Consider the following 72,089-nt stretch of genomic DNA (forward strand, 5'->3'; position numbering starts at 1 on the left):
CTGCACGCATGTTACTCCTTTTTGTAGGGCTATGTTAAAGGTGTACAGCAATAACCCCAAAACCATTGCTGAGCTGAAAACAGCCAGTTAGGCAGCCATCGACAGCATCGATGTTCCGACATTTCAGCAGGTCATGCAGAACTTCACTATTCGTCTGTGCCATATCACCGCCAATGGCTGCAGACATATCGAACACGTCGTAACCTAAATCCGAATATCTGTAGTGGTGTTTACACGATGAATGAAGTGTGTGCATGCCGTAGTTTGTAACTAATTTACGTTTCTTTTCCGTATAGTTCAATAACTGTCATCCTGTGTATATTCCCGAATTCGCACTTGAAAATAATGGGGTTCAAAGATATTTGTCTACAGTAGGTGATCCGTCCATATATCTATTTGAATGGAGAATAGGTTGTGATATGATCGAACACAGGTGTGCACCACGCATTTACACTCAAGGGAGTTTTACCTTGTACTATATGAAATAAATGAGTGTTGTGCTACTATAATGTTGTGGAAAATGTGTGTAGGCTACAGATGCAATACGCAATAAAATATTGGCACTACAACTCTTCGCAAAATGAATTTGTCATTGATATCATATCTACAGCCGACTGCGTATTTCAGACATGCATTTTTCTGTCATGGGAAGAAACATGTGAGGTTATTAAAAAGTCCCTTCATAGGTGAAATCACTGTACAGGCCACCTCATGTGTCCCTAAATGTGCTTCTAGTCTAGATATTATTCTGGCTGAAACATTTTGTTTCAATAGCTGGGTAGTGAAAGATGTAGTGCAGAGAGCTGGTTTGAAAAAGGTGATTGTGCCAAGACGTCTCACAAATTCCTTGTTTCTTTTCTCTTATTTGACATTACTTTGGGAAATTTAACTATGCTGGTTATTATAACATGACGACAACGTTGGGTATGAACAGCCTGCAGGTAGATGTACATTCTGCGGTCGATGAGTGTAGTGTTGTCACTGGTTAAGCACAACATGGCTGCAGGAATAAGAGACGTTTGGATCTCGGGACTCGCCGCTTCCTGTGACCCCTCACAAGTCATCTATGCACATAGCAAGACTCATCGCAGAACACTACGCAGTGCCCCAGATGACTCAGGTGCTACAGCATGCAAATTTCTGTCGTTCGTGGTAAGACGTCGGCGGCAAAAGACGCTTGGTAACTACTAGTAATCTGTTCATAACGAGGTTGTGCTGACACTCAACATTTAACTTCCAGCTGGATTTAAGCTGTTATCATCCGTGTATTCCCCAGTGCCACTCGAAAGAAACTCTGTTGGTGTAGTCCTTCTGAAAAGACAAATGCGTTCTCTGCTTGCCACACTGTTGAGTCCGTCTCGTCACAACTCGTTCTGCCATCATTGCACTATAGCGAGCTGTCCGTGCAGTCTTTCTGTATAATGCTCCAACGTTCCTTGAACCTCTCCCAGTCGTAACGAAGGCAATAGGTTGATTGTCCACGCTCTTCGGACATAATGTTATCGATCTCCACCTGAAAAGTTACAATAAGGTTAGACAAAGAACCAGTTCTGTTTGTAGTAATTAATATTCTGACTGGTTCGATGCCCAGCAGCCATCATTTACAGACAGCATTATTCACATCTAAGAACGGCTTTTTTCTGTACTGAAAACAGCGAAAATAAGCATGCGTAGCGAGGGCATTTCAATAAACATTTCGGACTGTTAAGGAAATATGGGATTGTCAGTTTGACAGCATCTGGTTGAACAGGTCATGGTGCAACACTGGCCATTTCTGTCAGTGTGTTTACACTAGACCCTGCATACAAAAATAGAATAAGAATGAGCGACAGTTATAAAAATATTGAGGAGGCCATTAGCAATTAAGTACGACCAGAATGTTGCCCGAGGACATAAAGCAGTAAATGTACAAACTTTGTAGAAATAAAAACATTTCTTCTATCTATAGTATGAACTAAACAGTTATTTGTCTTCAGATATTACTCCTTCAGTGATTTATAACTAGCTTTAGTGTGCAATGCAGACTTCGAGTGCTATACTGTAAACTAGAGTAACATTTCTGTTGCAAAAAGTCGCTGCGTTACTGTATGTCCGTCTTTTATAGATATAACATTTCTTAGGTAGGTGATCTGTTTCGTAATACAAAGAACCACTTTTCTGAGCACATACTGAAATCTACTCTGGTCCACCTGTAAGTTATTTTCGTACGACTTCGAGCCCTCGACTTGCATCTCACGTAACGGATTTTGTTGGACACATTCAGCATACCGCCGGGAAACCCAAGGCTTCATACATCTACGTTTTCTTTTTTTTTCGCACTCTTTTTTTAAATGTAAAAACAACGCCGTTGTGTTACACGCAAGCCATTCTGAAGTAACTATTATATTGAAGATCGTTGTTAAAGACAGTATGAAGACAGTGCAGCACCCCTATTTGAACCACCTCAGAAATCTTTGTCAAGGAAGATATGATGAATATTTGATGACAATTCCCTGTCAAAGAAAATTTTATAGTATAAAATGGCCTTGGGATCTATTCTTGCAGGCATCTAGTTTGCTTCATAATATTGCCTAAATTCAAGAGTTTCTATTCTAGTAAGTGTCTGAAGCACTGCTCAAGATCATGTATTGGTAAAACCCTGTGTGCTGTATTTGTATGTTTACTGGAATATATTTCTAGTATCCCTGCTTTCTGTGAGAATTGTGTGAACGCTAGTATGGTACTTTTAATTCACCGTGCTAACTTTCTTCGCACTTTGAGGTAGATGGCTTCGAATCTTGAACCGTTTATTGTGAGAAATCAAGCAAGCAAACGCAAATCTGCTGAAAGAGGGGCCACGTGAAGGTCACTTGCCGCATGTGTAGTCCCGAGATAACCCCGCGAGAGCCAGCAGTTTCTGTGTGTTGTCGCTCTTGACGCTGATTCTGGAGCCGCTATCTGTGACCCGAATGACACAGCGGGCGTCAGCTGCAGACGATGCCAATGGAACTAACGGCCTCAATCATCAGCAACTGATAAAGTACACGAGCCTCGTAAATGCTCCGCACTCTTTTATTTACTTACGGGATTTTGAGTTTAGGCAATTATATAGCTGATCAAGATATCAGCTACAAAGACTCGCAACTCGCAACAAGAGAAGCACAGAGAGACGGTTGATTTATCACCTCAATTATATCATTAAAGAAAAAAAATTCTGCAGATATATATGCAGTTGACATAACTCCAAGTACAAATTAGTCGCTGTTCCATATGGTGGACTGAATATATGTGTCTCATAAGGAATATAAGGTTAATGAGTATATAGCGTAAAATGTAAATTTTCATAACCGGAAATGCCACAGTTAATAAAATGTTTCGGACTATTAACCCCGTATTCGACTCAGTTTCAAATTTAAACCCAACGTTTCGTCTCCATTTGCGGAGGACATTTTCAAGGGAATCGTAGCTTCTTCGAGTGTCCGATTCACACCACGCCCCGCTACTGACAGTGGGCTAGGTGTGAATCGGCCACTCAATGAAACTACTATCTTGTCAGTTGAAGACATAAAGTCTTTATTTTGCAGGCAGTCTTTGTAAGTGAACACGCTGAAGACAAATCTTCGATAAATCTAGGTGCCCATGGAACATTATGGAAGAATGTCTCCTGTTAGTATCAAAAATTTCGAGCTCCAAACGTATACCAAAGAATAACCCCTTTTGTCAACTTTGTAGTATTTTTAAATTTAGGTGGTACTCACCTAAGTATATTAGAACAAAAACACAGCTATTATCTGTTAATGGTTAGTATTTTCATTGCTTGTACATTTTTTGTAGCATTTGAAAATCGCAAAAGGCCGTAATAACATAAAAACTGAATCAACACCGTGGTCAAGGCGTATAAAAGTGTACGAGTGCAGTCAATGGCTGCACTATCTCGTGCTGCATTTATGCAGTTGATAATTTTCGCCGGCCGCGGTGGCCGTGCGGTTCTGGCGCTGCAGTCCGGAACCGCGAGGCTGCTACGGTCGCAGGTTCGAATCCTGCCTCGGGCATGGGTGTGTGTGATGTCCTTAGGTTAGTTAGGTTTAAGTAGTGCTAAGTTCTAGGGGACTTATGAGCTAAGATGTTGAGTCCCATAGTGCTCAGAGCCATTTGAACCATTCTTTTTGGATAATTTTCTCATCTCAGAAAGTAATAAAACAGAGCATGTAACTGATTTTAATAACAGTTCGTCAGGCTGTGTATTTATAGTACACTGTCTAGCAACATAGTGAATTTTGCATTAACTTTTTGGTTAAATCAGTGATCTGAAGTGGACCGTTGTGGAGTGACTGCAAATAATGAGAGCCAATCAGGGACGAGTGGGAGGAAGTGGGTTAGGCAAACGAGCGTACCATATTTCAACAACCTTATTGCATTGCTATATCTACGGTGCAGCTTTTTATCTTAACAATGTAGTGGCATTACAATACTTCGAGCGCAGCTAGTTTATTCCCCATTAACCAACACAGAAAATTCGCTTCTAACCAAACCAGCCAAGAATAGGGATTTCAAATTTACCTAACTTTGTCTGGTCAGTTGAAACCATTATCCTCAGCTAATTCAATTAACAAGTGCGTTCTTTATCGTGGCAAGTATTAGTGGCGCCAAACTGATTTAAACCCATGGACTTTATCGAAGCCGTTCCTGGTTGGCTGTCGTTTTATGGCCATAGCTCCAAAACTGTAAGTTTTCTGCTTCTGGTTATTTGGAAACTTTTGCTGGATTCAACATGACCTAGCTTGCTCTGACATTACTAGTGTTTTTGTCCACTATTTATGCTCATTGAGTAATTATGAAATGACTGCGAAACGATTTACAAGCAATGCAATGACTGCAACCACAATTAATCACGCAGCTGGCTGTATGACGCCAATCTACGTGGCCTATGGAAATGTTTAAAAAACGTGACCATATTACAGATTTGTCTCACTAATTAACTTTGACAAGCCTTGTAATTGTTTTTGCAGTCTGTAGTATTCCAATGCTTTTATTACATTTCATTCCCACATTTTCACTGTTCTCTGGAAATGAATTTAACAAGAATTTTTATAAGATGCAACCAGCAATTTTTTCTTCGATTTTTAGAAAGTTAGAGCAATTACTTCGAGATATGAAAAGTTTGCTGCAGGAATATATTGCCTTTTCCGTTATGGAATAACACCATCATTCAGTTAGGCTGATTTACGGAAACGGCTGTAAACTTGAAGCAGGCCGGCTGGACCGTGAAATGAACTCGCGTCCTCGTAACTTCGCAGTCGTTTTCTTATTGCGCTTCTGCAAGCCCTGGCGCGGTACCACCAGTGGTTGCTTGCCAATACCAAGTGGCTCACTGAAATGTCGGCTGAGTCGTTTCTCTTATTTTCTCAGCACTTCACAGCGTAGACTTTCGTATTACTCTCGATAAGGAAAAAGCAAATAATTCATTCATCTTCTTGGAAATATTCCGAACGCGTTTTATAGCTTCTTGTTTCACCTCAACATAAGATACCTGGTGACTAATTAGTACCACATAGTCTTAAGATGTAGTGCACCCGTCGAAGATTTCTAACAATGTGTGGCAACTGATAACCAAATAGTAAAATTATTTGATCTCAAAATTTTAATATATGTGTTACCGGTTAAGAAGCAGCACCTTCGAGGACAGGGTCATACTTTTGACAAGTGATGTGACGAGCAGTCCATCATTTAAGAGAATATGGTAATATTCTCAGGCCAAATGAAACATAAATATCACACTGAAGGGCACAAATAGTCTCATTGAGACACAGTGTTCAACTCTATGGCTGCAAAGCAGGCGTGTGTTTTCGCGTGCCAACGATCATAGAGGCACCAAATGGCACTCTGGGCTAGAATGTCCCAAGCATCTACCTTCTCCTTAAATTCAGCAATGGTTCTTGCGTGCTATGGAGAACTAGTAAGTTCCTGCTTTTTCCATTGCAAGCCAGGAAATTTTTTGTACACCAGCAAGAGCACTTTCATCCCAAAGGCCGTATGTGGAAGTCCACTATCCTACTGAATTAGCACATCATCTTCCTACTGAAGAAATGGTAGTAGCAGCTGTACTTGTAATGGACACTGGTACCTTTACCCTGCACAAACACCAGATGTGACATCAATATGTAACTGATGGCCTTCATACGACGGAAACTGGGATGGGACCTGTGTGTCACTGGCGAATGATCTAAATACGCCCCTTACCAGGTCTAGCCTGTCTAGCTCTGTAATAAATGTTTCAAAAACTGTTCACATCTAAAATAAGCACTATTAGTGCTTGCAGAGGCAGAACAGACGACGCAAAGTTTTGCTATTTGGGGAGCAAAATAACTGATGATGGTCGAAGTAGAGAGGATATAAAATGTAGACTGGCAATGGCAAGGAAAGCGTTTCTGAAGATGATAAATTTGTTAACATCGAGTATAGATTTAAGTCTCAGGAAGTCATTTCTGAAAGTATTTGTATGGAGTGTAGCCATGTATGGAAGTGAAACATGGACGGTAAATAGTTTGGACAAGAAGAGAATTGAAGCTTTCGAAATGTGGTGCTACAGAAGAATGCTGAAGATTAGATGGGTAGATCACATAACTAATGAGGAGGTACTGAATAGGATTGGGGAGAAGAGGAGTTTGTGGCACAACTTGACCAGAAGAAGGGATCGGTTGGTAGGACATGTTCTGAGGCATCAAGGGATCACCAATTTAGTATTGGAGGGCAGCGTGGAGGGTAAAAATCGTAGGGGGAGACCAAGAGATGAATACACTAAGCAGATTCAGAAGGATGTAGGTTGCAGTAGGTACTGGGAGATGAAGAAGCTTGCACAGGATAGAGTAGCATGGAGAGCTGCATCAAACCAGTCTCAGGACTGAAGACCACAACAACAACCAGGTCTAAGAGGTACACGTGAACGTATCTCACGAGCATACAGTCAAAACCTGCTCTCCACAATGAAGACATCAGAGCGCCATTCCACTCTCCGGTTGACTCTTTCACGGCACCGGGGTAGCGATGCTTGGGGTTGTGGTGGTATCAGTGGTAACATCGTCGGAGTCACATGTGGTCTTAATCCTGTTGCAAGGAGAAAGTTACTAATGTTGCTTCATGACACATCAGGTGGACCGTATGCTCAGACTTCTTCCTCGGATTATCTTCGTTCGGCCACAATTGCTCGCCAAATGCTTCATTCATGATGACTGAAGACCACAACAACAACCAGGTCTAAGAGGTACACGTGAACGTATCTCACGAGCATACAGTCAAAACCTGCTCTCAACAATGAAGACATCAGAGCGCCATTCCACTCTCCAGTTGACTCTTTCACGGCACCGGGGTAGCGATGCTTGGGGTTGTGGTGGTATCAGTGGTAACATCGTCGGAGTCACATGTGGTCTTAATCCTGTTGCAAGGAGAAAGTTACTAATGTTGCTTCATGACACATCAGGTGGACCGTATGCTCAGACTTCTTCCTCGGATTATCTTCGTTCGGCCACAATTGCTCGCCAAATGCTTCATTCATGATGTAGGTCTGTACCATGCTGACGTGCAGAATTTTGTCTACGTGTGTGACAATGTTCCACTGACCAATGATCAAAGCAGCTACACACCAGCAGTTCATTGTACCCAACATGTGCAGCAGTCCAGCCAGCTACCCGTACGCCAAAAAGGCAACTCACTTGGAAAGGCTTAAACTGTTTAACAGGCGTACGTATTCGTCTGTGGGGCATAGCTATCCTCTGTAATAAATGTTTCAAAAACTGTTCACATCTAAAATAAACACTATTAGTGCTTGCAGAGGCAGAACAGACGACGCAAAGACAGGCCTCGTGAGGGCCATGTCGTTATCGATAATTGTGCCACATTGGTCACTAACTCTACAGTCTAACACAACAACTACTCAGTATGCACAACTTATGCCCTACTGCTGGTCAACATAGTCCTTCAAAGTGTTTCATTTTCTTCCGGCAGTATATTTAGTTCAGTAGGGAAATATCAGTTCTATTTGATGAGCCTTTGTTCGTTTGTGTAGTACTAACAATAGGCACTAAATACTATTAATTCAGTTACGCATAAGAATACATTACTTTTCCTGGGCCTTGACATATACAACAAATACTCAATGTACAGAAAGTGTATATACTCCACTGTTGTAACATAATGTGGGGTTTGGATTCTCAGAGTAGATGTGCATTTCCGAACGTTGCTCTGTTTTAATAGAAAATATTTCAGTCTTGCAGGTAGTACATCATTTACTGTCAAAGGGAGGAACTTGCATATATCTGTAATATATTGCGTTCCGGTACGACGTGTTCATTTTGACTTAGCATTAATTAACGTACTTCTTAGGCCGCGCAAAAATGGCAGCTACAGCGTGGTTGCGTTGTAGTCTATCGTTTGTTGTTTGGTATACTATATTTCGTATATGCATTTCTTAGTGTAATCTTTTCGTGTTTGGAAACTGTTTTTTACGCCTGCGGACACAAATCGTGCACTTGTCTAACCTAATGAAGGATTTGGGTTCTGTAATCTCTCATATTCCGAGCAGAGATAAGGTTAATGAATTACCTTTGAGGGTAATGAGTGTGCAAATAAAGTTGAGTGCCTCAGAAAGAATCGCAGATCCATGGTTGGCGAGGGAAGCAGTGCGGAAGAAGAGTGTAAAGGGGAAAATCCAATCCTGTAGCACATATTGCGCCTAGGGAGCTAACCTCTTAGCCAAACAGCCGAATCCATTCCCTAACGTCTTAAAGGGGATAAATTATCTTACCATAAATATTGTTAATCAGGTAGTGAAGCCTTGTTACTCTCTGTAAATCTAGAGAAACAAGTCACGGTTTTCAAGGTTGCTTGGGATTTGCTTTTTCCTATTATGTACCACTTGTGTAAAGGTTACCTAACTGAAGTGGTCAGCAGTGTTCTGGCCCATAAGGGTGATTTACTGAACTATTCTCGATGATCCTCAGGCAAAGACTTTCGGCCCGGTATGGAACGAGCAGATTAACCAACTTTTTTTTTGTGTGCAGCAGTTTGCCGAACCTCTTACCGATAACGTGCGGAAAGCGCTTGCCGCAACCGTTGCTTTCGATGTGCGGCTTTCAGAAGAGGAGATGGCGGATGCTATTATGCAGGACATTAGTGAAGAGGATCACTTGCGCGTTTTTTCTCAGAAAAGCCTACCACATTTCGTGACTTACAGGGTCTGGTCTTTGACGTCGTTGGTATTGCTCTAGCAGACGCCAGGCGTGACACTCTTGAGAGTCGGGCGTCTTACTGGGGTTCAGGAAATTCATAAATAGCGCATGTCTTAGAATGATCAGTGATGACCCAGACTGCTAGCACAATATGACCCAGAGCTGGTATTTTGCATTGAGTGAGTATCACCTTAGTTGGTCTGACTATCAAGCGCACCTTTCCCAGGTATCTTATCACCTGGCTCATATGTTCCAGATGTTTCTCGAAATCTACACTGTAAACGACCATATCGTCAAGACATCTACATCTACATTTATACTCCGCAAGCCACCCAACGGTGTGTGGTGCAGGGCACTTTACGTGCAACGTTGCAAGCACTAGAATTTCAAGTCTCTCAGCACTGAGTCCAAGGGCGAGATAGGACCACTACTCCAGTGGACAATCCAAATGCACCCTTATGAACTTAGATTGTAGTCCATGTGGAAAGTGGTGAATGGCTTGGAAACTTCTGTAACTTGTTCTTGTAATATGCCTGATTCAGGTCCAATACAATGAAAACATGCGTTCGTGTAAACCAGACAAGACATTTTTGAAAACCTGGAAGGGGAACCGACTCTAACACCATCTTTTGGTTTAGCAACTAGCCGAATGTATTAAAAAGAAACGTCAACAGGTCAGACATACAATCAAAAAGCTCTTAGCTATATTAATATGGTACAATAATTTAAACAGAACCTCAAGTACCATTCGGTTCTTGTAAACAAATAACAAAATTTTCAATAAACCTACAAGTAAGTAGAAAATTAAAGCAATTAGAAATGGCACAGGGCCAAGCCTTACTTTCTACTACTGGAGCAAGATTTGAAAGTTAAGGATTAAGTGTTGACCGTAGTACTAAACAATATAAATTGCAAAAACCGGTATGTGGGATAATAACAATATTTATAAATACAATATTTTGCCGACCAGACATCATCACAGAACTTTACACAAGCTTTACAAATAACTGTTTGCGGGCACATGTTCAGTAAACTCACATCTGCTCTGTCACATCTGCACGAAAGAGAATCTTCAATGGCCACTTGTGTCGACTGCCGGTGACTCACACGCCGTGCTAAATTAATTAAATGCTACACAAATACTTGAAGGTTTCTACAAGAGGCAGAGAGCATGATTAATTCATATATAGGAAAGAAAGTCAGTCACACAACAAGAACTGACACTCCTGCCGCTCCCAGGAGGGCAAATAGCTGCAACTGAGAGTTAAAAAAATGTGCAATCAAACAAATCATTATAGTAGCTCAACAGCACTACAAACCAAATACCATAAAGCTGACACAGTGCATGATAGAGCCCAAGTCTTCACCAAGTGCGATGCGCAAGACTCAGCTGTAATCTTCATCTCTCATACCCGATAGAATAACCACCAACTGAATTTGAGTGTTGAGTAGTACTGAAAAAAAAAAAACCCTTCTGTTGATCAGACGTTGACGACGAGACGGAAGCTTTCAGCTTTCAGAGCAGTGCGGCCTGCACATCCCGTACCACGGCCGGTTGACCGAGAAACAACCTGCTACTCTCTTTTTCTCTCTCCCTCTCTCTCTGGTGTATCTTCCAGACTTCCGCAGATCGGAAACTGCCGGTCCGGCTGCCTGTTGGTCTCTAGTCTCAACACCAGCACGTAACCCCAACCACCAACTTTCTGCTCCTGTCCAGCAAACGCTCCGATCGCTCTCCTCAAACAAGAATCAATATCGCACTTGTGCGCTGCTTAAACGACCTACACAAACTGCGGCGCGCATCCTCTCACCACGAATAGGACCAGTGATAGGAGAAATCGACACATACGTATGAGCCTCCTGGACTACTACCGCTGCTCGTACACCTACGTATAAATTAACTTATCCAATAGTAAAGAATCCTAAATATTGATCTCCATTAATCCCCGTTGTCTATTGTTAGAATATGAATTGCAGTCCACCTACTAAAAATAATAGTAGTTCATTCTTCACTTCATCATTCCTTATCGATTGCTCCGATCATGTGCATCATTTGAAATAACGATCAACAAGCAACTGGACGTAGCACCTGCTCGAATTTAAAAAAAAGGAAAAAAAAGATTACCAAAATCAGTTTACAGGGATGCCAGAACTGAATGTACGTTATTTTGTAAAAGAAGAAAAAATACCACACTTATCGATGTACTCACTCAGGTGTGGCTTTCTGGAATGTAAGACATTTGCGTAAAGCTATCTCATTAAGTCAGTATGCGTCTGAGACGCTCTGCTAAACCCGCGGCACAGGTCAGGTAGTTTAAATTGCGGAAAGGGGCCAAAATAAGCGGCTGTCAGTTACACTCGAACATACAAGTTCATTTATATGACCAAACATTACAAGAGCCAAGAAAATTTTCAAAAAACTGAAGAACACAAGAACTTAATTACCGGCTGAACGCGCCATACAATCTCATGCCTTAAGGGCAAGACCACTTTAATTTAAAATCGGCTGAATGCCAGTACTTAGGACCCATACCAAAATCAGAAATTTAAAAGGCAGAAGGCCTAACTTAAATCAGTTCTTTCAGTTAGGCTGAAGACCCAAACAATCTCATACCTTAAGAGCAAAACAACTTAAAAAAAAAAAAACGGCTGAAGGCCCATCTCTTAAGACTCAAACCAAAATTAAATTTTTTAAAAGACCAAAGACCTTACCTTAAAACAGTTCTTTAAATTAGGGTGAAAGCCCAAACAATCTTATGCCTTAAGGGCAAAACAACCTTAATTTAAAAATCGGCTAGAGGCCATACTTGTACAAACAACGAGAACAAATAAGAAAAGGAATACAGAAGTTTCCGAGGTTCGGCCTGGAATTAAAACTAACGCTCACTTAGGTGAGACAGGTAGTTGGCCAAACCATTCTAGATCCGATGACAACCCAACCGACAGACAGTCAACGGACCCACCGACAAAGTAACTTCCGCTCCACCCGACCAGGACGCAACAGGGAGTTCAATGGCACAGCGTAGCAAGAATAGGCGCCAACAACCAATTATACATTGAGCTGTCAAACTACACACCGTGCTGGACAGCAACAACACGATGACGAAAATACACTGCCAGAATTTACGTCAACGGCCTAGCAGGTAACCGGAACGGTAATGGCCACAAGGCAGAAGATTCCGTTGGTGCACATCAATTTAAAATAACCAAGTACAGTTAAACTCCACCGGAGGGTGGCTAAAATTTGCCAACTTGAAAACACACGACTTTGCTCGCGGGCATGTCCCAACAGCCGACAACGAAATCCAAACGACACAATGTGAACAGTCCTGACGTTCTGGCAGATTAAGGCAAAACCCAACTTTCGTGTCCAGGATCGGTGAGCGACGGACCTCGTAGCGATGGGAACAGCACCACACACTCCGACCGCGCGTAGGACGCCGCCAGCGGCCTCGGCTGAACTACGTGCAGCAGAGATTTCTTCGCTGCTCCACGCCAATGGACCAACTCCCAGGCCCGGAGACGGCGAAAGGACCAAATATACGTCGGCCGACGAGACGACCAGCCGAACGACCACCCAACGGTATATTTTAGTACACCCATTTCTACAGAAAAATGTCAAATAGTGACAAAGATTTCAGAGTCGGCAATTGTACAGAAATATTACGTTAATTTAGATTGTATGTACCATTCATTTTAGGTTCATAATAAAACGGCACTGCCGCGCGGTTCGAGGGGCCATGTCACGGATTGAGTGACCCCTCCTGCCGGAGGTTCGAGTCTTCCCTCGGACATGGCTGTCGGCGCCTCACCGGCGCTCCGTCCCCGAATTCACTGTCGTTGTGTCCCGACTGCACTGCTGGTCCGTCTCCAGCTCACCGCCAGACAAACGATGACCAGGAAATACTATCAGCTGCTCCAGAGAAGGTACGACAGTGCACTTATCGATACGCGCTGCTGCTGCCGCTCACGCACAAATAAGGCAGGAAGTTAGTGACGCCAGTAAATGGAATAAGAAAACGAGGTGGCAATACCGTAATACATGATGACAAACAATAAATGGCGTGAACACGAGCCGTGCACGCCTCAGCGTCCCTCTGTGGCTGTCATCACAGAACACAAAATCCTACTACTGGATTGTTACCCTCTTAGTTTCAAGAGGAAAGAACAATGTTGAACAGTTTTGAGAAGAATGGTCAAGTCAATGACTTCAAATTGCGTTACTGACATCCAATCTTTTAGCATGTCAGCGCTACCGTCCACATTAATGATGCCATTAAGTGAGCTTACTGTGTACTAACAATCTTCTTAAAACATGAACGTACTGAGATCACTCTGTAAGTGATTTTACATATCTATCTACCTGCATCCACATGAACCTGACGTGTGGGAGCCATTATAAGATAAAACCCAGCACATTCTAAACTTGCATCGACCAGGGACATTCCCCTATCTGAGTGTTGAAGCACTGTAGGTGTTCACATTCCGTTTGCTACAACACACCCAAATGAAGCACAACGTATAAGCTTTATGTTTTTTTTTTTTTTGTGCTCCGTCTTTAGGCCACAAGTGGCCCTTCCGGGACCGTCCGGCCGCCGTGTCATCTTCCGAGGAGGATGCGGATAAGGAGGGGCGTGTGGTCAGCACACCGCACTCCCGACCGTTAGGACGGTATTCTGTGACCGAAGCCGCTACTAATCGGTCGAGTAGCTCCTCAATTGGCATCACGAGGCTGAGTGCACCCCGAAAAATGGCAACAGCACGTGGCGGCGGGATGGTGACCCATCCAAGCGCCGGCCACGCCCGACAGCGCTTAACTTCGGTGATCTCACGGGAACCGGTGTAGCCACTGCGGCAAGGCCGTTGCCAAGCTTTATGTTTTTACAGATCAAAATGTCATTGAAGTTGTTTCTACATTTAATTATGTCTCTTGTTTGTCCTGGGCGACAGGACATCACAGTCACAGCCACGAGGAGCAGAATTTAAATCCTCCTCCAGATATCCTGCACCTTGTTACCTAATTTCTCTAAATTAGTTTAGGCGTAGCTGGAATACTTATATAGTAATTTCTGCCACTGAATTCCTTCCATATTCCTGCCTAGTTTACGCTGGTGGAGAATGTCTAATAACCACGGAAAGGCAGAGACATTAAACTCCTAAGTCCTCTCCTTTTTGGCTATGCCCCAAGTTTGTTTCCTCTCCTATGCATATGCATGTGCGATTGTGTGTGTGTGTGTGTGTGTGTGTGTGTGTGTGTGTGTGTGTGTGTGTGTCTGTGTGTGTGCGTGCGTGCGTGCGTGTGCGTGTGTTTGTGTGTGTGTGTGTGTGCGTGTGTGTGCGTGTGTGTGTGTGTGTGTGTGCGCGTGCGGGTGTGTGTGTGTGTGTGTGTGTGTTTGTGTGTGTGTGTGTGTGTGTGTGTGTGTGTGTGTGTGCGCATGCGTGTGTGTGTGTGTGTGCGCATGCGTGTGTGTTCATGTATGTTTTGTGTGAACACCATCCCTTTAATCAGATTGTGTAGGTACATGGCTGATGTCTATTTGGCTACCGATCGCTGTTTATACTGTACTAATGCATTGTGCTGACGTAAGCCTCCTTTACGATCGGAATTCACGATCTCTTTTTGCTATCTTTATTGTTATGTCTTCACTCTTGGTGAAATGTATTTTATAGGTGTTTCAGGCAACTTATTATGCTTACTGGAAGGTTTCTGCAATTTTCGTGAGGCTCTATTTTTAGGTAGTTTTCAGCATTTTTTTTCCTTTTATTCTCCGTTTTTCTGCGTACACCATCAGCGCTCGGTACTGCTGGCCTTTGGAGAGAACAGAATTGTTACGCGCTGTAATTAGAGGAGTATGGCCGCAGCGCAGCTGACAGTCATTCAGGACGTTTCTGTGGTGACGGTAATGAAAGACATAATAGCACACGCTGCTCGTTCTGGCGTCAACACGTGTGTATCACATACATCACACAAACAAGTCTGGGCACCGGCATAGTTATTCATACAGCGGTCTGACAAATAAATATCTTTTTCTCTCTTTAGGGTTTCATTCCCACACGTCTAAATTAATAAACGTACCCATTGAGACGTCTTTCATATAGTGCTCCTTTTGTGACGACATATAAATGTGGCGCTGTTGTATCTCATTTTGAGGCAACTGATCTGTTATTGCGAATATGCTCCGTTGCCAGTTAAAAATGAATCACAGCCACAAATGTCAGCACATTCCTGTGAATATCTTCCGCCACACCACATTGCTTGCTTCAAAAAATGTCACCGCTAGCAATTATTTTTCAACATGTGAAATCAAAGGGGTACAGAATAGACAGCTCAATGCGGTGCCACGCTGTACTATTCGTTGCCATCTATCGGGACGTCATTCAGAGAATGTTTTTAAAGTGATGTTTTGTTTCCTTCCCTTATTGTTTTTTTTATCCCCCACGCCCCTTATGTGCGGGGATTGGGCTGTCAGCGGATACAATCTGCCGCTATTCACCTACATGAGAGGAAAAATTTCAAAATATAGTATAGAAATTGGACACGGCGGAAAATTAATGTTTTACTCAATATACAGACAGATCTTCAGTATAATTAAGAACATAAAAGCCAATTTTTTAATTAAAATATAGACACAGATAAATGGAAAATGATTGTTGTACACGAATATATATAAAACAAGTTGACAGTTAAAAGGTAAAACGCTGTTTCCAACAGATACATAGACGAGTGAGGTGATGACTTAATGTGGACAGCAAGGAATAAGGGCATATTAGGAATGTAGCATTCAAGGAGAAGCGCTTAGGAAGGTGTTTGTGTGGAGGGATATCTGGAGGAGGGATTTCGGAAGAGTTAAGAGGGATGCAGTTCTGAATCAAGACTTAGGATCTGGCTGTAGTGGAGTAGAGCTCAGACAAAGGGAGATTTGGATTTGGATTTCCTAGATCTTGTGAGACTGGTACATAGCAGGGTGGATTTCATAGTCGGGTATGGGAAGGCGATTACAGTTTCACTGGGATAGGAAGTGGAGGGTGTGGAGGAGTAGTGTCGAGGAATGTGGTGGTAGAGGCGTAGAGGCACGGTGAAATACCACGAACAGTGAGAAGGGAGGAAACTAGCAACTGCTCACTTTCGAGTTTACATTTAACGTACAAAACAAGTGTTCAAGATGGAATGTAGGATGCAGAATTTTATAAGTTGTTAGAGGATGCGTGTGGGGGAGACCTAGCGGATCCGATACGCTAGGCCGAGTTCATGATGTTCGAGGGTTCCGTAAGCCAAGATAAAATGAGGGAGTCTATGTTACATTTGCATAGCTGAGGATGGATCGGATCAGGGATGTGAGGTATCGTGAAAGGGTGATAACTACATATTCGCCCAGTTAGTAGTTTTAGTAATTTTCATGTATTGAGGGCTTTCTGGTTAATGGTTAGTAGACGGGGCTTCCATGTTGCTCGATGATTAAGTGTTAGTCTGATGTATTTCACTGTATTAGTTAACAGGATAGAGCAGTCGTAAATGGTAAGGTAAAAGTCGTGCCGATGGAAGGTGTGGATGTTCCGGCTTATAATTACAAAATGGTTCAAATGGTTCTACGCACTATTGGACTTAACATCTGAGGTCATCAGTCCCTGTTACGTTGCCATTTGTTACGTTATACAGGGTGTTACAAAAGGGTACGGCCAAACTTTCAGGAAACATTCCTCACACACAAACAAAGAAAAGATGTGTGGACATGTGTCCGGAAACGCTTAATTTCCATATTAGAGCTCATTTTCGTTTCGTTAGTATGTTCTGTACTTCCTCGAATCACCGCCAGTTGGCCCAATTGAAAGAAGGAAATGTTGACTTTCGTTAATGGGGGAATTTGAAAGCTCTTGTCTACGCAACCCCGGTACCAAATGTAGAGACTCTTCGTGCACGTATTGTGGACGGCTGTGATACAATACGCCATTCTCCAGGGCTGCATCAGCGCATCAGGGATTCCATGCGACGGAGGGTGGATGCATGTATCCTCGCTAACGGAGGACATTTTGAGCATTTCCTGTATAAAGTGTTTGAAGTCACGCTGGTACGTTCTGTTGCTGTGTGTTTCCATTCCATGATTAATGTGATTTGAAGAGAAGTAATAAAATGAGCTCTAACACGGAAAGTAATCGTTTCCGGACACATGTCCACGTAACATATTTTCTTTATTTGTGTGTGAGGAATGTTTCCTGAAAATTTGGCCGTACCTTTTTGTAGCACCCTGTATATATAAAAAAATTATATGTACATATATCTTTTATTTTTTTAATTTATCAGGTGAATTTTTCTTTTGCTAGAGCATGATTCTTTCTCTCAGGGATATAATCTTTCCTTGTCACTTTCACTTACGTGCATAACTAAATATGAAATGGGTTCTTGAACGGCCGCTGTTCTTTATGGACCAACTTTAGATTTTGAACGTTGCCGTTAAATGAATTGAATGTAATTTTGTTAATTTCTATTTATTGATTGCAAGGCAAGGCTCGAGAGAATTTCGATTGTTGCCGTGGAGCGGCCAAGATAAAACTTACTGAACTCATGGAATCTGCATAATTTAAAAAAATTAACTTTAACGTAAATTAATTATCTGTTGCAATTTAGAAAGTTTCTTACAACGAAATCTCTCGCATTTATAGTTACTGTTAACACTATGAAAAATAAATTAATACTTCGGTGCGTAATGGCCGACCAGAGGCTGCATCGGAAGATGAGCTTCCCGCAGCGCAAATACTGAAAAAAATTCTTACTAAAAATAACTAGCCGCTGCGACCATTTGAGATGACAAATATTACGAAGAAATTCATTTTGTGATAACAATACTTAGTTTATTTTAGCAGAATACCAAATAGCTTATATAAAATATGTGTAGCCGCTCAATGGCTGCCTTTCGTATCGCGAAACAAAACAGTGTGAGTGCCACAAAGTACGTCCGCCCTCCTCGACCGTACAATCGCGTCTCTTTTCGATCCTTTTTTATTTTCATAGACATGTTTTAAATAAAGATGCTACTCTTAAATTATCGCTGCATATCAGAATATTAACTGTATCTTTTATACTAATTACATTCATAAAATACATTAACTACGGTTTACAACCGATAAAAATGTCAATATTTATGTGACGTACCGTCACATCCCTTAGACATAAAACTACTTAAAGCTAACTAACCTAAGGACATCACGCACATCCATGCCCGAGGCAGCATTCGAACCTGTGACCGTAGCAGCAGCGCGGTTCCGGACAGAAGCGCCTAGAACCACTCGGCCACAGCGGCCGGCCTATAATTACAGCCGGGCATTTGGTAGGGTTTATTTATTTCGACGAGCCACTAATTACACCAGGAGGCGAACTGATAAAAATCAAGCTGGAGAGTACTGAGGGATTTCTGGAGGGTGCCATTGGCACACGGGAGGAAACATACAGGAGGAGGAGGCTCTCGTATATCCGAAGAGTAGACGACATTCAGGAAAGTGAAAGCGAGGGAGTTGGTGCATGGTTTTGTGTGCTACATAGTCGGTGAGTTGCTTTTCGGAATAGTGCCTATCGTATGCTCAGAGTACAAATGCACCCACATATCTCGAAAAAAAAAATTACACTAACATTTTTACGTACCTCTGGTAACTGTGCTTTTTTGTGTACAATGATATATTAGTTAACTAGTACAATAAAAGTTGTTTCATCTAAGTTCTCAATGACAAATAACTTAAGCTGGATGATATAACGAGATTTTTTGACGCTGCAGAAGCCTAAAAAAGCTTAATAATATATCTTGCAACATTCCCGAAACGTCAGGAACACGAGGTTGTTAGTCTTTTATGTACTTATTTTTTACTGGAAACTTAGTCGTTGGATGGAAGACATGGGGAATTAATTCTTTTTCGTATTATAGAGTTTTTGACTGTTTCAGTAGATATTACTGTAATAACTATTTTTGCTGCTTTTTGGAAACTTCAGATGAATTATATTGTCACATTACAAAGTATGGACTAGAGACGGAAACGCCTGTTCTTTCCTGTGTGTCTAGGGCCTCCAATCGAGTAAACCGGGCGCTTGGTGCGTCTTTTGACGACACTTCGGTGACTTGCTTGACAATGGGGATGATACGACGATGAAGACAACACAACTCCCAGTTCCTGAGCGGAGAAAACTTCCGACGCAGCCGGGAATCGATGCCGGGCCCCTTTGCACAGGATTCGTCAGCGCTGACCACTCAGTTATCGAGGCTGACAATTTCCTGTGAACACATCGGTTCTAGTTCTAAGCTATTCTTTCAGATTCTGTTAGGCGCCCTTTGTATACAAAGTATAAAGTGCACATCTTGGTATATTTTTATACACGGATTTACAAAGTTTGGATCTAGAGCAAATAGTTATATATTTTAAATTATAACTGAAGATAAACGCGTAAATAAAGTAAAATGCGCAAAGTGAAAGCTAATCTGATACTGAATCGTCCTTATGATGACCTGTAGCATAGCCTAATGTTTACATTGTCCTCTTAACTAACAGCACTTGGCTATATTTTCGTCTTAACAAATAACTGCGAAGTACATACCGTTAAGTAAGACCGTGGCCGCCATTTCACACAGATGGTAAAAAATATCGCCCTAGTTCTTTAACAGCCCAGCGGAACTGTCGTCATTCGTGGAATGTACTTAAGGCATTTTTTTACTTTGAATTCTTGGCTGAGATACACAAAAAGAGACATAAGTGGAGCCTATTGTCAGAGTCATCCATGATTTTAAGCAGTTTATACCGTGTTACCCACTTTGATTTCCCCATACACTTAGATGCCGCGGCATGACTCATTTTCGGAACTTTTGAATGGCTACAGAGAATCAAAGCCTCAAAACGCTAAGCGTAAACTGTACTCATGTCTCTTCTTGTGTATCTCAGTCAACAATTCAGAATAAACTAATGCTTTATGGACAGTGCGCGAAGGACAAAATCTCCCTCTGTTGGGCTGTGAAAGAACTAAGGCGATATATTTTACGATCTGTGTGTAATGCCGACTACGCTCTTACTTAACAGACTGAAAATTCGGGAAGCTTATATCAGATAATGGGCAAGTCTAAAAATGTTTGTAAATTTATTATGTACATAAATCTGTATATTGAGCAAGCAGTAAGGGAAACAAAAGAAAAATTCGGAGTAGGTATTAAAGTCAATGGAGAAGAAATAAAAAAGTTGAGCTTCGCCGATGACATTGTAATTCTGTCAGAAACAGCAAAGGACTTCGAAGAGCAGTTGAAAGGAATGGACAGTGTCTTGAAAGGAGGATATAAGATGAACATCAATAAAAGCAAAACGAGGATAATGGAATGTAGTCGAATTAAGTCAGGTGATGCTGAGGGAATTAGATTAGGAAATGAGACATTAAAGTAGTAAGGGAGTTTTGCTATTTGGGGAGCAAAATAACTGATGATTGTCGAAGTAGAGAGGATATAAACTGTAGACTGGCAATGGGAAGGAAAACGTTTCTAAAGAAGAGAAATTTGTTAACATCGAGTATAGATTTAAGTGTCAGGAAGTCGTTTCTGAAAGTATTTGTATGGAGTGTAGCCATGTATGGAAGTGAAACATGGACGATAAATAGTTTGGACAAGAAGAGAATAGAAGCTTTCGAAATGTGGTGCTACAGAAGAATGCTGAAGATAAGGTGGGTAGGTCACGTAACTAATGAGGAGGTATTGAATAGGATTGGGGAGAAGAGAAGTTTGTGGCACAACTTGACTAGAAGAAGGGATCGGTTGGTAGGACATGTTTTGAGGCATCAAGGGATCACAAATTTAGCATTGGCGGGCAGCGTGGAGGGTAATAATCGTAGGGGGAAACCAAGAGATGAATACACTAAGCAGATTCAGAAGGATGTAGGTTGCAATAAGTACTGGGAGATGAAGGAGCTTGCACAGGATAGACTATCATGGAGAGCTGCATCAAACCAGTCTCAGAACTGAAGACAACAACAACAACAACACATATCGTAAACAAATTAGAAAAAATGCGAGGGGAATCCACCACGTAAAATGAATGGTACGTACAATCTAAATTAACATAATATTTCTGTACAACTGTCGTCTCTGAAACCTTTGTCATTATTTAACATTTTTGTGTAGAAATGGGTGTACTAAAATATACGAAGATGGATAGTAAACTAAATTTTACTTGCCGTATCTTTTACTTGTAAATGCTGTGCTACTGACCATGGGGATATTATTGTACTAAAGTGAAAGGTGCTGACACTGTCGACAGACAATGTATGTAAAGTGCTAGTCCGCTTTATTCAGACATAATATAGTTTCTGACTATACTGCTAAACGACATCAGTTGCACTTTCCTAATTTTCTTGCGCACTTTCACGTACTACACCCCCTACTTTCGGATTCCGGGAAAATGGCGAAAGGTGGTTCGATCTGCATCACTCTGGTAGCGGTTTTGCCTCTGTCTGGTATGCTATCTTTTTGTGTGTAATATCTCACATGCGAGCCCTAGTCTTTGAACCTACACATTCCTTCAGTAACCAGCTGTGGTCAACAGATTAAGGTCATGACAGGGGCTGTTATTTTCAGTGATCTTTATCCGTTTTGATTTAAAGTGGCCAGTCCCTCTAAATATGCCATTTCTACCCACCTGTCCCTGGGAATGCGTGATGTCTCAGCTAAGCGCAATACAATGTACTTAACTGCTAAGTTTTCTGCCTGTAGCGGCATCATTAATTTTGACAACTGCGTTTCCATTGTATCTTAACTTGGCTTTTAGTATTTCATGGATCACTTAAAGTAAAGCACTTAAAAATTCTTTAGTTTGTGCCATTCATGAATGACGTGTAAGAGAGCTTTATCGTAGGGTGTAGCTTAAGAAAAGGGTAATGGAAAATCACACGGGTCAATCAGCTGTTTAAGATTAGATTTATATATCGGGGATGAGTTACACGGATAAGTGTTGGATATTTTTTTCCTTCCATTTCTGATTCATGCCCTGAGAACAACCTGTCAACTCGCAAAATCGTTTAGAGGTCGTATATAAAATATCACAGGGAAATTAACCCTAACTGAAACATGCTACCAAAGGCGTTCAAATGCTCTGCTGATATCAATCAAATGAATCGTGCTCACACGCCCTAACTGCAACAAACACCAAAATGCATACACTAATTTTGCTACTTTGTGTGTCATGTGGGGCTCGTTATTCGGGTTGAAATGTGTTGTACAACGCCCATCGACAAGGGATGAATCTGGGGAATTTCTGAAAGTATTTAATAAATCTGGTCGTGTAAATATTAAGCTAGCTGTACGAACACAATAGAAATTACGTGTATTTAGCATAAATAAGGAATGAGCAGTAGTGATAGGCCAACACATTCATCTTTGGGAACTAGGTCACTGGTGGTCGTTACATTATGACAACCCTTCATTTTCACTCGTTCACCGTTCCTTTTTTAACTAGTTGTGCACGCTACATGGATTTTAGATAAATGTCTAGAAAGAAATATCAAGTACATACAATTATAGCTTCCGCATGATAAATTCAGGGAGTGCCTCATGTGGACACGTTGTTTCCATAGACCTTCTTAGCTGAAAGCATTCTTAGAAAGCGTCCGTTTAGCCGGATAACGTGACGGGCCAAAGACCGCTAGCCAGTTACACAGAGGCCGGAGCAGGCTGAACGGAAGTAATGATTATGGTTGCTGTTTACGACCCAACGTGAACCAACACAGCCGTGAGTCACTTTAGACGCAGCCTCGTGATTGTAGCAATACTATGTCTTTGTTTTCCGTTCGTTTACAGAAAATATGTATACTCGAGTATGTCTTACCAGAATGAAATAACTGATAGTAATCTGTCATCTATCTGTCTGACATTAATAGTTTTCTTTTGGATTGTGCCTGTGTGTGAATTAACTATGCATCGAAATGCCATACTATGTGTGTGGAATGTGGAGATTTATTTGGAAAAATCACTTCCGACACAGGAGCGGAGGAACTGCTACTAGAATTACAAATTTTTATCAGCAACGAGGTAAACTACATAAATATGACAGGAGATCGTCAAAGCTTCCTAAAAGAAAAGAAATGAGATTTTATTTCAAAACTTTCATGACATAGGACAAATCATTGCTTAGAATACCTTTTCAGTCGGAAAGGGTAACCAGGTAAAAAGTTGAAAGAGGTACCAAGGTTCATGCACGATATCAATTACCTGTTATTTGAGAAAGGAAACTCAGCAGACTCAGGCAGGCTTTAAGATACGAGAACTAAACGAATGTGCAATTCAACAATTCGTTAAATACGTATTAATGCACTTAAAATACAAATTTTACACACAAATATATTTGAAAATAAAAAGGTAAAGTTTCTAGTGGCTCAGAGCTGATAATTTTACACAAATTGCGGTCGTATAACTTACTACGGAAAAGGCTGGAAAAATATGTCTATGAAAATCGCACTGAATGGCTTCTTGGTGAAATCATTAGTTTCTTTCACAACACCATGAAATACGACCAATTTTGTGTGTGTGTGTGTCTGTGTGTGTGTTTCGATTGAAAACATATTTGAAACTACATTGCGTGTGCAAGCTTTATGAGATGATTATATAACTCAGTTTTTTAATTAAGTGCAAACTGTCTTCCTGAACCGGAAAACCTTTACGTGCTCCAAGGGATTCATCACGCAAGGTAAATGGCGAAAGCCATATATGTATTGAATAAGTATACAGGGTGGTCCATTGATTGTGACCGGGCCAAATATCTCACGAAATAAGCGTCAAACGAAAAAAAACTACAGAGAACGAAACATGTTTAGCTTGAAGGGGGACACCAGATGGCGCTATGGTTGGTCCGCTAGATGGCGTTGCCATAGATCAAACGAATATTCAAACCTATATCAACTGTGTTTTTTTAAAATAGGAACCCCCATTTTTATTACATATTAGTGCAGTACGTAAAGAATAAGAATGTTTTAGTTAGATCACTTTTTTCGCTTTGTGATGGATGGCGCTGTGATAACCACAAACGTATAAGTACGTGGTATCACGTAACATTCCGCCAGTGCGGGCGGTATTTGCTTCGTGATACATTACCCTTGTTAAAATGGACCATTTACCGATTACGGAAAAGGTCGATATCGTGTTGATGTATGGCTATTGTGATCAAAATGCCCAACAGGCGTGTGCTATGTATGCTGCTCGGTATCATGGACGACATCATCCTAGTATCCGGACCGCTCGCCGGATAGTTTCGTTAGTTAAGGAAACAGGAAGCGAAAAAACTATTTAAAGTGTTGCAAGTACCCAGCAACAACAGAGGTCCCTATGACAGAGGCCTTAGGTAGTGTGGGCAGTGCCGGTCTTAACCACAAAGGACAAAGAACGAAGCGTAGATCGCATCTCAGTGAATTACGGCCAATCCCTCGCGCGCGAAGTCGAGAGTATCACAGTCAAGGCGATAGTGGAGAGCGAGGAAAATCATACATGAATCAGATTTCAACATCAGTCATGAGATTTTGATTATGACGAAAGTTGACACCTGGCTGGTCTCTCGGCCACTTATCGTCATCCAAAAACCAGCCAGCGGAAAGGTTGAAGCTACAAGCAGGTGTACGACTGACGAAGTGTGACTTAAGCGTTTGCACGTTATATAACTATTTTTAACAATGTGTAGCATTGTGCCTAACATAAAACTGTGGTAACAGAAGAATTAACAATATATTTCAAATAATTTTAGTACACTGTACAGAACTTTAATGTGTAGAACTCTGAATGTTAACGAATTGGTTCAAATGGTTCAAATGCCTCTGAGCACTATGGGACTTAACTTCTAAGGTCATCAGTCCCCTAGAACTTAGAACTACTTAAACCTAACTAACCTAAGGACATCACACACATCCATGCCCGAGGCAGGATTCGAACCTGCGACCATAGCGGCCGCGCGGTTCCAGACTGTAGCGCCTTTAACCGCTTGGCCACCCAGGCCGGCTGTTAACGAATTCTCACGAAGCTTAACCTTGCGACTCAAAATAACAAAGACTATAGAACAAGCCGCAAACTGCTTATGACCACCCCCAGAGGGTTGAAATTTTAGTCCTAGTAGTGGCAACTATTTATTTACTGCTCGTACAAAATAGATGCGTGTTTCAAAGTTTTACTGCCCCTCAGAGTAGTCACCAGCATTGTGTATAGCCCGTGGCCAGCGATGTGGAAGTCGTAGGACACTTTCACCAGTGAAAGTTGTGTTGACAGTTCGAGTGGTACGGTCTATTACCCGACGAATTTGTAGCAGTTCTGAAGCGAATGCCATGAAGTGTTGCCTTCAGTTTAGAAATCGAGTTGAACTTACGAGGGTTTAAGTCAGAGGAGTGCAGTAGCTGGTATAGCAGTCAGCGGGCCCCATCAGTCAAACAAATCAGTAACAGCTTGTAGTGTACATGCTTGAGCATTGACCTGCAAAATGATGGTCGAGCCCTGCAGAAAGTGTCATCACTTCTGTCTCTAACCTGTTCGTATGTTGTGTTCCAAAAATGAACATCATAGAGGGTTATTACATATGATTGAGGCGATTTCACAGCTCTACAATAACTTTATTATTTGAGATATTTTCACAATGCTTTGTACACACATACAAAAACTCAAACAGTTTTTTTAGGCATTCACAAATGTTCAATATGTGCCCCTTTAGTGATTCGGCAGACATCAAGCCGATAATCAAGTTCCTCCCACACTCGGCGCAGCATGTCCCCATCAATGAGTTCGAAAGCATCGTTAATGCGAGCTCGCAGTTCTGGCACGTTTCTTGGTAGAGGAGGTTTAAACACTGAATCCTTCACGTAACCCCACAGAAAGAAATCGCATGGGGTTAAGTCGGGAGAGCGTGGAGGCCATGACATGAATTGCTGATCATGATCTCCACCACGACCGATCCATCGGTTTTCCAATCTCCTGTTTAAGAAATGCCGAACATCATGATGGAAGTGCGGTGGAGCACCATCCTGTTGAAAGATGAAGTCGGCGTTGACGGTCTCCAGTTGTGGCATGAGCCAATTTTCCAGCATGTCCAGATACACGTGTCCTGTAACGTTTTTTCGCAGAAGAAAAAGGGGCCGTAAACTTTAAACCGTGAGATTGCACAAAACACGTTAACTTTTGGTGAATTGCGAATTTACTGCACGAATGCGTGAGGATTCTCTACCGCCCAGATTCGCACATTGTGTCTGTTCACTTCACCATTAAGAAAAAATGTTGTTTCATCACTGAAAACAAGTTTCGCACTGAACGCATCCTCTTCCATGAGCTGTTGCAACCGCGCCGAAAATTCAAAGAGTTTGACGTTGTCATCGGGTGTCAGGGCTTGTAGCAATTGTAAATGGTAAGGCTTCTGCTTTAGCCTTTTCTGTAAGATTTTCCAAACCGTCGGCTGTGGTATGTTTAGCCCCCTGCTTGCTTGATTCGTCGACTTCCGCGGGCTACGCATGAAACTTGCCCGCACGCGATCAACCGTTTCTTCGCTCACTGCAGGCCGACCCGTTGATTTCCCCTTACAGAGGCATCCAAAAGCTTCAAACTGCGCATACCATCGCCGAATGGAGTTAGCAGTTGGTGGATCTTTGTTGAACTTGTAACACTACGCTATCGCGCACGATACTTATTAAAGCCTGTACTATGGTAAGTTGACGGGCTTCACCTTATAAGAAAGGATTTTGGTATATATGTTGACCGCGTGTACCTGAATGTGGAGACAAAATCAGACTTTCACCCACTCAATAACAACAATGATATGTCAAGCAAGTCTGAAGTGCAACTACACGTTAGGATGGACAAGAAACAATACAGAAGATGCTACCAAATTGTTAATAATACGGTCGCCAACCTAATTAGGCATTAACTGAGTTTCTTCCCAGTACAAGTTGGTGCACGTTCTTACAAAACAACACGTAACAACACTGCATACTATGGCAAATTTTAGAACCCGAAAATATACTGAACTAACGATTTCACTTTCTGTACTAATATGAACAAGCCATAAATACACAACAATACACTATAATGTTTGCTACAAGCTTCGTACTGTCTATGGATCTGATTAAAATCGGGCATAGGTTACCCTAGAAACAGAACTTTCGAAACACACATACAATGTCAATTTTGAAAAAGGTAAAACACTAATAAATTTTGATTTTATATTGACTTTAACTTTGCTGGTCAAATCACTTCAGTACACTTCAGAATTTAAATGAATAGAAAAGAAACAAGGGGGGGGGGGACCTTGAAACTGTTATGGTCACTGTATTGAAATTCTTTGACTATTGAACTCATTAAGCACTCAAGTTTTCCAATACATGAGTTACTACTCTTTTTGTCGTATTACCTGCTCATTTAACTACTATTATTTTTGTCTCAAATTAACTAAACTTCATTACTAAACCAATTCCAAAATTATCTTCCAACTCTGTCAGACCTCTGTTCTTTGCTTATATTTTCATTAACAACAAAGTTCTTTAAACATCATTCTAACATAGATAGGTCTGCAGGTAATTCTTATTAACATAAACCTTAAATCTTCATTTAGGGACACTCCGATTGCACAACATGTGGAAAGGACCCTGTGTAGGTTAGGGATGAGGATAATTAAATGGTTGGACAATTCTGGTAAAAGTTAAGTTGTTATTGAACAGTCAGGAACAAAAGTAACACTGGTCCACTCGAATACAGTACTGAAAGTTTCAACCTGTTCGTATCGATGCGGCGGTTGGCGGGCGGCGAGATGGCGAGACGCAAAGCACACATACAATCACAGCTATGGCTCTTGATGTATCGGCACTTTACTTCTTCATAGCGTCGCAATATTTTTCCATTTAGTGCCTATGGAATATTGCCATGCTGTATAGGCGTCGGAAACGGCACATCCGAGGCTCAACGAAATCACGTTTTCCCGGAGAGCCTCCTCGATCCAGAACGTGTTACTCAGACCGATGCCCAACTCCGACTACCTCTGCTGAGCCCGTTATGCCGTGCCGCGCCCGTGTGCATTTTCCCGCGCTCGCCTGCCATCCACCTTTTACCACTCCCCTACAGACAGGGTATTCACCAAAGGTTTCGCATTCCACTTATCCTAATACATTGCCTACGTATGGACCAGGCGCATAAATACAACTTTAACAGCTTCCAACAGTTTCAACTTTTCTTACATTTCCATTTTGTTATAATATTGCTTGAAATTTGACATAAATATTAATATTCACATCGAAAGTTGCTTACAGTTTCTTTAACATAATGACACGAAAAGAAAAAGAAATGAAATCAAAACATTGCTTACACTAATTTATCGAAAATCAGAAGAAAAAATTATTATATGTACAGTTGTTGTTGTTACACATGCCCCTGTTTCCAGTAAATTTTACTAAGTATAAATTTGATGGGAACACTAAATTTTACATTTATACAGTGGTTCTGAATCTTTATGTGAATGTCCCAAAAAAATTTATACCACAAACTTCCTTTCACTCACATTATATGGGTCTATACTTTTTAACATATCAAGAACATTTACTTGTCATTTACTAAAGTGCCTTTTGCACAGTCCAACCTCCTATCACAACATTATTAAAATAGCAAATTACTCATTTTTACTAAATTTCTCAAAGAAATAATTTCAAAATCTGTAACACAAACATTTAATTACAACAGCAAATGCAAATATCTATATACACTATAAGACAATTTATTGCTGCTTGCATTGAATGGCAGTCCATTTCCTTACTTACTAAAAAAACACACAATAATATTTAGAAAAATCACTACATAGTTTCAGCATATGATACAGCATATTTACTGCAAATTGCTCTCTGAGAGTACTTAGGTCACTCACTCCTAGGAACATACAGTTTCAGGTCCATAACATTTCTTACACCTAAAGGTCTTTTGGATTTTGGGTAGATCAGGTAGTAAGCATTATCGTGTGGAATGTTCTGTATTATATATGGTCCATTATAAATATATTTAAATTTGGAAATTTCATGGTTCAGTTCACTAGACTTTTCATGAGTTTTTAAAAGAACATAATCCCCAATTTTAAATTTTGAAACTTTCAGATTTTTATCGTGTCTTTTAGATCTAGATTCAGCTTTTTGCTTTGCGCTTTTTCTGACTAATTCTTTCTTTTGACTCAACCCCAAACTTGTACAAGGTGGAAACTCTAGTTTTTCCTCAATTAAACTTTTACTTCTGCTGCCTAACAAAATTTCTTCCGGTGGGAATCCAGTAGTTTCATGATGTACTGTGTTCATGAAATTCTCGAAATCCGATATGAATCTGCCCCAGACTCTAAATCATGCCCCTTCCTGGTTTTTCCACAACGCACCTTGGTCGACTGTGACATTGTCCCAAGATACGTTCCTGACCTGTGAATCATTTATATCTGGCGGCTTTTTCGGTTTCTGGAGTTCAAAGTCTTTACTTACTTGAACTCGTTGCAAAATAAACACTGAGTCGTCAGGTGGTTCCTTTTTTCTGTGTTCGGTTCCAACATCTGGATTTTGTTTTGAAACTTCGTCATCAATAGGTACAATATCACAATTAGCTATATTCCCATTATTTTCGCTAGTACCGAAATATTTGTCATCTGAACTATCGTCAGAATCCGACCATTCTGGATCGCTTTCAGGTTCTAACATAAAAGCTTTTCTGACACAGGCACTAAGTTCTTCCTCTGTATTTTCGTCAGGCTTTGATTTTAACTCGGTATCCTCTTTCGACAAAACGGCCTCATTATCAGCTTTACTCACATCCACTGTTACTTCGTATTTAGTGTAATCCTCGTGGACTTCAATTTCTTTCAGGCAATTATCTGCCCCTTCCCCACGGTGCCTTTCGGTAGCAGCTTGTACTGTTGGCGTATCATTAACAGAAGTTACTTCCTCGTCAATGTTTAGGATTTCATCCTCCAATTCCTTCCTATCTTTAACCTTCGTCCTATCGGCAGCACGCTTACTTTGCGCGGCGCTATTTACTCTCTCCTCTTTAAACACGGGCCACGTCAACTTATCGACGTCCCTACTATCTCCTTTTTCACTAACTAACTTCCTTGCTTCATACTCCTTCTTAAAATCCTCCCACTCACATTGCTCGAGGCCCTTGTACAGATCGTCGATCTGCACACGCCAATTACTTACTTCCGCTAATTCATTCTCACCTTTTACTTTATTGCTAATACTGCTAAGCGCACCTCTCTGTGTTTTCACAGTTTCATCTATTATTTCCTTCGCCACGGAATTACCACTCGAAATGTATTCACCAGTTCTTATGGCAAAGTTCGTATCTAATGCTGCCGCATTGCTAGCGGCTTTTCTCTGAACAGCTGTTCTGCTAGGCTGGGCCGTTGCCCTCTGATGCTCCACTCGCCTGTTAACATGTAGCACTCTGCGCAGCGACGATGAGTCATCTATGTGCGCACCTGACGCTTGCTCCGCAACGACACGTTGCGTCGTTCCACGCCTGTCTCTAACCTGTCTCATAACTTTACTGTTAGTCCGGTAACATTTCTTAAATCGGGGCCGGTATGTACTGTCCGCTTCCGTTTGGCCCGCAACGTCCGCGGAAATCAGTTTCCCGCGTCGTTATTATTTTGCGCGGTGTATCCCTCTACGGCGACCTGGATAACTTCTTCTTCCTCTTCCTCTTCCTCTACCTCTACCTCTACCTCTCTGTATCATATTGACGCGAAATCCATCGCCGTCATTTCTTTCGTCATTATTGCGATTATTTCGGTTACCAAAATTTTGATAATTGGCACGACTTTCGCGCCAGTGGTGTTCGTCTTCGACCCTTTCGAGAAATGCTGGGAAGCTGCGGTGATTGCTTCCCACGTATCTCTTTGAATCTTCTGGAAGCTTTTTATATAGTTCCCAGATGATTTCTGAATCGGATCTTCTTCCTCTTAAATGCGTTAACTTCCGGTACCAATATTCGCAGAAATCTTTCAAAGAATTCCTGCCCCTGTTATCATGAAGCATGGCCATGATAAACTCGCGCCATAAATGATCCTGTTTTTGTTCGGACCAATATTCTTCCGTAAACCTTTGCTTAAATTCTTCGAACGTCATTCGTTCGGTATACAAATTAATTCCCCAGCGCTTAGCGTCACCTGCTAAGGCGCTAATTACTACGTTTATCTTTTCCTGATCAGACAAGTGTTCAGGAAATACACTCTCGCAATTTTTGATGAAATCTAACGGATGCCATCCGTTAAGTTTCTTGGCGGGATCGAAGCGTTCCTCACCTTCCAATAGCTTCGTAAGTGGTGTGCCATTATAGACAACACCAAGCCTATCTTTAATTTTACTCTCAAGATCGAAAATTTTGCCTTGCATTTTCGAAGTATTTTGTTCACATTTTTGTACACATCCGGTATCTTTCTCACGTAAATCTCTTTCAGTGTCTGAAACTGCCTTTTTCAATTGTGAGATTCCGTGTTGACATTCGTTTACGATCTCAGTCTTAAGACCGAAAACCTTTTCGTCTACTTTTGTTTCGACTAGAGGCTCTACTTTCTCTTGGATGTTGAGAATTTCAACATCGAACCTACTGTTAATATTGCCAATTTCCCCCTGCATAGCATCCATATTTTTGTTAATTGTGTCAATTTCAAATTTCATAGTATTTACCACAGAACTTAAATTACCCACTTTTTGTTCTACCTGTTCTATTTGTTTACTGATTTTAATTCCCTGTTCTTCTACCTGTATTTTAAGCTGATCATTCTGTGTTTTGAGCTGATGGCTCTGTGTTTTGAGCTGCTCGGCAATGTGTGTTTTGAGCTGACTAACCTGATTACTGACTTGTCTTTGAAGCTGCTCATTCTGTGTTTTGAGCTGCTCACTCTGTCCTGCAATTTGTTTGGTTAATTGTTCAAATAAATCGTTCATGCTTAAAATTTTCACACTGTTTTCTTCTACGGAATCGGTGTGTTCCGATCCTACTTCAAAAGTTTCTTTCGGTTCTTTCTTTATCTGTGGAGAATCAAACATGTCAGTGGATTCGTTCACGTACACACTATCATCTACAAAGTCACCCTCTACTTCCCGTTTTATTCCTTGCTGTGTTCGAGGCAATCTAGACATTTCAATCTGTTCGTTAACATGTTCGTGATATTGTATGTACGCCAATTGCCTTTCGCTAACGCCATCTGTTATCTGGCCGCATAAACTCCTGCTACTGCCATGCGCATCATCCATTACGCTCGGCACATCTACCGTGTCTACTTTCCTGTCCATACTGAATGCAAATTACACCACACTACTATACTTGACGTTCACTGCTATTTACTTTACTAAATATTATTGCAATTCGTGCCACTGAACATCAACTGTTCGGTATTCACATTAATTTGTGACCGACAACAACTGGATGTCCTGTCACCGGGAAGCCACTTGTAACACTACGCTATCGTGCACGATACTTATTAAAGCCTGTACTATGGTAAGTTGACGGGCTTCACCTTATAAGAAAGGATTTTGGTATATATGTTGACCGCGTGTACCTGAATGGAGGCAAACTCAGACTTTCACCCACTCAGTAACAACAATGATACGTCAAGCAAGTCTGAAGTGCAACTACACGTTAGGACGGACAAGAAACAATACAGCAGATGCTACCAAATTGTTAATAACAAGGTCGCCAACCTAATTAGGCATTAACTGAGTTTCTTCCCAGTACAAGTTGGTGCACGTTCTTACAAAACAACACGTAACAACACTGCATACTATGGCAAATTTTAGAACCCGAAAATATACTGAACTAACGATTTCACTTTCTGTACTAATATGAACAAGCCATAAATACACAACAATACACTATAATGTTTGCTACAAACTTTGTACTGTCTATGGATCTGATTAAAATCGGGCATAGGTTACCCTAGAAACAGAACTTTCGAAACACACATACAATGTCAATTTTGAAAGAGGTAAAACACTAATAAATTTTGATTTTATATTGACTTTAACTTTGCTGGTCAAATCACTTCAGTACACTTCAGAATTTAAATGAATAGAAAAGAAACAAGGGGGGGGGGGGGGGGACCTTGAAACTGTTATGGTCACTGTATTGAAATTCTTTGACTATTGAACTCATTAAGCACTCAAGTTTTCCAATACATGAGTTACTACTCTTTTTGTCGTATTACCTGCTCATTTAACTACTATTATTTTTGTCTCAAATTAACTAAACTTCATTACTAAACCAATTCCAAAATTATCTTCCAACTCTGTCAGACCTCTGTTCTTTGCTTATATTTTCATTAACAACAAAGTTCTTTAAACATCATTCTAACATAGATAGGTCTGCAGGTAATTCTTATTAACATAAACCTTAAATCTTCATTTAGGGACACTCGGATTGCACAACATGTGGAAAGGACCCTGTGTAGGTTAGGGATGAGGATAATTAAATGGTTGGACAATTCTGGTAAAAGTTAAGTTGTTATTGAACAGTCAGGAACAAAAGTAACACTGGTCCACTCGAATACAGTACTGAAAGTTTCAACCTGTTCGTATCGATGCGGCGGTTGGCGGGCGGCGAGATGGCGAGACGCAAAGCACACATACAATCACAGCTATGGCTCTTGAGGTATCGGCACTTTACTTCTTCATAGCGTCGCAATATTTTTCCATTTAGTGCCTATGGAATATTGCCATGCTGTATAGGCGTCGGAAACGGCACATCCGAGGCTCAACGAAATCACGTTTTCCAGGAGAGCCTCCTCGATCCAGAACGTGTTACTCAGACCGATGCCCAACTCCGACTACCTCTGCTGAGCCCGTTATGCCGTGCCGCGCCCGTGTGCATTTTCCCGCGCTCGCCTGCCATCCACCTTTTACCACTCCCCTACAGACAGGGTATTCACCAAAGGTTTCGCATTCCACTTATCCTAATACATTGCCTACGTATGGACCAGGCGCATAAATACAACTTTAACATCTTCCAACAGTTTCAACTTTTCTTACATTTCCATTTTGTTATAATATTGCTTGAAATTTGACATAAATATTAATATTCACTTCGAAAGTTGCTTACAGTTTCTTTAACATAATGACACGAAAAGAAAAAGAAATGAAATCAAAACATTGCTTACACTAATTTATCGAAAATCAGAAGAAAAAATTATTATATGTACAGTTGTTGTTGTTACAAACTTCCTCCTGAAGTGTCGTTGCACTGTTATGACTGACTGATGTGAGTGCATTTCAAGCACGACATACGCCTCCTCGGCTCCTGTCGCCATTTTGTCTCACTGCGCTCTCGAGCGCTCTCGCGGCAGAAACTTGAAGTGCGGCTTCAGCCAAACAAAACTTTATGAGTTTTTCTACGTACCTGTAGTGTGTCGTGACCATATGTCAATGAATGGAGCTACAGTGAATTTATGAAATCGCTTCAATCATTTGTAATAGCCATATATATATATATATATATATATATATATATATATATATATATATATATATATATATACAGGGTGAGTCACCTAACGTTACCGCTGGATATATTTTGTAAACCACATCAAATACTGACTAACCGATTCCACAGACCGAACGTGAGGAGAGGGGCTGGTGTAATTGTTTAATACAAACCATACAAAAATGCACGGAAGTATGTTTTTTAACACAAACCTAGGTTTTTTAAATGGAACCACGTTAGTTTTGTTAGCTCATCTGAACATATAAACAAATACGTAATCAGTGCCGTTTGTTGCATTGTAAAATGTTAATTACATCCGGAGATATTGTAACCTAAAGTTGACGCTTGAGTACCACTCCTCCGCTGTTCGATCGTGTGTATCGGAGAGCACTGCAACATACATCGCGTTTCTACAGAATGATCTGCCAACGTTGCTCGAAAATGTCCCACTGGAAACGTGTCGACGTATGTAGTATCGGCATGATGGTACACCTGCACATTCCGCAATTAACACTAGGCTGACCCTTGACAGGATGTTCGACGGGCGTTTCATAGGACGTGGAGGACGCATAAATTGGCCAGCCCGTTCTCCTGATCTTACACCTCTGGACTTTTTCTGTGGGGTACGTTAAAGAAGAAAGTGTACCGTGACGTGCCTACAACCCCAGAGGATATGAAACAACGTATTGTGGCAGCCTGCGGCGACATTACACCAGATGTACTGCGGCGTGTACGACATTCATTACGCCAGAGATTGCAATTGTGTGCAGCGAATGATGGCCACCACATTGAATATCTATTGGCCTGACATGTCGGGACACACTCTGTTCCACTCCGTAATTGAAAACGGAAACCACGTGTGTATGTGTACCTCACCCCTCATGGTGCGTCATGTGCGTCAGTGAAAAATACCAATAAAAAGGTGTTAGCATGTGGACGTAATGTGCTGTTCTAGTCTCTTCTGTACCTAAGGTCCATCACCGTTCCCTTTGGATCCCTACGTAATTCGGTGCTCTCCGATACACACGATCGAACAGCGGAGGAGTGGTACTCAAGCGTCAACTTTAGGTTACAATATCTCCGGATGTAATTAACGTTTTACAATGCAACAAACGGCACTGATTACGTATTTGTTTATATGTTCAGATGAGCTAACAAAACTAACGTGGTTCCATTTAAAAAAACCTAGGTTTGTGTTAAAAAACATATTTCCGTGCATTTTTGTATGCTTTGTATAAAACAATTACACTAGCCCCTCTCCTCACGTTCAGCCTGTGGAATCGGTTCGTCAGTATTTGATGTGGTTTACAAAATATATCCAGCGGTAATGTTAGATGACTCACCCTGCATATATTTCGGCTTCCCAGGATGGCAGACCATTGAGCCTCTCGCGTATTGGAAAAAGAGGAAGACCAAGTCGCCATGACCAATTGTAATAGCAAAAGATCGGTAGAAACCGGAAGATATGGAAAGATAATTAAAAATCCGGTGAACACTTAGGAGAATGCTTCACTAAGGTTCCAGGACACATCGCCAAGAAAGAAGACAGGGGCTCCCTGGGCACAGTAGAGGAAGGAACAACATAGTCAGATGATTCGCGACTACTGAGCGAACATCAAAATCCACTGCAAACACAACAGTCGAATGTCGTGGTCCTTAGTTGGCTTCTATGAAGAATGAAGAAGATATTAAGTGTTCGTTTTAAGTTTAGTACTGTACACAAGTGAATCACATACCATGGAAAATCCAAAAAAGGGGATGCTTGAGAAGGATGTACGCAGTACTATGGTACAATATTGAAATTCAGGCAGACAGTTACAGGACGAAATGAACTACTCCGAGATGACAAAAGTCGTGGGATAACGATAGACACATACACAGGTGGCGTCAAAATCCGGCACACACGCTGCAACATGGAAATGCATTGACGGAACTGTCATTTGCACTCAGGTGATTCATTTGATAAGGTTTCCGAAGTGACTATGGCTGCACGGCGGCAATTAACAGACTTCGAACGCGAAATGGTAGTTGGACACACATGAAATTCCGTTTCGGAAATCGTAAGGGAATTCAATGTTCCGAATCCACGGTGTTAATAGTGTGGTGAGAATACCACATTTCAAGCACTGCCTCTCACTAGGGACAACGCAGTGAGCGCCGGCCTTCACTTGACTACCCTGAGCAGCGGCGACTGCGAAGAGTTAGCAGTGTTAACCGATAAGGATGACAGCGTGAAATAACAGCAGAAATCAATGTGGAACGTACGACGAATGTATCCGTTAAGGCAGTGCGGTGAAATCTGGCGTTAATGTGCTGTGGCAGCAAATGGCCGGCGCGAATGCCTTTGCAGCAGCGCGACATTGCTTGCAGCGCCTGTTCTGTGCTCGTGGTCGTATAGGTTGGACCCTGGACCACTCGAGAAACGTGGCCTGTTCAGAAGGGTCCAAATTCCCGATGGTAAGAGTTGGTGGTAGGGTTCGAGTGTGACGCAGGCCAGGTTGTCAACAAGGCGTGTTGAAGCTGGTAGTGAGTCGATGATAGTGTGCGCTGTATTTATATGGAATGGACTGGTTCCTCTGATCCAAAGGAAGCGGAGATCATTTGCAGCCATTCATGTACTTCACGTTCCCAAACATCTCACTGGGGCACAGCTGTTCGCGATTAGTTTGAAGAACATTCTGGACGGTTCGAGAGAATGATTTGGCCACTCAGATCGCCCGACCTGCACCCCATCGATCATTTATGGGACTTAATCGAGGGATCAGTTAGTGCGCAAAATCCGGAACCGGCAAAGCTTTGGCAATAATGCACGACTGTCATGGCTCAATATTTCTGCGGAGGACCGTGAAAGAAATGTTAAGTCCATGACACGTCGAGTTACTGGACTACGCCGGGCTAAAGGATGTCCGAGACGATATTAAGAGAGGCATCCAATCACGTTTGCCACCTCTGCCTAGTAAAAATAGGTGAAGACTTACATTTATCAAAAGCCCTCTCCAGAAGAGGGGAATCAGGAATCGAGCGCCTGCTACAAATTGAATAGTTAATTTGACACAAGAAGTAGCAGGGGAGGAAAAATTTGTGAGATGGTGTAGAATTTTGTTCTTTTCTGCCGAATATTCGAGTAGGGTGGGTGTGAGCAAATTAGTTCTCAATTTGGAAAATTCGTGAGTGAACTTCGGGTTCCGGCATTCAACAAATAATCAAGTAAAACAACCTTAAAACTTAGTACAAAATGGAACTGTCACTACTGTAACATTTTTATGCGGAAATTCTCTCCAGAATAAAAATAAAAAATTAAATTTGCGTATTCATTTACATATGTTTTCTGTGACATTTCCGTTGGTTTATTCTTTACAAAGGTAAACTGATAGCGCAATAGTGGCTCGGATATTTCGGATACTGTCAGTGGTTCATTGTTTCATTGTCTAAGGCGACAACGAAAATCATACCAAAGATTCACGTGGTTAGCAAACCGATTTCGCAGTCTTGGACAACAATTTGTGAAGTCATACCCGTAAATCCTCCTTCACATTAATCTTTACATATCTTTGCGCGGCTGAATGCATTCCGTTTACGTCCTTCGTCAGTATTACGAATCTTATCTGCTACTACGTGAGGGACTCATGTATTTATGATCGCTCAGATTCGTTGCTGTGAACGTACAGAGCAAATAAAAGTGCGATTGGCGTACTGTAAATGGGTATTCCATGTGAAACGTGTTGCAAAACTGGTGGAAATTCTCTGGGAGCTAACAAGATAAACCAACAACGTAATGCTTGTTTGCGTACTGATCCAGCGTTTTGCATTGAAATATTTATAAAGCCTCACATAAATTTTGAAGTAGAATTATACACAATTTAAGGTGCACACAACACATATAAATTATAAATGTGCGTCGTACAGATGAAACGTATGAAATACGATTCTGAAATTCCGATACCAAAATGGCACCATTATGCCGGATGCTATTTTTGTCAGAGCTACCAATGTAGGACGTCCAAGCAACATTTTTGTAATCTCATTACAGATTTCCTGTCTCACATGAAATATCTATTACATTTCTCTTTCTGTACCTTGTCAGTCATTTTAATGGTAAAGTTTCAGCTGACCCATGGTGACGGAGAAACATGTTCTAAATAAAGCTACTTGAAATGTCAAGAACAGTCATAGTAAATAACATATTATTAACATTGTGATATGTTTTTCACATTTCTTCTATAGCTCAGTTTCAAATATGAGATGACCATTATCAGTGATTTTAGCAGCTATGCCTGCTGTGCAACTCTTCGTATATACACCACTGAGTTTCTTTCAGTTAAGCCCTTAGTAAAGAATAAGTTTATATACAGTGCTAACATAATTTCGGGAATTGTTCGCACCTATAGTTGCATCAGTGGAATTTCAATAGTAGTATGAAATACAGCACTTCCTTCAATTTCTCCTCCCCCCTCCCCCGCACCCTCCTTTATCGATTGTAAATGTTCAAATGGCTCTATGCACTGTGGGACATAACATCTGAGATCGTCAGTCCCCTAGACCTAGAACTACTTAAACCTAAGTAACCTAAGGACATCACACACATTCATGCCCGATGCAGGATTCGAACCTTCGACAGTAGCAGCAGCGCGGTTCCAGACTGAAGCGCCTAGAAGCGCTAGGCCACAGCGGCCGGCTATCAATTCTACTGGGATACTACGTAGCACTCACAAAAACGAGGTGGTAACAGTTCCAATGTATTAATACTCTTTAGGCACAGCACATCCAGTCAATGTATATCTGAAGGATCCTATCCCACCGAGACACACTTATTAACTCACTGTACTCCTATTAGAGATGTTGAGCCTCAAATCCTCATCTGGTCTTGATTTAGGATTTTCTCAAATGACCTAAATTATTGCAGGTCTCAAGAGACCCCCTCCGGTTTCTTTCATTGTACTAACTCGTTAGCCGGCCGGGGTGGCCGAGCGGTTCTAGGCGCTACAGTCTGGAACCGAGCGACCGCTACGGTCGCAGGTTCGAATCCTGCCTCGGGCATGGATGTGTGTGATGTCCTTAGGTTAGTTAGGTTTAATTAGTTCTAAGTTCTAGGCGACTGATGACCTCAGAAGTTAAGTCGCATATGCTTAGAGACATTTGAACCATTTTCTAACACGTTAGAGCAAATACCCTGATGTCGATAAGCCCTTTGTGTAGGTACCTACAGAATTTAGCATTGAGATCTTCAAATCACTTTCAGTAAAGTATCGCACAAGGATTTCTTTCGTCGTAATCTGCGCTGTTCATCAAAACTACATTCATGTTTCCCGTCACCCGTTCCCTCTTCATACTAAAGACCTGACTCATTAGAATAAATTATCGCTTATCAAAATCCGGGCTTGTAAGTTCCAAGAAAGGCAACATGCTGCTTCCTCCTACACAAGTGTCGCGAAATGACTGCCATATGAAAACCACAACAACTAGAGCTTGTGCAAATGCTTTGGACAGCCACACATCATTTTCGACAGTAACTGGACAAGAAGTACAGGGTGATTCTAAACTCACTATCATTTTGTACTTAAACAAATTTTTTTAACCAATATGAAATGGCACTGCAACTTACGTTACAATAGGACATAATTTCAGTACATTTCAATGTGACCTCCTTGCATGTCTAGGCACACACTCCAGCGCTCCACTGTAGAGCGAAAAATCCGCCCATGCATATCTGGTGTAATCTCAGCAGATGCGGCTCGAATCTGCTGTGTTAAGTGTTCAGTGCTGCGGATCTTATCCTGTTTTACCTTAGACTTGATAAACCCCCATGCAAAAAAGTCTAAGGGTGTCAAGTCAGGAGAGCGGGGTGCCCCCATCCGTGGAGAGGCATGACCAATCCATCTGCCGGGAAATGCTTGATTCAGATAATCCCGTACAATGAGGGCAAAATTGGGTGGTGCACCATCCTGTTGAAAAAAAAAAAAACATTATGCATACTCTCATTACATATCAACTGGGGTTCCAAAAACTGTTCCAACATCTCTAGGTATGTGGTTCCAGTAACGGTTTGTTCTGCGAAGAACGCTGTTGACCTCGTTATCCATAACCACACATTCACTTTTGCTGTGTCCCGTTGCCACTACTGCAGCACACTTGGTTGTTCGTCCGCCCAGATCCTGCAGCTGTGTCTGTTCACATGTCCACAGATATGAAAGGTAGCTTCATCACTCAACAAGACATTTTGCATCAAATTATCATTTTCCACAGCTTGTAACAGGTCATGACACATAGCTTGTCTGGCTGCGTAGTCCCCCGCTTGAAGCTTATGTACGACCTGGATATGGTACGCACGTTTGTGCAGCTTGTAACGAAGAACTCTCCATACAGTGGTTTGAGGAATACCAAGCTCCGTGCTAAGTCTCCTGGTAGATGCGGAACGGCTACCTAGGACCGCATCCTGCACACTTTGCACGGTGTCTGGCGTTATGGCCGCCCTCCCTGGACGTTCTTCTTCTGCAACACTACCTGTACACTGGAATTTATTGACGAGGGTCTTGATAGCAAGCATGGTGCGGCCTGCTTTCCGGAATCGTCGGGCAAAGTCTCTCCGCACCTGTTCATACGTCATTCCACGAAGACGAGCACAAACAACAGCGATTGGTTCTCCTTTGGTTAGCATTCTGTCGTAGTACCTGCTAGAAACAAACATTCCGTTACTATATCACTGAAATGTATAGTGACTTTAGAATCACACTGTATATACGGTATTACAGTACCTGTGTTATTCTGATGACATGCACTGCAGCGACCGCAGCCGTTACGAAACCCATCAGATGAATTCGCAGTTGCGAATGATGACTACGATCGGCTGTAGAATGGAATGACGACAGTGAAAATTTTGTGCCGGACCTGGACTCGAAACCGCATTTCCCGCTTACCGCGAACGGTCGCCTAATCATTTGGCTATCCGTGCACAGCTCATGGCCAGACCCAAACTCCACGCCATATGGAAGTTTGGGTCCCAGTTCCGCACAAATTTTCATTGTCGTCATTCCATTATATTGCCGATAGTAGTCATTATTCGCTGTTGCGAATTCATCTGATGTGGACCAGGAGTACCCTCACCTCAATATCGTAAGGTGGCTTGGGTGTTGTAGAACTGAAATAAATGCTATCATTCACTAGCATTCAGTGCATGTTTGTCTGCGTGGCATCTGCTAGATCATGCACTGTTCCAGATGTATTATAATGTCTGAGCCAAATTTTCTGCTGAAGTGATGGCTCACGAGTAAATCTTATTCCAACAGTTTTCGAAAGGCTATAGCTCTGCTGCTCTAGATCCCAGTATTATTCTTGGTGAATAGAAACGTGTAATACCTCATGCGTTTTGAAGTACAAATGTCTGGGTGCGATCCAATGAACAGACTTTGACTGAAGGTCAACTGTTGCCTGAATAAAGTCATGATGGGGACAACAGATGAACATTGCTAAGATTCTGCATGAAACTTCGTTCTGACGTATACAAATTGCATTTCATGTCTGTAAGTGGTCACTAACTGAGGAAGACTATAGATCTCTATATATAAAGGTTACATATTTTAAATGTGCTATGCTCTGTGTCTTATTTGGAGAGAATGGGACGTCAGAGAATTTCTGTTTCCAGTTACGCAATGCCCTAATCGTAAAACGTTTCCAGAGAAATAAAAAAAATCATCTAGATATGAATATTAGCACTAAGCCTTCTAACTTAAATTCAGACAGACAGTTTTAGCCGTTTATGACATCCTGTATGTGGTCATACACGTTAAGGAATCACTGATACCACGCTTGCTGATTGCGCATTTGCACGCAAAAGATAATACAGTTATGCACTTTCCGTTACGAAACAGACCCTAACGCAATATACCGAGGCCACGAACCGACAAGGAGTGCGATATACTTTTTCTGCTATAACATATACAGGGTGGTCCATTGATAGTGACTGGGCCAAATATCTCACGAAATAAGCATCAAACAAAAAAACTACAAAGAACGAAACTCGTCTAGCTTGAAGATGGAAATCAGATGTCGCTATGGTTGGCCCGCTAGGTGGCGCTGCCATAGGTCAAACGGATATCAACTGCGTTTTCTTAAACAGGAACCCCCATTTTTTATTACATATTCGTGTGGTACGTAAAGAAATATGAATGTTTTAGTTGGATCACTTGTTTCGCTTTGTGGTAGATGGCGCTGTAACAGTCACAAACGTGTAAGTACGTGGTATCACGTAACATTCCGCAAGTGTGGACGGTATTTGCTTCGTGATACGTTATCCGTGTTAAAATGGACCGTTTACCAATTTCGGAAAAGATCGATATGGTGTTGATGTACGACTATTGTGATCAAAATGTCCAAAGGACGTGAGCTATGTATGCTGTTCGGTGTCCTGGACGACATCATCCAACTGTCCGGACCGTTCGCCGGATAGTTACGTTATTTAAGGAAACAGAAAGTGCTCAGCCACATGTGAAACTTCAGCCACGACTTGCAACAAATGATGATGCCCAAGTAGGTGTTTTATCTGCTGTCACGGCTAGTCCGCACATCAGTAGCAGACAAATTGCGCGAGAATCGGTAATCTCAAAAACGTCGGTGTTGAGAATGCTACATCAACATCGATTGCACCCGTACCATATTTCTATGTACCAGGAATTGCATGGCGACGTTTTTGAACGTCGTGTACAGTTATGCCACGGGGCACAAGAGAAATTACGGGACTATGAAAGATTTTTTCACGCGATATATTTAGCGACGAAGCGTCATTCACCAACAGCTGTAACGTAAACCGGCATAATATGCTCTACTGGGCAACGGAAAATCCACGATGGCTGCGACGAGTGGAACATCAGTGACCTTGGCGGGTTAATGTATGGTGTGGCATTATGGGAGGAAGGATAATTGGCCACCATTTTATCGATGGCAATCTAAATGGTGCAATGTATGCCGATTTCCTGCTAAATGTTCTACCGATGTTACTACAAGATGTTTCACTGCATGACAGAATGACGATGTACTTCCAACATGATGGATGTCCGGCACATTGCTCGCTTGCGGTTGAAGCGGTATTGAATAGCATATTTCATGACAGGTGGGCTGGCCGTCGAAGTGCCATACCATGGCCCGCACGTTCACCGGATCTGACGTCCCCGGATTTCTTTCTGTGGGAAAAGTTGAAGGATATTTGATATCGTGATACACCTACAACTCCTGACAACATGCGTCAGCTCATTGTCAATGCATATGCGAACATTACTTAAGGCGAACTACTCGTTGTTGAGAGGAATGTCGTTACACGTATTGCCAAATTCATTGATGTTGACGGACATCATTTTGAGCATTTATTGCATTGAAGTGGTATTTACAGGTAATCAAACTGTAACATCATGCGTTCTCAGAAATGATAAGTGCACGAAGGTACATGTATCACACTGGAATAACCGAAGTAAAATGTTCAAACGTACCTGCGTTCTGTATTTTAATTTAAAAAACCTACCTGTTAGCAACTCTTTGTCGAAAATTGTGAGCTATATGTTTTTGACTATTACATCACCATCTACCACACAGCGGAAAAAGTGATCCAACTAAAACATTCATATTTCTTTACGTGCTACACGAATATGTAATAAAAAATGGGGGTTCCTATTTAAAAAAAACGCAGTTGATATCCGTTTGTCCTATGGCAGCGCCATCTAGCGGGCCAACCATAGCGCCATCTGGTTTACTCCTTCAAGCTAGACAAGTTTCGTTCTACGTAGTTTTTCCGTTTGACGCTTATTTCGTGAGATATTTGGCACTGTCACGATCAGTGGACCACCCTGTATAAGCAGTCCATGGCGAGAGCTTTGTACACCGCCATACATTCTGTTTTTCTACAATGACTTCGAGGCCTGTGTCACATGCTCAACCAACATTAATTCGTTTCGATGTATTGGCTCACAGAGAAGGCTGGACATCACATAATGTAAACAGTGCTGCTCCAATAAGAAAAAGGATGACTAAAATAACAGTCACAGGCGGTGTTTCTTATTGACGAAAATGGGGTAAACATCACAACATACTGGAAAAGTATGCGACACTTTGGAGCGTTTCTAAACAGCTGCATGAAGATTATGATCTCAACATTTAATCTCAACTTTTACTGTGATGAGGTAGTAGATGTGCATGTGTCTCGTATTGAGGAGACCAACAGCATTGATTTTACGTATTGCATCCATGTAAATAATCACTGTTTCGGTGCTGGCCGTCCATGGAAAGTGTTGCTCTCACAAAGCCCCGTCTCATACATTATGTGGTAATAAACAATGTGCCAGTGTACAGATGGGATGGAAAATAAACTACCATTTGAATTAGCACCACAGTTGATAGTGTGATAAAATTAACCGATTTTTACAATTTTTCCATAATTTCAACATCAACCAATGACACGGATACCTGTTTGCCAATTTCTGTATCGTTGTGAAACGTCCCCTTAGAGAAATTAATGAATTACTGTGCTGGTAAACCCCTTACGTTATTTGATTTTCAAACAGCTGAGCAAAATTGAACGTACTCAGACATTTCTTTCTATACTTATTCTCATCATCGCTAAACCGACACACAATATTTTTAGCGCAACGCAATCTGACTTTCAATAATCAATACAAAAGAATGGCCCTGACTAACAATAACCTATACCTTTCATGAATCACTTACCTCACAAAAATCTTCGTTACTCGAACTACTACAATGGAGCGAGCGCCAATGCTGCCAGCTAAATAAAAGATTCTAACTACTGAATGCGCTAACTACTGATAGGCATAGTTATCAAATGAAAGAATTTGATAGAGAACAAACAATGTATTTACCTTAATATTGTTCAAAAGTCATTATATATATATATATATATATATATATATATATATATATATATATATATATATATATCAGTTAGTGATATCCAGTCTTACAAATTTACTCTCTCTGATGGACACACGTCCAGATCACCCGCTCTCAAAACTCCGCCATCTCACTCCCCACATCCACCACTGCTGGCGGCTCACCTTCAACTGCGCAACGCTACGCCCTGTGAACAACCAACGGCCGAACACTACAATAGCAAATTCCAACAATGCAACCAGCCACAGACTGCACACAGCACAGCCAGTGATTTTCATATAGAGCGCTACGTGGCGTTACCAACATAAAAACCTAAACATCCTACTTAGAGTTGGTAAACCACCCCTCCACTACTTTGCATTTACCATATGCTAGATTGCGGATGTTGATAGATTAACAATACAGAACGTCCATTCATGATTAATTTTCGAACATATACACCAAAGAATGCTAGTCAGCGTCCTATACCGATGTAGTTTGGTTATCTACATATTTCTAGCACATTCAGTCATTGTGGGTAATTCACGAATTCGATTGCCCATCTTTCACTTTGTGGATGGTAGACATGCAGCATTCTCGCAATCTTAGTATAAAGTTTGAGACTGAATCATCTTCCTGCTATGTCTTTGACCAACCCTTCCTACAACACTGGTAATAACTAAATCCTCAGGTGACGAGATGTAGGCGAGTACTGTTCCCAACATTCCAAGCCGCATGAAGGTAGAGAGGGAGCTGAGTTCATAATTGCTGTTCAGCGAAGACTGCACTGCACCAGTCTTTCTCATGGTACCCATCCAAGCGCACAAGATCGCTCCAGATGTGTGCTTCTTGAGGATGTTAACACCCATTAACGGTGTATAGTAGATATGAGAGTGATGTCGTGATATAACTGCTGTTTTAGAAGAAATGTGTTTCATGCATGACTGAGCTCCAGACGAACATAGTACGAAACAATTTATGAAAATTAGCTGTCCTATCAGTTGTGAAGTATTCTTCTGGTGTTTGGTGGACATACCAGAAGCACTCCGGAAAAAGAGAAATGATCGTGGAACATAAACACATTCAAAGGGCTGCATTGTTCTGGAGTTAAAACGCTACAATGCTAGAATGGTGTGGTTTGCAACCCATTAGTCGTGTCGAACGCAACGTTGTTAGTATTCCAATGTAAGGAACATATATTCTCCCTGCAAGTTTCTATACGATAAACTAAGGTGACAAACTGAAAAGTGATAACACGACCACCGTGAACATCGAAGAAAACATCGATTCTTTGTAACACAAACACTACATTGAGTTGTGGAAGTGTATGATGCATACCATTTATGAAGTTCAACCTGATTCCTGTTTGGCCTACAAAATGGTTGTCGGCTGCCGAAAATGCTTACAAAGAGAGAGAGACTTCTTATCAGGAAGTGAACACCAAGATTAGTAGCCATACGACATTTCACAGTCTTACTGCAGTTTACCACCGCCCCCCGGGAAACTTCCTCTTGCACACAGACGTCATCGTCCAAAGTTAGGTTGTATTGCTCATATGCGGGATAATATTGCCATTTCGCCAAGACGCCATGTCTCCAGAACGCCTCTCATTCCACTGTTAAGGTGAGTAAATTATGGAGCATCAGTTTACTCTCATCCTTCAGAACCTGCAACCTTAGTTATTTGGGTCGGTACTCATTTCACAGGATTTTTCTCTAATATTATATATTGGCAGTCAATTTGTGTAATCTAACTTGATTTTAACAATTTTACATATTCCATCGAATTTCCCTCAATTTTTATGTATTTCACATAAATTTTTAGTTATTCCTCTAATTTTACAGATTTTATGTCATTTTTCACATTTTAGCAGTTTTTCATACATATATGGTCATATTGCCGACATACCCACGTCCCGTTTAATTTTGTACAAGGACATTTGCATATATCTCCGCTTGTCTAGAGCAGGGTGTAGAAGTCAGTTTTCTGTCGATGAACATGATTCATCACACATGCAATGGAAGCCCTCTGCTGATAATGATGTGGAGACTTCTGCTGGTAACGACAGCAGTCTAAGTCACACATAGTACAAGCAACTGTAGACAAGTCGATCATAAGTTATAGCACACAACTGACAAACCCTGAGGTAACAACTGAAAAAGTGGTTAAATGCATGATAAATAACGTGCAGCGCAGTTGATTTCCTTAAGATGTTTCAAACTTTGTTCGTCTGGAGCTACACCATACGTAAAACACATTTCTTCTTAACAATCTGTTACATCAACACAACACTGTCACGTCAAGCATAGTGTGATAAAGGGTCCTAACCTGCACAAAAAGCATGCATCTGGAGAGATCTTGTGCACTTCGATGCGTGCCATGAGTAAGTCTTCACAGAACAGCATTTATGGACTCAGCTCGCTCCCTTCCTTCATGCGACTTGGAATAACGGGTATGGTACCCTCCTACTTCTAGTCACCTGCGGATCAAGTTAGGGGCGGTGCTGTAGGAAGTGCTGGTCAGAAAAATGCAGGGAGATGCTTCAATCACCAATTTTATCCTAATAATTCGAGAATGCTCTATGACTCCCTTCCTTATAAGGAAATATGGGCAATCGTAATCGTAAATTACTCACTGTGATCCAGGTGCTAGAAATATGTAGATAATCTATCCATGTCGGTGAATGGACATACTGCGTAGTCATCTATCTTCATTTTCGTTCTAGTATTTGTCATACAAAGTAGTAGAGGTGTGGTTTACTGGTGATAAAGAAAGTGGGAAGCAGGCAACCATGTCATTGGTCGTCGTGGAAATTATGGAAAAATGGCAAAAATCACTAAAATTGATCAACTGTTGTGCTAATTATAATACATGGACAATGTCTTTTCCATCCCATCCTTCCATTGGTTCATTGTTGTTCACCACATGATGACTGAGTGCCAGCACTTGTTCGAGTTGGAGAGAGTTTTGGTGGGAGCAACACAATCTGGTGATGGTCAGTGACGAATCATTCGTTGCTTACATGGATACAATATAAGGAATCGATGTTCTCTTTCTCTTCAGTACAGAACATTTAAAGATCTGCTACCCTGTCAAAATCAAAGCTGAGATTAAATATGAACGTAACCACTTTCGGGTGGCTCTTTAGAAAAGCTCCAAATTTTGGGATGTCTTCCACACTTTTTTCAGTAAGAATCACTGCCTGTGTCTTTTATTTTAATCATCCTGTGTGATGTGGGAAGAGCAGAGTTTACACCATGTTTTGTCCAGCTTCCTGTGTGAGCCTAGGGATTGAAATGTGTTAATTACAGTTTAGCACCTGACACAGACTCGAAGCTGAGGTGGAGAAACCAAGTCTATGGTGCTTTACAAAGTTGTAGTCCTACAATGCTGGGATACGCTGCAGTAGAAAAATACAGTATATCAATATGTTTATGAACAAGCAATACACGGTCCCTTTGTTATGATTGATAGCTTGTGGGATATGTTCCTCCTAGAGTACAGGTGACGAAACTTTACACTGGTCTGTGCAAGTGACATCGATCATTGGCTGTCTGCTCCAGTGGATCAATACCTGAATATTTAATATGATCGCCACAAATGCTCGATTACAGCATTGAGATGGCACTTGTTATTGATATATCAGAAGAAAGGGATGCAGTAATATCTTATGTTGTTCTCTACTGGGTGACGTTAGGGGATTTTCCTAGTTCTTAGTTTAATTCTGTTGGAAGGAAGAAAATAATGAAGACAGAGATAATGTTTGGGTGACAGAGATGAATGTACCTCAAGGGATGCAGATCCCCTTCAGACTCCAGTACCCGTATGTAGTTTGGAGATGAACGAAAATGCAGTAGCAAAGTCCTTATCCTCGTTCCAGTTCCCATATAATGTGGAGCACTACTAATTTTCGCAATGAGAAACGCCACCGCAACTGCTCATACTGTCTTTTCTACTACCTCATGTTAGAGGAGATAGCTTCGTTTGGCGCTGGTCTTACGCAATGTACACGGTTCACAGCGCTATGACAAGATGTTCTCATTTCCACAAGTGGCCTAAACACTGTCCTGTAGTATTAACTCAGCTAACATTGTTTTTTAGCGTGATGCAGAAGGTGTTGGTTATAGCGCTTTCTATCTTCCGCTCAGGTCCGACTTAAACTGTATTGATCACATGGACAAAGCTGCAAGGGGGGGGGGGGGGGGGGAATCTGAGGAGATGTAACAAGTCTCAGAGGGACTGACTAAAAAACCACACTGGAGTTTTGCTGTATGGGGTTCTTAGGAGATAGGTCCTAAAAGGGTGACTCATTTGAAGATATGAGAATGCCGTGGGTATGATTCGCTAATGGCTGTAATCATCGAAACACAAACAATGAATGCATAGACTTGATTCCAAATCGTCGACAGCATTTTTATGAGAAAGCCTAACACTGTAGATGTGAAAAGCTGGTGTACTGGTCCTATGAGTTTGCACATTTCTTATGACTTCAGTCCAGAGTTGCATTTCTTAAGTAATTTCTCAGATGGTACACCATCTAGTTTATATGATAATTCTCAGTCAACCATCGTCGCCACTCGCCTATAAACCTGTGGATATTGCACAAATCTGTGTTACACTGTTTATATTGTACTGACATAGGTTGCACTACAAGTACTGTTTGTTAGTGTGGGAAAATATCAAGCAGCGCCAAGAGCGAGAGGCTGACATCGACTTAATATCTCGATCCTTAGCTGAATCACCTTCTAAATTCGGTGATAAGGGTTATTTTATTAAGGGCTTACACCACTGGTGACGTGCACTTATAGTTTTGTTCTGTTAATACACATCTCAGAATCACCATCTATATTCAATGTCACGATATTTCTAAGGAGGACCACTTCATTCAGAAGCAGTATTACACCTCAATTTGTGAAGCATGTGCAGCTTTTAAAATACATATTGTTAACGATACCAGTGTTTGCTTACAGAACCAAGACCACCTTTTATGATGGGTGACAGTAACATGGTCGTTTCGATAGTGTTTCTTACATCTGGTCACTTATAAGACGATTACGTCTCTCTTCCTAAGATGCACTGGTGCCACTCAAGAAAAAATAAATGTAGCATATCCATCCATGGCGGATTTTCGCTCACTATTGTGTGGTGCCACCAGCATTCAGTCATAGGCGAAGTATTATACACAGTAAGGGGTGTGGGATAGATTTGTTGTGATTGGCAGGTTTATTAAATTTGTGTTGGTGTGTAAAGTTACAGTGGTCATTGTCCAGAAATTTGTTACGAAAATGGCTAGGTCCTGTCGTAAGGGAGGCGTGGATTTGACATGGGAGACTGCCATTTGATTTCAACGCACTGATGACTGTAACCCAACGATGGAGCCCTCTGGATAGCTAAATAAGGAAGTATTGCTCAGTATGCATTCGATGGCTCTGGGATCTTGTGTTTTACATGTATTCTCCATTCAAAATTGAGTGATTCAGTATCGATAACTGCCAAGTGCCGGCACTGGACATATTGATAACACTCGAATATCTGTCACTCCCATGACCGCCGGATCTCCCCCATCTCCTCCATGGCTGGGTTGGTGCAGTCTGGCATACACATGTGTCAACGATTGTGGCAATTTTCTCGTGCCTCTGACCACTGGCGCTGGCAGTGTATGGGAAGACAGGTATGCTGTACATGGACATCAGGGAGGTGAGTTGGCTGTATGTACAAATGGTTTCAGCGATCTCATGCATCTAGGCATGACAGCTACTGGGATCATGATTTAGTGCTCCTCAATACATTACAGCGCACTCTGTCTTGTAGGTTCATTTGTTGTTGTTCCTGTCCTTTCAGGCAGCAGACCCTTCTTCCTCATCCTCCTGCTTCTCCTCTTCCTCCACCTGCTTATTTTTTGCCCTGGTGTAGCAGAGAGAACCAACTTAGTGTTTGTATAGTGCTTTAAAAACCCAATAGCAACTTCCGGTACCTGACCAATTTTTTGCTTAAGATAGTGGTATTGAGAGCACACTCACCAGTCCTACCCCTCTGCAGATTGATTAAGGGTATAGCATCCAAATGAGCTGAATTTGACATTTTGAGCTACCTCTAACGTAAGGAACGTTCTACCAGATGACCTAACTGAGCCAGTATCCACCTACAGGAGCGAATGGCAAAAAAATTCCAGTAGGGTTTTGAGACTGGATGGTTGCAGGATCTAATCGTGCCAAATATTGCAAGTCTAGTATCCACCAATATGAATCCAGAAAAATGTGCCCCACACAAAGGATATCTATTTAATTAATTAGTCACACAATCAGATAGAGTGAAGAAATATTTCCAAGACATCAGTAGCTGGGGATTTACCAGGTAAAGAAAGCTTTTTTTTGCGGAGTTCAGTCTGACCACGACTAACAGTGTGTGCAAGCCCAGCAGTGTCGTGTGACGGGTGGTGGCCCTGTCAGAGAGAGAGAGAGAGACAGAGAGAGAGAGAGGGGGAGGGAGGAGAGAGAGGGAGGAGAGAGAGGGAGGGAGGGGAGAGAAGACAGAGGGAGAGAGAGAGAGAGAGAGAGAGAGAGAGAATGTATTTTAACAGGAATTTCTCAGGTATCAGTATGAAAGGGAGCCACCACTTGACACAATAGTTTAGGTATGTTTTAAATTTCATGTTCAAGAAACCGTTCACACAGGGCAATCATACAACCATATCATCATTAGACCATCAGACAGACTCCCAAATTGACGATGTTGTAATAAAAATTCCTTGAGTAAGGAAGCAAGTGAGAGTTTTGAAAGCAATTAAATCACCAGGTCTTGATGGAATGTCAGTTAGATTTTACATCGAGTATTCTGCGGCATTGGCCTCTTACCTGGCTTGCCTTTTTTGTGAATCTCTCGTCGAGCAAAAACTCTCAAGTGACTGCAAAAAAGTGCAGGTGTTTCCAGTATGTAAGAAAGGTGAAAGAACGGACCCACAAAATTTCAAACCAATATCCGTAATGGCTGTTTGCTGCAGAGGCCTTGAACATATTCTGAGAACCTTATGTCAAACAATCATCACGGTTTTAGAAAGCATCGCTAGTGCAAAGCTCTCCTTGCCATTTTCTCGCATGATGTACTGAGAACTATGGATGAAGGTAAAATTGCAGATTCCATATTTCTAGATTTCCAGAAAGCATTTGACACAGTGCCACATTGCAAGCTTTTACGAAGGTAAGGGCAAGGTAGTAAGTTAACAGATATATGAGCGGCTCAAAGACTTCTGAAATAAAAGAACCAAAAGAACCAAGTATATTGTCCTCCGTGGCGAGTGTTCATCAGAAAAGAGGTTGTCATCATGACTGCCCCAGGGAAGTGTGATAGGACTGCTGTTGTTCCATACCTTCATAGGCGATTTGGAAGACAGGGAGAGTAGCAATGGATGGTTGTTTGCTGATGAGGCTACGGTGTATAGTAAGGTGACAAAGTTGAGTAACTGTAGAAAGATACAAGATGACTGAGACAAAGTTTCCAATTGATGTGATGAATGGCAAATAGCGCTAAATATGGAAAAATAAGATTAATGCTTACTAAAAGTAGGATCAAATCTGTAATGTTCAGATACAGTATTAGCAATGTCCTGCTTGAAACAGTCATATGGTTTTAATATCTGGGAATAGCACTGCAAAGCAATATGAGGTGAAACGAGCATCTGAGAACTGTGTTAGGGATGATAAATGGTCGACTTCTGTTTATTGAGGGAATTACAGAGAAGAGTGGTTCACCTATAAGGGGGACAGCATATACACCACAGGTGTGACCTATTTTTGAGTACTGCTTGACTATTTCGTATTTAACAGTTCAGATTGAATGAAGACATCAAAGCAATTCAGAGGTGGTCTGCTAAATTTGTTACAATTAGGTTTGAATAACACATAAGTATTACAGAGATGCTTTGGGAACTCATCTGGAAATCGCTGTATGGAAAGTGACATTCCTTTTGAGAAACACTACTGAAAAAATTTAGAGAACCGACATCTGAGGTTGACTGCCAAATGTTTCTACTGCCAATAAGATACATTGTGCGCAAGAACCATGAAGATATGATACCAGAAGTTACAGCTCATATGGAGCCATACAGACGGTGGTTTTTTCATTGTTCTATTTATGAGTCAAACAGGAAAGTTAATGACAAATAGTGATACAGGGTACCCTCCACCACGCAGAATATGGTGCCATACTGTGTATCTATGTAGTTGCAGATGTAGATAAGCGCGACGTGCAGTCTGTGCACTTCACGAAGCTCCTGGCAGGAACTAACAGTATTATATAGAATGCAATCAATTTCCTATCAAATTCTTAGATAAATAAACAAACTATATTCCAGATACTGCTTTGTATCCAACAAATCATGTAAATAAACAATATGCCACATATTGCCTTGTCTACCAGAAATACTTTAAACTATATTCCACACACTTCAATCGATTTCCTAATATTTTCTTTAAATGAATAAATAACCTATATTCCATACACCGCTTTATACCCATAAATTGTTTCACTAAAAATATTTCACAAATTGCTTTGTCTACCACAAATTGTTTAAACAACATTCCATACACTGCAGTCGATCCCCCATCAAATAGATTTCTCAGAAGGATGGATTATCCACAGGGAGTCATAACCTACTTATCAGAACAGTAAATTGAGAACCTATCAATCAAAAGAGGACAATAGGGACAATAGGGTGCTCCTGAACGTGTGCTTGCCCCTGATGTAGGCAACAAGCACTAGGAAAATGGCCTCATACCAGCCTTTTTTTACTACTCACACATGCATCTGAGGATGTGCAATGGCAGCACGTTTCGTTTATTTCTAGTATCAGTTTCACTTTGGAATTTCTCGGCTTGTAACTGACATATTGCGATGACACCAACGTCATTCCTACTGTGATTTTTCATGTTACTAGTTGCATAAGAAATAATGTGGGGTGTCCATTATAAATACACTCCTGGAAATTGAAATAAGAACACCGTGAATTCATTGTCCCAGGAAGGGGAAACTTTATTGACACATTCCTGGGGTCAGATACATCACATGATCACACTGACAGAACCACTGGCACATAGACACAGGCAACAGAGCATGCACAATGTCGGCACTAGTACAGTGTATATCCACCTTCCGCAGCAATGCAGGGTGCTATTCTCCCATGGAGATGATCGTAGAGATGCTGGATGTAGTCCTGTGGAACGGCTTGCCATGCCATTTCCACCTGGCGCCTCAGTTGGACCAGCGTTCGTGCTGGACGTGCAGACCGCGTGAGACGACGCTTCATCCAGTCCCAGACGTGCTCAATGGGGGACATATCCGGAGATCTTGCTGCCCAGGGTAGTTGACTTACACCTTCTAGAGCACGTTGGGTGGCACGGGATACATGCGGACGTGCATTGTCCTGTTGGAACAGCAAGTTCCCTTGCCGGTCTAGGAATGGTAGAACGATGGGTTCGATGACGGTTTGGATGTACCGTGCACTATTCAGTGTCCCCTCGACGATCACCAGTGGTGTACGGCCAGTGTAGGAGATCGCTCCCCACACCATGATGCCGGGTGTTGGCCCTGTGTGCCTCGGTCGTATGCAGTCCTGATTGTGGCGCTCACCTGCACGGCGCCAAACACGCATACGACCATCATTGGCACCAAGGCAGAAGCGACTCTCATCGCTGAAGACGACACGTCTCCATTCGTCCCTCCATTCACGCCTGTCGCGACACCACTGGAGGCGGGCTGCACGATGTTGGGGCGTGAGCGGAAGACGGCCTAACGGTGTGCGGGACCGTAGCCCAGCTTCATGGAGACGGTTGCGAATGGTCCTCGCCGATACCCCAGGAGCAACAGTGTCCCTAATTTGCTGGGAAGTGGCGGTGCGGTCCCCTACGGCACTGCGTAGGATCCTACGGTCTTGGCGTGCATCCGTGCGTCGCTGCGGTCCGGTCCCAGGTCGACGGGCATGTGCACCTTCCGCCGACCACTGGCGACAACATCGATGTACTGTGGAGACCTCACGCCCCACGTGTTGAGCAATTCGGCGGTACGTCCACCCGGCCTCCCGCATGCCCACTATACGCCCTCGCTCAAAGTCCGTCAACTGCACATACGGTTCACGTACACGCTGTCGCGGCATGCTACCAGTGTTAAAGACTGCGATGGAGCTCCGTATGCCACGGCAAACTGCCTGACACTGACGGCGGCGGTGCACAAATGCTGCGCAGCTAGCGCCATTCGACGGCCAACACCGCGGTTCCTGGTGTGTCCGCTGTGCCGTGCGTGTGATCATTGCTTGTACAGCCCTCTCGCAGTGTCCGGAGCAAGTATGGTGGGTCTGACACACCGGTGTCAATGTGTTCGTTTTTCCATTTCCAGGAGTGTAGTAAGTTATGTTTAAACTTAATGCTTACGTTTTAGAATATCTCATAGTGTATACTTTTATGAGACTCTGCCTTACCCTCATACACATGAAAGACATTTATCAATATTTATATCTGTACCAGAGATATTTATGTTGAAGGGTTATATGGGTCACCCATTATATGCACTGAACGTATGTTTAAGTTCGTAGACGACCTGGAATATATAAAGACTAAAAACTACGATACGTTTAACAACAGAACTATGCAGACTCAATCAGTAAATTATGCATAGCACTGCAAAGTATCCATAACAACTGGTAAAAGTGGCTGGTGGGTGGACGTAAAGAAGAGATATCCATGTTTAAAGCTTTCCCGGCGTACTGATTGTTCCATAAAAACACGGGAGAACTGCCGGATATCAGTAACTTGCTGCCACGATATTTCAGCGCAGAGTCTTATGGCGATCTTCAGGTGAATGCCACTGTAGTAGTACTGCCGAGTACGCTTTTTTTTCCTTTATTGTTATTTTAATACCTGAATAAACAGGTAGGCTGTCAGCAGCATGCTACGCCGCTCTTCAGCCATAGTGGTAACAATAGCAGTACACAGAATGGAGAATTAGAAAAGCGAAGGGACGGACAAAAAAACTAGTGGTCACAGATACACAAAACACACGGAGCCGTTCACACTCGACGATAGCGACACTGAAGACACGTTGACACGGCGCACACAACACTGATGAATCCGACGGCACAAGTGAACGTAGAGGCGTGACAGCGGACACTAAAAACACAAAACGACGTCACACACACGAGACACTGATGGCGATGATCTCCGGCGCGCGAAAGTCTACATAGCGTGTTCGAGTCTGGGGACCTGCCAAGAAAGGAGGATGGGGGGTGGGAGAGGGAGAGGGGTAGAGCAGAGATGCCATGGGCAGAGGAGATAGGAGGAAAGGAGGAAGGGGCAGGGGAAGCCTGGGGGAAGAGGGATGGAGGAAGAGGGATGGGGGGGAAAAGGAGAGAGAAGGGAGGGAGGGTGCTTAAAGGAAGGGACACAGGAATTGGGGGGGAGGATCAAAGTTGATAGGAGGGGTAGATGGTGGGCAGGAGGACATCATCAGCGAGGGGGAGCTGGCGGAAGCCACCTTGGGAGAGTATAAGGAGGGTGGAGAGATGGAGACTGGGTGGGATGTGGGAATACAGGCGTGGCAGTGGGCGGGGGTGGGAGAGGATGGGTGAGACAAGCGGATGAGGAGGATCGAGTTTGCGGGAGGTGTAAAGGATCCGTATCCTTTCAAGGAAAAGGAGGAGGTGGGGGAAGGGGATGAGATCATACAGGATCCGCGTGGGGGAGGGGAGACGGATGCGATAGGCGAGGCGGAGAGCATGGCGTTCAAGGATTTGGAGGGATTTATAAAAGGTAGGGGGGGCAGAGATCTAGGCCAGATGGCCGTAACAAAGGATAGGGCGGATGAGGGATTTATAGGTGTGGAGGATGGTGGAGGGGTCCAGACCCCACTTACGGCAGGAAAGGAGCTTGAGGAGACGGAGTTGGGAGCGTGCCTTGGCTTGGATTGTCCGGAGACGGGGGAGTCCAGGAGAGGCGACGGTCGAGGGTGACGACAATGTATTTAAGGGTGGGAGTGAGGGCGATAGGACGGCCATAGATGGTGAGATAGAAATCAACGAGGCGAAAGGAAGGGGTGGTTTTGCCTACAATGATCGCCTGGGTTTTGGAGGGATTGACCTTGAGCAACCACTGGTGGCACCAAGCGGTGAACTGGTCAAGATGGGATTGGAGAAGGTGTTGGGAGCGCTGCAGGGTGGGGGCAAAGGCAAGGAAGGCGTTGTCATCAGCAAACTGGAGCCTTGGGGCACACTGGCGGAGGGGAAAAAGGTGTAGGAGTCGGTGTTATGGATGGTGACGTAGGAAGGACGGTGGGAGAGAAAGGAGCCAATCAGACGGACGTAGTTAATGGGAAGGGCGAAGGTTTGTTGGAGCTTGAAGAGGAGACTGGAATGCCATACGCGGTCATAAGCTCGTTCGAGGTCCAGGGAGAGGAAGATTGCGGAGCGACGGGAATTAAGCTGGTCGGAAAGGAGATGAGTGAGGTGAAGGAGAAGATCGTCGGAAGAGAAGGACAGCCGAAAGCCACACTGGGTAACGGGAAGGAGGCGGTGCTGGCGGAGATGCTGGTGGATGCGGCGGGTGAGGATAGATTCCAGGCCCTTGCTGAAGACCGAGGTAAGGGTGATGGGACAGTAGGGGGAGACGGCGGACGACGGTTTGCCAGGTTTGAGGAACATCAGGATACGGGAGGTTTTCCACAGGTCGGGGTAGTAACCGGTGGACAGGACTACATTGTAGAGCCTGGCCAGAACGGAGAGGAAAGAGACAGGAGCTTCACGAAGGGGACGGTAGGTGACACGATCGTGACCAGGAGCGGTGTCGCGTTTCGTGCGGAGTGTAGCAATGAGATCCTGTGTAGTGGCGAGTACGCTTTTTTTTTTTTTACTTTATTGTTATTTTGACACCTGAACAATCAGGTAGGCTGGCAGCAGCACAATACGCCGCTCTTCAGCCGAAGAGAGTACAGTGAGATAAACAAAGAAGAGACAGCACTTAGAAAAACGGCGGGTAAAAACAGTAGACATATGAACATAAAAACACAAGAAGCCGTTCACACTCGATGACAATCCACACTACGAACTGTTGACACGACGCACAAACACTGAAGAAGACGATGGCACTGGTGAACGATGGAGTGTGACGGTGAACACTGAACACTAAACATGACGGCACACACGATACACTGATGGCGGTGATCTCCGGGCGAGTACGCGCTGTGCTCCGCTATTTAAAGCCTTCTGAGGTGACATTGCGCATGCGCTGCTCAGCGTGCGCATTCATAACGGCTCCGTGCGCTGCACCTCGCGCCCTCCACTGTGAAAGCCTGGCGTATCGGTGTCAGGTCGATTTCCATCTTTATGCAGACAACTACGTCAACTACGAATTTTCTCTATAACAGGATTCCAAGCAGAGTTTTATGGAACAAGAGATATCCACTTAACGTAAGTTTCACCTGAGAAGAAACGAAACGAGTGAAACCAAAAAAAGGACGACATTTTTAACGAATATCTTTTACAGAGACTTTGATGAGATTACAAAAAGCACTGAAACAAGTGAGCCTTGTAGGCTTTTGTCGACAGTGAGCGCGGTTACGCCCTTTGACAGCTACCAAGCAACTGTTTCGCACGTAGCACCACAGAGGGCGTGCGCAGCATGTTGGGAGCCTCTTACAGGCGTGTCAGTCTCGCGTGAGGGACACTTGCTTTGGCAATGAAGAAGGAAGTTTCCGGCTGGCAACCAGAGCCCAGTCCCAATTCCAGCAGCCAGCAGTGCGTGGTCGAGTACACAGCGTCGGCGCCAAGCATGCGTAAGTCAAAGGAAGACTGGTGTGCCAGTTGCCACATGTAACAGCTCCCGTTCAGGTAAGAGGAAGTAATTTAAAATGAACCTAAATAGTCTCTAGAACGAGGAATATTTTTTTATTACCGGTTTCAGTCTGTTTTAGATTATCTCCGGACCCCGTACCATGATGGTAGGCGGTGGGGGTGTGGTGACCGGAGCAGGCGTTACGATTCCACGAACTTCAGCACCGTTCACTGCCACGAGAACCAACTACCACCATAGTAAGTCTTAAGATGGTCTGAAACAGACCGAAACCGGTACCCCATAAAACAACGTTTCTTGTGGTCGGGACTGTTCACGTAAAAATGTTGGAAGACGTGAGGTAATACTGACCCTACGACTTATCTTAGAAGAAAGATTAAGAAAAGGCAAAGCTACGTTTCAAACATTTGTAGACTTAAAGAAAGCTTTTGACAATGTTGACTGGAATACTCTCTTTTAAATTCTGAAGGTGGCAGGGGTAAAATACAGGGAGCGGAAAACTATTATTATTTGTTCAGAAACCAGATGGCAGTTATAAGAGTCGAGGGACATGAAAGGAAAGCAGTGGTTGGGAAGGGAGTGAGACAGGGTTGTAGCCTCTCCCCGATGTTATTCAATCTGTATATTGAGCAAGCAGTAAAGGAAACAAAAGAAAAGTTCGGAGTAAGTATTAAAATCCATGTAGATGAAAAGAAAACTTTGCCGTTTGCCGATGACAATGCAATTCTGTCAGAGACAGCAAAGGACTTGGAAGAGCAGTTGAACGGAATGGACAGTGTCTTGAAAGGAGGGTATAAGATGAACATCAACAAAAGCTAAACGAGGATAATGGAATGTAGTCGAATTAAATCGGGTGATGCTGAGGGAATTAGATTAGGAAATGAGACACTTAAAGTAGTAAAGGAGTTTTGCTATCTGGGGAGAAAAATAACTGATGATGGTCGGATTAGAGAGGATATAAAATGTAGACTGGCAAGGAAAGCGTTTCTGAAGAAGAGAAATTTTTTAATATCGAGTATTGATTTAAGTGTCAGGAAGTCATTTCTGAAAGTATTTGTATGGAGTGTAGCAATGTATGGAAGTAAAACATGGACGATAAGTAGTTTAGACAAGAAGAGAATAGAAGCTTTCGAAATGTGGTGCTACAGAAGAATGCTGAAGATTAGATGGGTAGATCACATAACTAATGAGGAGGTATTGAAGAGAATTGGGGAGAAGAGAAGTTTGTGGCACAACTTGACTAGAAGAAGGGATCGGTTGGTAGCACATGTTCTGAGGCATCAAGGGATCACAAATTTAGCATTGGAGGGCAGCGTGGAGGGTAAAATTCGTAGAGGGAGACCAAGAAATGAATACACTAAGCAGATTCAGAAGGATGTAGGCTGCAGTAAGTACTGGGAGATGAAGAAGCTTGCAGAGGATAGAGTAGCATGGAGAGCTGCATCAAACCGGTCTCAGGACTGAAGACCACAACAACCACAACAACAACAGCAATTGGAGCTACAGACTTTGTAAATTAGTTGTTGTGAGTTTTTAAATGTATTTTGTTTGTATGTTTTAGAAGCACCATCGACTGTTTTATATGGCCAGATCCTGACGAATGTGAACTGGTGCCAAGTTTGAACCCAGCCCACATTCTGTTCACTATAAGACGAAGCACATGGGGCACCTGCAAGCATTTGTTATTGTATTGTAAGTCTCTGGCATATCTATTCTATTTTATTTATGATCATAGTACTACTTTATTTTTTTAGTGTGTAAATGATACTTATTTGACATTACCACACTCCAAGCACCTAGCTCTTTGGTCGTTTAAGTGTTCCGCACAGCTGTTATCGGTATCAGAGCTACTCATACACTGACAAAGCCAAAAAATATTGTCCATTACCCCACGACGTTGAAGGCCGTCTGATGGCGCTGTGGGCACATGAGACGGTAACAAATGTATGTAACCGAGGCATACACGGATGAGGCATCACCCTAGTAAAGATATGGGCTGCGAATGGGGAAATCCATTGGGACAAGCGACTTTGTCAAACTGCGCATTAATATTACGCAAAGCCTGTGAACGGGTAACTTGAAAAAGGATCAGCTGATCGAATGTTCTCGTGCTATGGTCGTGAGCATCTACGGAAAGAGGTAGGGGCTAAATGGTTGGACATCAACAACTCTTCACAGAACGTGGGGTCAGAAGGGTCAAATGGCTCCGAGCACTATGGGACCCAACTTCTGAGGTAATCAGTCCCCTAGAACTCAGAACTACTTAAACCTAACTAACCTAAGGACATCACACACATCCATGACCGAGGCAAGATTCCAACCTGCGACTCTAGAGGTTGCGCGGTTCCAGATTGTAGCGCCTAGAACCGCTCGGCCACTCCGGCCGGCTGGTCAGAAGGCTTCTCTGGTATGTAATGTAGGATAGATGGTGATCTGTGGCATCTTTACTGAAAAAGTACAATGCTGATGCGCTCTATTTGTAGAACATGGTACTTCGCAGCAGACCACTACTACACGTTCAAATGTTAACGAAACAACATCGTGAATTCTATATGGTTCAAATGGCATCTGAGATCATCAGTCCCCTAGAACTTAGAACTACTTAAACCTAACTAACCTCAGGACTTCAGACACATCCATACCCGAGCACGATTCGAACCTGCGACCGTTGGGGCCGCGCAGTTCCAGACTGAAGCGCCTAGAACCGTTCGGCCAGAGCGGCCGGCTCGTGAATTACAATTGCAGTGGGCACAGTACCGTCGGGATTCGACCGTCGATCAGTGGAAAGTTGTCAGCTCGTCTGGTGAAACACATTTTTGGTACACTAGATCCCTGGTAGTCTCCACGAAACTCGAATCGAGCAGTGCGTCACGGCCGAAGGCTGGTGGGAACATTATTATGCTAAGGAAGACTTTCTTCTGCTTGCATGGGACCTGTGCTAATAATCGCGAACCACCTGCATTCCATGTTTGATGTCCTCCGCGACGCTGATGTCATCTTTCACGTTGATTTTTCGGCGATCAAATTCGGCTGATGTACATCCTAAGGAAGCCATCTGAATCGCTATAGCGCCACATCACCGCTTACGCAGGTCATCGTCCCTTTATCTGTGCGAATTACATGATCAGCGCTTAAGCATCTAATGGCACATACCTCCATAAACATACCAACACTCTGTCGGATATCTGATACGGAGCATCGGTTGTGTTGTGTTGTGGTCTTCAGTCCTGAGACCGGTTTGATGCAGCTCTCCATGCTACTCTATCCTGTGCAAGCTTCTTCATCTCCCAGTACCTACTGCAACCTACATCCTTCTGAATCTGCTTAGTGTATTCATCTCTTGGTCTCCCTCTACGACTTTTACCCTCCACGCTGCCCTCCAATGCTAAATTTGTGATCCCTTGATGCTTCAAAACATTTCCTACCAACCGATCCCTTCTTCTAGTCGAGTTGTGCCACAAACTTCTCTTCTCCCCAATCCTATTCAATACCTCCTCATTAGTTACGTGATCTATCCACCTTATCTTCAGCATTCTTCTGTAGCACCACATTTCGAAAGCTTCTACTCTCTTCTTGTCCAAACTAGTTATCGTCCACGTTTCACTTCCATACATGGCTACACTCCATACAAATACTTTCAGAAACGACTTCCTGACACTTAAATCTATACTCGACGTTAACAAATTTCTCTTCTTCAGGAACGATTTCCTTGCCATTGCCAGTCTACATTTTATATCCTCTCTACTTCGACCATCATCAGTTATTTTACTCCCTAAATAGCAAAACTCCTTTACTACTTGAAGTGTCTCATTTCCTAATTTAATACCCTCAGTATCACCCGATTTAATTTGACTACATTCCATTATCCTCGTTTTGCTTTTGTTGCTGTTCATCTTATATCCTCCTTTCAAGACACTGTCCATTCCGTTCGACTGCTCTTACAAGTCCTTTGTTGTCTCTGACAGAATTACAATGTCATCGGCGAACCTCAAAGTTTTTACTTCTTCTCCATGAATTTTAATACCTACTCCAAATTTTTCTTTTGTTTCCTTTACTGCTTGCTCAATATACAGATTGAATAACATCGGGGAGAGGCTACAACCCTGCCTCACTCCTTTCCCAACCACTGCTTCCCTTTCATGCCCCTCGACTCTTATAACTGCCACCTGGTTTCTGTACAAATTGTAAATAGTCTTTCGCTCCCTGTATTTTACCCCTGCCATCTTCAAATTCTGAAAGAGGGTATTCCAGTTAACATTGTCAAAAGCTTTCTCTAAGTCTACAAATGCTAGAAACGTAGGTTTGCCTTTTCTTAATCTTTCTTCTAAGATAAGTCGTAAGGTTAGTATTGCCTCACGTGTTCCAACATTTTTACGGAATCCAAACTGATCTTCCCCGAGGTCCGCTTCTACCAGTTTTTCCATTCGTCTGTAAAGAATTCGCGTTAGTATTTTGCAGCTGTGACTTATTAAACTGATAGTTCGGTCATTTTCACATCTGTCAACACCTGCTTTCTTTGGGATGGAATTATTATCTTCTTCTTGAAGTCTGAGGGTATTTCGCCTGTCTCATACATCTTGCTCACCAGATGGTAGAGTTTTGTCATGACTGGGTCTCCCAAGGCCATCAGTAGTTCTACTGGATTGTTGCCTACTCCCGGGGCCTTGTTTCGACTCAGGTCTTTCAGTGCTCTGTCAAGCTCTTCACGCAGTATCTTATCTCCCATTTCGTCTTCATCTACATCCTCTTCCATTTCCATAATACTGTCCTCAAGTACATCGCCCTTGTATAAACCCTCTATATACTCCTTCCACCTTTCTGCCTTCCCTTCTTTGCTTAGAACTGGGTTTCCATCTGAGCTCTTGATATTCATACAAGTGGTTCTCTTCTCTCCAAAGGTCTCTTTAATTTTCCTGTAGGCAGTATCTATCTTACCCCTAGTGAGACAAGCCTCTACATCCTTACATTTGTCCTCTTGCCATCCCTGCTTTAGCCATTTTGCACTTCCTGTCAATCTCATTTTTGAGACGTTTGTATTCCTTTTTGCCTGCTTCATTTACTGCATTTTTATATTTTCTCCTTTCATCAATTAAATTCAATATTTATTCTGTTACCCAAGGATTTCTATTAGCCCTCGTCTTTTTACCTACTTGATCGTCTGCTGCCTTCACTACTTCATCCCTCAGAGCTACCCATTGTTCTTCTACTGTATTTCTTTCCCCAATTCCTGTCAATTCTTCCCTTATGCTCTCCCTGAAACTCTCTACAACCTCTGGTTCTTTCAGTTTATCCAGATTGTATATCGTTTTAAAGACGTACAAACAAGCTATTGGGCAGGTGGTCATAATGTTTAAGTTCATTAGTGTGCAAGCAATGTGGCCAGTGTACACACATTATGATGCTACACTAGGACTTATGTGGATGGTTTGATAATCCACTTGAGTCCGAAACTGGCTGCCATTTAACAAACATAAAAAAATTCTGTGCAACTTTGACGGTTATGTAAGTTCATTGAATCACAGTATCTTGCTGTCTACTGCCATCCAGTGATGGCAGTATTTGATACTCGGTTGTACTGACCTCTCCACAAAATTTGATAAATATTAGTCCCATTTTTCGAAGAGTAACATCTTCCAATTTCGTTAATATGTGTACTGTGTGATTTTTTATTTGTATCGAAACATCACCTGCCAAAAGTATAGACATTGTGAAGATAATTCGACTTCCGTCTTCTTCTTTGACGAAGGTCTCAGTCAGAAATTTACTTTAAAAAATTTAGTTTGTAGAAATGACCGTCGATATCGCGTGTGCCTGGCACAGGGAGCCACGAGCAAGCACCCAAATACATATCCGGGTAAGAACGTTCTGGTTCTTGTTGACAATACCTTGTGGGTGCATACAAGGAGAAGTGCGCCATATGCCCTGCCAGTTAAGTCTGGATGACTTACAAAGTTAGAGCCCTCTTACATTTGGTTCACTTGTGAGATGTTCCATTAATTCAAAATGGTTCAAATGGCTCTGAGCACTATGCGACTTAACTTCTGAGGTCACCAGTCGCCTAGAACTTAGAACTAATTAAACCTAACTAACCTAAGGACATCACACACATCCATGCCCGAGGCAGGATTCGAACCTGCGACCGTAGCGATCGCTCGGCTCTAGACTGCAGCGCCTAGAACCGCTCGGCCACTTCGGCCGGCTTCCATTAATTCGTTTTCATTTAGGCGAAGCAGTTCCATGAAACCGTCATAATGTAATCACTTCATGCATTAATTAGATTTATGATTTTGTGACTAGTCGCGCTCGAGCAATAGAAAAGTGATAATAACTCTGTGAATACTGGTTATTGTGGAAAATGGTTCATACTTTTCCTATTCCTTTCCACACTGTCTGTAGATCGCTTGCGTTCGTAAAATTATTGTATACAATGAGACCTTGGAAGAAGTATTACGTAATTACACTTCGCTGGTTAGATTTTGTAAGCGGTCTCTGTGTGTGTAATGCAGCGGTCGTAAACTGTTACGTGGAAATAATCTTCAAATACTGTTCTTAATTATTTGAAAATGTGGACCCAGGACCGAAAATGCATCGTGTACTTCACAGAAATTAACAACGTGTCACTGATGGCTGGTTATGTTCCAATAACGTACAGATGTAATACACTAAAAACATTTACATCATCTGCAATAATTAAAAGTGAGACAGCAGACTACTATCGGTCATATAATTAATCTATAGAATTGTTTCACCATATCAACAAAATCAGGACTTGTCATTCACATAATAGAATCCAACAGAATGGCAAACAATTAAAACAATACTAAGTGGACTACTGATTCTGGCTACAAAAGAAACTTTGGACACGTCTTTACGGCGCCCATGAAGGACGGTTTTCTGGATTGCAGTGCTGTATCAGTAGTTCTCTTGTATGTTAAAAAACGGGGTATACTTTCGATGGAATTCATCATAGACCCTAAACTGCTGTTAGCCTGAAAACTATCCATTTAATAATTGGCTATTCGGTAATAACTACTGTCATGGCAGAGTTGAGGGATTCACACAACACGGACGACCAGGCTTCCCTTCACTGCAGTTTTATGATACTACAAAGCAACATAAGCAATTTGCCTTAGCCAGACCCAGTGTCGGAGACAGCTTTCTGCAATCACCGCCTTCCGCAGTTGATAACCACATCTCTGAGGCTGACAGGAATCTCATTACACACGCTTTGTAGTTCGCCGATGTGCTCTTATTGCAGCTCATCTACCCGCTTCTGAAGACCTGTTAAGTCACAGCGACTCACTCAAACAGCTGTAACGAGTTTCGTATTTGCCCTTGCAACGATTCTTAAATATCATTGCTTTCTGCATTGCAGTTATATTCTCTTTAGTTACTGTTTCTATGTCTTTTTACAGCAAATGGGCTGTGGGACTAACTAATTACATTGACATAGGATAGGAAGTTGACCTTACGCACTGTGAAATCTGGAATGCAACACCGGTACCAAGATATTTCGGAGTCCAGCACTGACATCCTGCAGAAGACCTTTCACAGCAGGTGGCGCAGTATTGTGGAAATGATGAAGACGTGATACCTCAATCTGCCGGCCGGAGTGGCCGAGCGGTTCTAGGCGTTACAGTCTGGAATCGTGAAACATCTACGGTCGCAGGTTCAATCCTGCCTCGGACATGGATGTTTATGATGTCCTTAGGGGACTGATGACCTCAGAAGTTAAGTCCCATAGTGCTCAGAGCCATTTGAACCATTTGATACCGCAATTTATTGTACCCATCTTTGCAATTGTGTATGTGTGTATGTGAGCGTGTGTGTGTGTGCGTGTGTGTGTGTGTGTGTGTGTGTGTGAGTGAGAGAGAGAAAGAGAGAGAGAGAGAGAGAGAGAGAGAGAGAAAGAGAGAGAGAAAGAGAGAGAGAGAGACAGGCACTCAGAGTGGGGGTGTGTGTGAGTGAATATATGTTTGTGGTATCTTGATAAAATGGTTCAAATGGGTCTGAGCACTATGGGACTTAACATCTATGGTCATCTGTCCCCTAGAACTTAGAACTACTTAAACCTAACCAACCTAAGGACATCACACAACACCCAGCCAGGTATCTTGATACTCCACGTCGATGTTACCAGCGCCCATACGAAGATTAGTAGAAAAGTAGGAAATGTAATAAAAGAAATAAAAAGCTTTCTGGCATAAAATCGCAATCACTGTCTCCCAGTCTCACCCATGATCAGCCTAGCCGTAGAATCACACCAAGTCACACTATAAAATACAGCGTTAAAAATGAGGAGATATTCTAAACTATGAATTAGAAAACAAGTGAAATAGGAGGAAAAGTAAAATAGACTTACAGGAGTATGTGACTGGCTGGTCAGTTACACGAAACACGAAACAGCCAGTCAGTCAGAAAACACATTAAAAGCCTCACCCTGTAATTTTACGCAACAAGTCGGACATTGCACAAAATTTAGAAAGACGTACCACATTTGTGTCACTGTCGTTTAAAATACAATGCAAGTCATTTGTCAGATGAGCTGCTGTCCCCTTCGGGAACACAAAATACAGTCTACTAAAACATATTTATATGAAACAGGGGATGGGAAAAGAATGGGGAAACTCTTGACTTCCGAGGATACTCGTCATTGCGCTAATGCAATAGCGAAAGTTGAAAATTTGTCCTAGACTTGGACTCGAAACCAGATTTAGAGTTCTCATGAGAGGTTTCCTTAAATGCTCCGGCCATCCGGATACGGTTCTTAGCCGACTCAAATTTTCAACTCATCGCACGCTGCAATGCTTCGCTCCTCGACAATTAACACTTCGGTAATTCAAACACCGATGAGTGAGCGCGTTGCGGCATTTACACCGGAACTAGTATTGCACTTTTAACCTCATGAAAACTAATCTTTATATAAGCATTAGCTGCGTTTTCATGGAGAAAATGTAAAAAAATATTACATGGCTCTATGAAAATAATCTTTTATTTATTTCCTGCCTTCACAATTGTCTATTATTTTCTTTGTAATTTATAAGGTGCCTATATTCTCTGTTTCCTTCATGGCTTCTTTTAATGATATTACTTACTTGCACTGATTCAAGTCAATAAGTAATAAGAGATCACATAATGAAATAGAGGACTCATCAACTGCCACTCCTTTTTATGATTGTAAATAAATTAGTCAACTTCCATCTTAGTTCACGTGTACACTGCACACATTTTATGTCTCTGACAGTGTTTCTTGTATACGTTTCTACAGCAGTTCACACATACTGCTGCTTCCCAGATATGTAAGAAATTCCAGGTTTTGCTGGTTCCTTGGTCTGCTCTTCTTTGTGGCTACATATTGTCAAGAAGGTATTAATATCCTTGAGAAGTGTTTGAAGTAACGCTCATTGATACAACTGTTATTCCATTTTGCTATCAGCAAGATTTTCCAAAAAAAATTTCTCTTTTCTCTATTATTACGAATTTTTAATTTGAAAATAATTTTTTCATCTATCGCAGCAAAATACAAGTGTCTGTAGATAAGTGCAAGTGGCCATCGCCACGTAATTCTGTAAGTGCTGTAGGAACAGCACATACGATCTACAGCGTCTCCTTTGTTAGTATTGTAGTCCAAATTCACTCTCGATTTCTTAGTCTTTTGATCTATTACATTTGTGCAGTGCATTGTCGATAAAAAAAATCACAGCTTTGTTTTCCTTAGGACCCACCGAGCTCATTAAAAATCATCTTGAAAACCGAAGAGGCATGAGTGGACTTCTGTTTACTTGGAAGTCTGGAAGATTTTTTTTTTTCAGTGTTCCCAAGAAAGCCCATACTTTTCCGCGGAGATTTTCAGTTAAGAGAGTAGTTACCGTAGTAATTGCCAGCCGTAAGATTTCTGTTTGTTTTGTCAGCTGGTGTCACAAATCTTTGTACAGTGTCATTAAGCCTATTAGACTCCAGGTCTTCTGGCATCTGCTTACCACAATAAATTTCGAAATTCAGGATATAAAACGATTTGGCATCGCATAAGATATAAATTTTGATTTCTTATTTTGCAGGCTTTTTAGGGATTACCCTAAAAATGCGTATCGTCATCTGAAAGGATATAACATCTCGTCAATAGTGACAAACTCACTGACATTTTAGCGAGCAAGACGGTTGTTCACAAAAATTTTAATTGGACGTCCCGAATAGGTGCTAGTTTACCACTTTGTTTCCTCTCACTCCAGGTGCCAAAGTCGTCGAATCCAAGAGCCCGAAACAGAAACCGGAAGTACGTATTGCTGTAGAGAGCTCGTAAAATAATCATTCTTCTGCCAGTGAATGCCACAGATCACAGCAATTCGTGTGTCCTCGTTTCTTTATACTTAATAGATATAATGCACCTAAAAGAGTCTTTACCTCTGGTTTTTTGGTGTCTCTTCAGTCCCGTTCTCTTGAATGTTGATCCTTAGCTCATTTACTTTTCTAGGTGTATCGGTTTATGTTTTCCAGAATGTTAGCAGCCATCACATCAGTGATAAATAGCACTTGCTTTTGGAACTGGCAAAACTCTTAGTATGTTCGTGGCCTTTGCTTTAGAAGAAGGAAGTGGTTCGTTTATGCAAATAATGTCTTCATATTTTCCTATGTAAAAATGGTAATCATCTGTTTGTTGTCGTACCTCTTTAACCATGTGGTCATCTGTTTCCTCTGTTGATTGTTTAGAGTCACTACTATGGTTCTCTTCTTCAATAACTTCTCTTCAAACTCAAATTCACATGATTCTGACAATTCTGATAATACTCCTTGTGAAAATTCTCGTAATAGTTTCTCATAGTCTTCATGATGTACGATTTGACGGTTCTTGTAAAATGCCTTTTCTTCTCCACTTCCACACTTTTATGAGATCTAATTAAACAAATGTTTATATTGTTGCAAGACATTTTAAGAAGATTTTAAAAAGTAATAAAAATTGCAAATGGGAACTTTGATTGAATTCAAATATTCATTATATATTAAAATAAAAGGAAGACTACCGTGAAGCGAAATAAATACACAAGTGCAGCATATGCTTACTTCATACGGCACGTAGCGGCAAAAGCACTTTCCGATCAACAATAGCGAACAAAGTGCGACAAGCCTGAATTACGCAAATTTAGTAAGTGATGTCATCTGTTACAAATAACAGATAAGGATTCGAACGTGCTCCCAACTACTGCGTTATCTGTGGTACAAAGAGGAAACTAATTGTTACGGCTAACAGCCACAGGCGCGCCCATCGGAAGATTAATCAGCTACTTGCAGATTATTGTCAGTCACTGACCATGTGTGGATGGCACAAGCCGTTAAGGCAACCCACAAGGAGAGACGCTAAATCCTGTTTCTGTTCCCGGTCCGACAAAAACTTTCAACTTCAGCATTACGTTAGCACAAGGCCTTTTCCCGACCAAAATTTTAAACTTTCACCACTGCATTACCACAGTGCCCTTTGCGACTGTAAGTCACGAGTTTCCCAGCCATCGTTTCCCTTTCTTTCCCTATCCTCTGTTTCATACAAATATATTGACCAGCTACGTCTCCACGTGTGATGTCTGTTCTGTCGCATGAACAGACGCCGTCAGATCATACATCCACATCTGTAAGAGTGTATTTACTCCTCGACATGTGTTCAGTGTAGATGCACGCATATCGTCCGATCCCCAACGAGAAGTAGGGGTTAATGGACGAGGGTTGCTGCGTTGCAGCGTGCGATACGTTCAAATTAGCGTCGGTCAGGGACCTTGTATCGATAGTTGAATGGTTAAGGGAACCACTGATGAGAAGCGGTAAATCCGTTTTCGAGTCACTGCCCGACAGTGCCCTGTGCGGCTGGAAGAGTTTCCTTTCCCTGTCTTTCCCCATTCCTTATTTCATATAAATATATGCACCAGTTTCATCATCCTGAGTGATTTTGGCTCTGTCGGATCTCACCAACAGAACAGACGCAACTCAGATACCTACTTGTCTGTAAGACACGACACCTCCTTGAAGTTTGTTTCAGTGCAGAGGCACTAATATCTTCCGAACTCCTGCGGAAACCAAAAACTTTGAGAGCAGTGGCTCAATGGAGATGTTACGCTGCATTGCAGCATATGATACGTTGGAAATTTGAGTCGGTTAGGGACTGTGTCCATATGGCCGAAGTTTTCAAGTTCAGCAGTTTGGTCGTGATCGGCCGTAGTATCAAGAGTCACAGATGATGAAGACTCCTGCCCCCGCAAGCACTCCGTCTTCAGGCCACAAGTGGCCCATTGGGACCATCCGACCGCCGTGTCATCCTCAGCTGAGGATGCGGACAGGAGGCGCGTGTGGTCAGCACACCGCACTCCCGGTCGTCACGATGGTTTTCTTCGACCAGAGCCGCTACTATTCGGTCGAGCAGCTCCTCAGTTGGCATCACGAGGCTGAGTGCACCACGAAAAATGGCAACAGCACATGGCGGCCCGGATGGTCACCCATCCAAGTGCCGGCCACGCCCGACAGCGCTTAACTTCGGTGAGCTGACGGGAACCGGTGTATCCACTGCGGCAAGGCGCTGCATTAACTGGGAACACTTCTCAGGGTTTTCCATGATTTCGTAGAGCAAATGGAGCGATTTAAAGAGTCCAGAAAGCTTGTGGTGACCTTTCTTGCTCTCTTTTGTTTTCTGCATTGGATGGTTCATAAATCGTCTTAGTGCCGCATTCATGACCTGGATTTCCGAG

This window comes from Schistocerca nitens, chromosome 2, assembly GCF_023898315.1.
Source record: "Schistocerca nitens isolate TAMUIC-IGC-003100 chromosome 2, iqSchNite1.1, whole genome shotgun sequence".
Lineage (NCBI taxonomy): Eukaryota > Metazoa > Arthropoda > Insecta > Orthoptera > Acrididae > Schistocerca > Schistocerca nitens.